This window comes from Tenrec ecaudatus, chromosome 5 (genome assembly GCF_050624435.1).
Source record: "Tenrec ecaudatus isolate mTenEca1 chromosome 5, mTenEca1.hap1, whole genome shotgun sequence".
Taxonomy (NCBI): Eukaryota; Metazoa; Chordata; class Mammalia; order Afrosoricida; family Tenrecidae; genus Tenrec; species Tenrec ecaudatus.
In genome coordinates this window covers 149,071,468-149,143,265 of record NC_134534.1, presented here as the reverse complement: position 1 = coordinate 149,143,265, position 71,798 = coordinate 149,071,468, and the positions used below count along the sequence as shown (strand labels likewise).

General features: G+C 46.3%; 1 protein-coding gene, 1 non-coding gene and 1 pseudogene across 2 annotated transcripts; all 3 read left to right on the top strand.

Moving 5' to 3' along the window:
* Nucleotides 1–19,705: 19,705 nt before the first annotated feature.
* TMEM40 (transmembrane protein 40) lies at nucleotides 19,706–48,078 on the top strand. The gene is made up of 12 exons (XM_075550888.1): nucleotides 19,706–19,786; nucleotides 20,425–20,526; nucleotides 27,949–28,044; nucleotides 30,434–30,487; nucleotides 33,709–33,744; nucleotides 34,635–34,667; nucleotides 35,055–35,102; nucleotides 37,736–37,807; nucleotides 38,227–38,301; nucleotides 38,757–38,819; nucleotides 40,599–40,687; nucleotides 47,797–48,078. Exons 1-12 carry the CDS (start codon nucleotides 19,714–19,716, stop codon nucleotides 48,076–48,078), a joined length of 1,023 nt encoding a protein of 340 aa, XP_075407003.1. The 5' UTR covers nucleotides 19,706–19,713.
* LOC142449448 (U4 spliceosomal RNA) lies at nucleotides 45,934–46,068 on the top strand. Its single transcript, XR_012784613.1, has one exon. It is a non-coding gene; the product is annotated as a U4 spliceosomal RNA (small nuclear RNA).
* An 8,350-nt stretch (nucleotides 48,079–56,428) lies between the features above and the next one.
* On the top strand, nucleotides 56,429–56,929 carry LOC142448971 (large ribosomal subunit protein eL24-like; annotated as a pseudogene).
* Nucleotides 56,930–71,798: the final 14,869 nt, after the last annotated feature.

Genomic DNA, 71,798 nt, shown 5'->3' with positions numbered 1-71,798 from the left:
AATACATTATTTTTAAAATGATCAAGACAGTTCCTGCCCTCACAGACATGCATCTGGTGAGTAAGTAAAAATGAATGGAAAGGACCAAGCTCATGGACACTGAGTAGTGCACACCCTCCCTCCCTCTACTTCCCGGAAATTCCTCTCCCAAGTCACGGAGAGCCCGAGGGCCCCTACCTCGCTCCAAGTACGTCAAGTGAGGCAGATGGTGTGCTAGGCCCCGTGCCAAGCTCGTCATACAAAGATCCTCCCCATGGAGGCTGCCACCTGCCCGTGTGGTGTTTGTAGATGTAGAGATGGAGGCCCAGCTAGTTAACTGTTGTCGAAGGAGTACACGTGCGGCTGAGTCTGGTGGCCCAAGTGGCACTCTGGAATGCAGGGAAGCCGGATGACGTGGAGGCTGTGGAGCTGCCTGCACAGAGGCCGTGTCCACAGGATGGTGGGTGGCTAGTTCATGAGTCACCCCAATGCCAGGCAGCCTCTGTTCCAGCTGGCAGCTCTGTCATGGCCCAAGGTAGAGGAGTAGGAGCTGGGCCAAGGCTGTGGCATCCAAAAGCTTTGCAATCCGGATCCAAACAGGGTACCCAGCAACCAGGCGCAGCGGAGCGGGAGACAGGGCAGGAGAGCGGAGGCAGTGAGCACCACTCTGTACCAGGTGTTTCAGCTATTCGAAGGTGGGATGTATTACTTGATCCACTTGGTCCTCAATGTGGAGCATATACCAGAATCCCCGAGGGGAGCTTGCTGAAATGCAGATTTGTGGGTCCTGCCCCAGAGTTTCTGATTCAGAGGGAGAATTTGAATGTCTAACAGGTTTTCAGGTGGTGTTGATGCCACTGGTCTGAGATCACACTTGGAGAATGACTCAGAGGGAGGTGGGAACCGTGGGGAGGTGCTGAGGAGGAGAGGGATGTGGACTGACAGGTTTTAGGATTTAGTTCAATGTCTTTCCCCTGCTTACATGTGGCCCTCTGTGTTTGGGCTTTAACATTCCTTCAGGGACAGGGGACTCCCTTGGATATGGATTTGGGGTATGTGTGTGCTTGTGATGAGCTGAAAACTAACTCAGCAGGTCATCCGTGGAGGCATGCTCTTTCTGTCTCTGAACTGTCTGAGCCACTGGAGAGGAGAGCCCTGCAGGTAGACTGCTGTCTGCCTCGCCCCACAGCCCCGCAACCTCCACGCTCTGCCCTGCCCTGCCCTCTAAATCGGCACTGCCCAACAGAAAGTCATTGTGAGCAGGGCTTACAATGTCAGCATTTCTAGTAGCTACATTTGAAAAAAGTAAAAAGAAGCAGGTAAGTTTGTCTTAGCAGTATATTTTATTTAACCCAATATATGTACAAGGCGGTGTCAAAATTTTATGGAAAAGGGAATGAAAAGAGAATAGAATTTTTTCATGAACATTTTGAAGACCCCCCTTGTACATTATATATTTCACTCTACTCTACTAAGGTCACCACGAGTTGAAGCTGATTTGATGGCAACTAATGACGTGTAATCTCAATAATTTTAACAGCTCTTCAGTATGAGCATCATGAATGATCTGTTTTACATGTTATTATTTTCATACCAAGTCTTTGAAGCCCATGTGTGTTAAACATTACAATACATCTCAGTTCCTATTAACCAAGGACTATGGTGTCAAGATAGGAGCCCAGGTGGTACAGTGGCTATGCATTAGGCTGGGCTTTCTACTCCCAAAAGGGGGCCAGCCTTAGAAGCACACAGGGGCAGTTCTACCCTGTCCTGTAGGGTTGCTCTGAGTCAGCATGAACTTGATGGCAGTAAGTTAGAGTCAAGAACTCTACAGCCACCTGTGGCTGGTGACTGCTGCTTTGGAAACACTGGTCTACATTTCACATGAGCCCGTGTTACCCCTCACCTCTCTGCTGGCGCTCACGTGCCCGATGCCTGACCCTCTGAGCTTTTCAGTTCACAATGAAGCACCCAGATGATCCTCTGAAACACACACTTGACTATCGGTGACCCTCCTGCATGGCTCTCCGTCACTCTCAGTGACCTGGCTTCGTGGCCTGGCTCCCGAGGCCCTCACTCCTGCTTTTCTTTCTTTCTCTCTCTCCCCCGGTCACCAGAGCCCCCACTCTCCGGCTACACCACATTACTTGCAGACACAGTAGTGTCTCCAAGCCTTTGCACATACGATTCTCTCTGCCCGAAATGTCCTCTGCCTGGTTCCTTGGTTTAGCCCTCAGGCCACTTACTCATCCAAAATTTATTGTGTACCTCATACCCGCCAAGCACTGGCCTAGATTTTAGAGCAAACTAGTAGACAACCAGGAAATAAGCATAAGAAACAGCGTGTCAGCTGTGGAGAAGGATCCGGTAGGGTGAGAGGAAGGGGCTTTGTGCCTCTCTTCAGACAGGGTGGTCAGGGACAGATGGCATTTGAATGGAGATCCAAAGACATGGGAGAGGGAGCCCTTGGCTACCTGGAGGTCTGGAGGAAGAACATTCTAAAGAGGGGAACAGCCAGGACCAAGACCCCGAGGAGGGCAACAGTGTGGCTGCAGGAGAGTGGGAGGGGCAGTCCTCAGAATTAAAGTTAGAGACGGCAGAAGTGGGGGCCCAGATTGTTCAGGACCCTGTAGTTCTCAGGGAGGGGGGGCGCTGAGAAGAGGGAGGGGAAGGGACAGGTTTTAAGGACATCGCTCAGCTGCCCCAAGAATAGGTGAGAGGGACAGAGGCAGGAGCAGGGGACCAGTGAGGATGTTGGAGGCAGTGGCAGCAGTGGAGGCGAAGAGAAGGCCTGGGTAAAAGAGGTCCGACGGGTCTTCCAGGAGGGTCAGATGTGAGGATGAGAATCAAGGGCAGGGGCTTGAGTTCAGAGTCTGGATGACCGGTCTCCCAAGTTCCCTGGGCCTTGCCTCTCACGGGGCCTGTTCTGGCCTGCCTCCTTGGCAGACTGGGTACTTCCTGGCATAGTGGCAAGTCTTGGGCACGGCCAGGCTCCCACAGGAGGTGTTTGAGGCTGACAAAGGTGTGAAGAGCAGAGGCGAACTGAGTTCAAAGCCTGCCTTCAGCTGAGTTAAGTCCCTCTCGTGCCCTCTCCCAGCCTCTGTTCTCCCCTCTGCAGAAGGCAGATGAATATTCCCCCCAAATGCCTTTAGTTTGGGTCCGATTTCCCCTCCCAGAGAAAAGCCGACCAGGGCTGGCTTACTGCCCAAACTCAAACCCTGCCCCTCCCAGGAATATTGAATTGTCTTCCTTGCTGGGACCCACGAGGGCAGGTTGGCCCACATGGTTGAATCCTGAGTCAGCCTCTCCACTGGTGCAGTGGTGGTCGGGTGCCTGGGACAGGGCCCACCTTCCCTCTGCCACAGTGTGGCACAGCCAAGTGGAGCTTAACTGCCCTCCTACCCACTGTCCCCTAGAATCTGAGGGGCTGGCAGGGGCCCCAGGGGCGGCCCGGGAGTGGAGCTGAATCCACACATCCTTCCTGGGGCTCTTATGAGGAAGTACCCTGTCAGCCAGGAAGGCCTGGGGCCTGATAGCACAGCCCGGAGGAATGCCTCCCCCGTGAGTAGGTAGGGCCCCGCCCCCTGCCATGCGTCCCTCCTCCCCTGCCCAGCCGGGCCTGGGCACAGTGCACACATCACAGCTCGCAGGACAGCCCGGACTGGTCGCTGGACCACAGGTAAGGAGAGAGGTCGGGCTGGGGCAGGACGGGCAGCTGAGTTTTAAGGGGTGAGGATTCTCAGCAGGTTGCACACGCTGTGATTGGTTCCCAGCTCGGTGTCTCCCTCTCTGGGAGCTGGAGGGAGATGGCAAAGGTTCACCTCCTGGCTGGTGGGGAAGGGTCCACCAGTCTGTGCCTGGCCATAGCGGGCGGGGTGGTGTGTGTGTGTGTGTGTGTGTGTGTGTGTAGGGGGGGCAGGGGATGACACCCACTACTGGTGCTGTCACGAATTTGCTGTGGGACCTCCAGAAGATTCCTTGACCTTTCTGAACCTCCGCTTTCCTATTTGTAAAATGAAGCCTTTTCCTGCATGGCCATGATGGGTCCTTGGCCTGGAGGTGGGGGCTGGGGGTGGGGTGGGAGGGAGGGGGGAGAGTTGGTTCCCTGAAGCATCCGGATCCCTCTGTGTGATGACTTGACAGGTTGAGCGGATGCGGATCCTTTGGAGAGAAAATGTTGAGCAGAGTGAGCAGACTCTGAGGAGGGGGCTGCTTATGTCTGGGCTGACCTGGGTCTCTGCCCCCACAGCAGGCATCGTGAGTTCTGGCTTTGCCCTCTGCTCAGCGAGTCTTGTCTAAGGAGGCAACGGGGTCTACTCCCGATCTGTTTTCCTTGGAAGAGGGAAGAGGGAGCTTTTTGCTGCTGGTTGGTTAGAAACTCCCTGGAGAAGTTCTCAGCTTTATTTAAAATGGGTGGTAGGGGTGCTCTGGTGGGTGAAGTGCAGGGTCCAGATCAAGCAGCTAAGGAGTCTTCTGAAATTTCTACAATGAGGGGGAGTGTAGCCGTCTAGGATACTGGGTTATACGTGCTTGGACATCCACCCAATCCACCTTCTGAAAGACACACCTCTCACACACTGCCTGCTGCCAGGAACCTCCCTGGGCTCCACCTGCCCACCTGGCCCCCTCACACACACAACAGCCATTCTGGTTGATTTCTAAGTAACAGTTTGGTTGAGACGTCTTTCCCATGCCCGCCATTCAGAAAGTGCACACGATCCGCTGGCATTTAGTCCATTCAGAACTCCTACCCAGTGTTCTGCAATCATCACCAGAATCTAATTTTAGAACATTTTTATCATACCAAAAGGAGCCCCTCACCCTTTATCCACCCCTCTCCGGTTCCCCCACCCCCACCCCTATCTCCGCCTAGCACCTGACAAGCACGGGCCTACTTTCTGCCTCTGTGGATTTGCCTACGCCGGGCATTTCATATCCATGGGCTCAGACAATAGCTGGTCTTTTGTATCTGGCTTCTTTGACTCAGCAGAATGTTTTCAAGGTTCACCATGTCATTGCAGGGGTCAGTACCTCATTCTTGCTGAGTAATATTCCACTGTGTGCACATGTCACAATGTGTTTAGCCCTTCATCCGAGGACATGGACATTTGGGTTGTTTAGATTTTTGACTCTGAGCACGGGTGAACACATTTTCGTGTGTGGGCGTATGTCTCAGAAAGGTGGCAACTCGACGGTTCACAGTTTGAGGCACTGTCGGGCTGCCCGTTTCACTGCCCCATCGGCAAGGGAAAAGGGTTCTCATTTCCCCATGACGTTGCCAACCCTGCTATTGTTTGCGGTTCTTGTTTCCGCCATCCTAGTGGGTGTAAAGTGGCATCTCATCGTGGTTTGGGTGTGCATTTCCTTCATGACTCGTGGTGCTGAACAACTCGTCATGTGCCATTGTCCGTTTAAATCTCTTATTTGGGAAAAAAATTTGTCTAGTCAGATCCTTTCCCTGTTTTTAAATTGGATTGTCTGCCTTTTTGCTACTGTATTGTAGACATGTCCATTCTTAGAGGTGAGGATTCTGAGGGTCCAAGAATGGATGTAATGTGCTCAGAGGACTCGTGGGGGCAGCGGTAGGAGGGGAACCCGGGGCTGTCTTGCACTGGGCACCTCCTTTCGTGTGTGTGTGTGTGTGTGTGTGTATGTGTGTGTGTGTGAGAGAGAGAGAGAGAGAGAGAGAGAGAGATAGGGAGAGAGAGAGAGAGAGAGAGATAGGGAGAGAGAGAGAGAGAGAGAGAGAGAGAGAGAGAGAGAGAGGCAGAGGATGAAATGAGGAGATGGGATGGTGGTAGAAGGCACCTGACTTCCAGCTGGTGTTAAATAGGCATTCACCTTGGAGAATCAAATTTGAAAGGAATGTTTTATTTCTTCCCATTAATCTTCCAATTTAGCTTTGAGGCCTCAAAATAAGTTTTAGTGGGGCGCATATGGCCCATTAGTTATCTTTGTTTCTAAATCTAAAATGAAGTCTATTCACACCCACAAAAACTAGAGACTGGTATCCCTAGCATCTAGGGCTCAGGAGCTAGATCAGCAGCCAGTCTCCTTTCCTGCTCCCGCACTGTATCAAGACACCTTCCTTAGGTGGTCTCTGAAAAAGACCATGCAAGCGTGTCGCTGTATCGAGTCAGCTCTGACTCATGGTGGCACCCTGTGTTAGGGGACAGAACTTTTCCGCAGGGTTTTCATAACTGTGTACCCGTGTTCGGAAGTTCATATCCACCAGCGGCAACTTGGGAGAAAGAGGCGGCTCCTCACATCAGGATTTCTAGCCCCGGAAACCCTAAGGAGCAGTTCTGCTCCATTCTATAGGATCACTATACTATAGTCTATATAGGCTCACTGTGCTATATCACTGTCTGTACTACGGAGAGTCGGAGTCTGCTTGCTGGCCACGGGCATGAACATACCGTCCCAGGTGACCCCACATGTGTCAGAGTGGAACTGCACCCCACGGGGTTTCAAGGTTGGGAACTCTTGGAAGCAGAGGCCTTTCCTGTGAGGGGCTTCTGGCTGGGTTTGAACCACCAACTTCTGGTTAGCAATTGAGTGTTTATTTATTCACATCACCCAGGGCCTCCCGTCGCCAACGATAGTAAGTGAAATGCATGTTTCAAGTTGTTTTCTTGTTTTTCCACCTGTGTTGGTCCAGGTCGACAAGAGGAATCAAATTAATAGACACTCATATGTGTATAAGAAAGAGCTTTATATGAAAGAGTAACTGTATATTAAAAAAATATCCCAGCCCAGTCCAGATCCAGCCCCTAAGTCTGATATTAGCCCATATGTCCAATACCAGTCTATAAATTTTTCTTCAGACTCATGCAACACAGTGGTGGTGACAGCATCTCAGTGCTGGCGTGGATGTCCACGTGGCTCCTCCAGCTCCAGGGCTCTGGCTTCATAAGCATGTAGCTCCATCAGCGTGTAGCTCCATGTGTCTTCTCAGCAGGAAGACGAAGCAGAAAGTGTGGGTTTGGCTTCCAGTGAACTATTTATCTCCCAGGGCCTCCAAATGAGGTCATGAAGCTGCGACCTGATTGACAGGCTAAACTTCACCCCTTAATTCTTAATTGTCTCAAGTTGACACCAGATTATGTAACTACCACACTACCCAACAGTTGTCTGTGTGTGTGAGATTGATTCAATTGTTGCGTCCGATGCGTTGCTGTGGCAAGCTAGTCTTGCTCTTCTGAGGCTCTCTTGCACCTTCGTGAGCAGGGCATCTCCATCCCGAGGTTCCCCTGCAGGCGCTCTTTGGATCCACTTGTCCACTTCTCAGGATTGATTCAGTTGAGGTTGTGTGGCTCGATTCCTAAATACACGGCCACATGTGGCTACATGTCAAATGTGGAGAAAATGAGGGAGGGGCCACAGTTGACTTGCCTGTGGTAGGACTGCATTCTCGAGACCCTGCCAGGACATGTGGACATGACATGTAGTGTCTGATATATGGGACAAGGGGCCATGTCACAATTGAATTCTATAGTAATGATTTTACGAGCCCTGGTACCATAGCGGGTATGGGTTGGGTTGCTTAACCATAAGATCAGCAGTTCGAAACCACCATAACGTCCAAGGAAAATGACAAGGCTTTCTATTCCTATGAAGATTTACAGCCTCAGAAATCCACAAGAGTACTTTCACCTTGTCCTATGAGACTGCTATGAGTAAGAATCAACTAGAAAACAGTGAGTTTTTTAGTTGAGTTTTATTATTATTAATAATTATATACACAATGACCATAGAAAAACATTAAGTTTTGACTTATACAAAATATAGGCACTATAAGAGACTGAAGTTTGTGGGAAGCCTGGTAGGGCTAGATCAAGGGTAATATAACCAAGAGGAATTGCTGAAACCCAGGTGGGGACTGAGCACGATAGTGGGACAGGAGGAAAGTCAACGGAAATAGAGGAAAGAGCTGGGAGGCAAAGGGCATTTATAGAGGACTAGATAAAGGCATGTACATATGCAAATATATTTATATAGGAAGATGAGGAAATAGACCTATGTGCACATATTTATAGGTTTAGTATTGCGGTAGCAGAAGGACATTGGGCCTCCACTCAAGTACTCCCTTAATGCAAGAATACTTTCTTCTATTAAATTGGCATTCTATGATGCTCACCTTCCCAACACAACTGCTGAAGACAAAGTGGGTGAATAAGCGAATGTGGTGAAGAAAGCTGATGATGCCAGGCTATCAAAAGATATAGCATCTGGGGTCTTAAAGGCTTGAAGATAAACAAGCGGCCATCTAGCTCAGAAGCAACAAAGCCCACATGGAAGAAGCACACCAGCCTGTGTGATCACGAGGTTCTGAAAGGATCAGTTATCAGGCATCAAAGAACAAAAAATCATATAATTGTGTGCTCACCTCCATGATACGATTACTGAAGACAAAGTGGGTGAATAAGCAAATGTGTTGAAGAAAGCTGATGGTGCCCAGCTATCAAAAGATATAGCATCTGGGATCTTAAAGGCTTGAAGGTAAACAAGCTGCCTTCTAGCTCAGAAGCAACAAAGCCCACACGGAGGAAGCACACTGGCCTGTGCGATCACAGGTGTTGAAGGGATCAGGGATCAGGCATCATCAGAACAAAAAAATCTTATCATAGTGAACGAGGAGGGCAGTGCAGAGTGGAGACCCAAAGCCCATTTGTAGGCCACTGGACATCCACCTTATAGAAGGGTGTTGGGGAGGAGACAATCCAGTCAAGGTGTAATGTAGCAACGATGAAACATACAACTTTCCTCTAGTTCCTAAATTCTTCCTCTCCACCCCCCACCCCTCCACTATCATGATCCCAATTCTACCTTGCAAGTCTGGCTAGACCAGAGGATGGACACTGGTACAAATAGGAACTGGAAAGGCAGGGAATCCAGGGTGGATGATCCCTTCAGGATCATTGGTGTGAGTGACGATACTGGGAGGCAGGGGGAGGGTGAGCTGGAAAGGGGGAACCGATTATAAGGATCTACATGTGCCCTCCTCCCTGAGGGTCAGACAACAGAAAAGTGGGTGAAGGGAGATGTCAGACAGGGCAAGATATGACAAAATAATAAATTGTAAATTATCAAGGGTTCATGAGGGAGGGGGGGACAGGGAGGGAGGGGCACATGAGCTGATGCCAGGGGCTTAGGTGGAGAGCAAATGTTTGGAGAATGATGAGGGCAATGAATGTACAAATGTGCTTTACACAATTGATGTATGTATGGATTGTGATAAGAGTTGTATGAGCCCCTAATAAAACGACTTAAAAAAAGAGAGAGACCAAAGTTTATTCGTGGTTAGTAGAGCCATGGTGGTGCTGCAGGTTAAGCATTGGCCTGCTAACTGCAAGGTTGGTGGTTCAAACACATCGTGGAGAAAGATGAGACTCTCTGCTTCCACAAAGATTCAGTCTGAAAAACTTGATGGCAGTGGGTTTGGTTTGGATTTTTAGGGGCAGGTGGGAATCTGCACAGGGGATACTGAGCCCCCTCTGTTAAGGGTGATGGAAAATTTGGAAATAGGTAGTGGTGATGGTGGTACAACATGACGAGTATGATTAGCGTCGCTGACATTGCATGTAAAAAAGTGAGCATAACGAATGCTTTGTCTAGATAGTATCACCCTAATAAAACAGTAACATTGGAAAGGACAGACACACATAGAGATTCCGTAGCTATAGATTATGGTGTCCTCTGCCCATGGCCTGAGAGGCTCATAGAGTGTGAGCTGAGGAGATGGGAGCCCACCCTGCCACTCCTCTGCTTGCCTGCCTGCCTGCCAGCCAGGATGAGGTGCGCACCGCCATCCAAGGCAGCTTGGACCAGTTTGAGCAGCCCTCATCTTCAGAAAATTACTTTAGATATTGAGCTGGCCTTTGTCCTGGTGGCTCCCTGAAGGTCCCTCGGGGCTCACAGTCCCACCTGGAGTCCTGGACTTGTTGAGCCCTTGGGGTGCTCAGCCCTCCACAGAGTGACCTGTCTGTCCTTCCAGACGCTTCTCTTGGGATGTCAGTTCATTACCACCCTTCCCCTCCAGAGCCTATCAGACGGTCTGGACCTTTTGGGGCTGAGCCCAGGAGGGTGTGGGGTGGTGGCTGGGAGGCTGGGGCATCACCTGCCTACCTGTAGACTCTACACTTGTGTTGAGATGACCGGGAAGCCATGTTAGCTTTGCTCTGTTACTGTGTGGTCTCATATAGCACATAGGCTGTGCACCTACTATGTGCTAGACCCCCCAGCTAAGGTCTTGTGCTAGCATTTTACTTCCCTTCCTAACTTTATTTTATTATGGACTTATTTATTCTTACTTAAAAATATCTACTCTTCCACATGACGTATATATTTTAAAAATCTGGGTCTTTTCTTTATGAACAGCCTTAAAACTGGGTAAACTCCACCTCTTTCTGCATAGCTGTTATTTTGAAACGGACATATCAGATTTGTTTTTATAACTTTTGCCTTCTTATCTCAGCGGAGGAACAGCCTCCCGGTCTGCCTGTCTCCCTGTGTGACTGTGGCTGTAGGGTCCGGCCCCACTTCGGTGGCCCGTCTGGTCCATGGCCGGCTGACTGGGCAGTGTGGAGTGACTGACAGGATGGTAGGGGAAGTGGAAGCAGGGCTGTCGTCCTTCCCACTCCAGCACGGACTAAGGTCTGGGGCTGAGTTCCTGCCCCTGATCTTTGCTGTGTGGTCTTGGCTGAATCTCTTTCTCTCTTTGGGCCTGATTTTGACTGTGGAGCTGTAGCCGGGAGACTGGCCAGCCTCTATGCCTGAGGAAATTGGGTGGGAGGTGGACCAGGGGCAGGGAGGAGGGAGGCGTGAACATGAGGAAGAAAGTCTTATAAAGGTGAGAGGGGGCTGCTACAGGGACAGCCTTCTTCCTTAAAGCCCTTTGGTATAGCAATTTATGGTTTCTGGTTGTGAAATAGTTGCTCTAAGCCTGGGGCAAAGTTATAGGGAAGACCCAGGAAAACGTGATTCCCCTCTATGGGGCGCTCCAAATCAAAGTTCTTTTTCTCTCCCCTCATCTTCCCAGCAATCTGCAAGATAGTGAGTGACGTGGTGAGTTAGTATGGGTAGACTAGAGAAAGAAACTCATAAACACGCACATGGATATAAGAGCTGTATACACAGATCAGTTGAATGTTGAGCAAACATACCAGCCCCATCCAGATCAAGTCCATAAGTCTGATATTAGCCCATATGTCTGACAGCAATCTATAAAGTCCTCCTCAGACTCACAAAACACATGCAATGATGCTGAATGCAGGAAGATCACTGACCAGAGGGTGGAGAGTCTTGTGGATCCAGTGACAGTGTACACAACTCAGCGCTGGCAGGGGTCTCCACGTGGCTTCTTCAGATCCAGGGTTCTGGCTGCATCAGGGTAAATCCTTGTGGCTTCTTCTCAGGGATGTCTGGCAGGGAATCAGCCTTGTCAATAGAGAGTCTCCAAGGAAGCAAGAAGAAAAAGATAGATAGATAGATAGATAGATAGATAGAGAGAGAGAGAGAGAGAGAGAGAGAGAGAGAGAGAGAGAGAGAGAGAGAGAGAGAGAGAGAGTTGTCTTCCGCCTCCAAGGAGGAAATTCAGGAATTCCCAGAATTCTCAGGAGGCCATGCCTACAAAAAGGTCTCATTGGCTATCTCCAGATTGACATGCTAGACTCCACCCCCTCACTCTTAATCCTCTCAAGTCCCAAATTGACACCAGATTATGTAACTATCACAGGCGATCTCCATTTTACCAATTGGGAAACCAAGACACGGAGAGGAAAATTATCTACCCGAGATCACAGAGCGATGGAGGCCAACTTAAACCCCACTCTGGCAGTCCCCACTGTCTCGGCCCGTGTCCTAAGAGCACGATCAGTCAAAGGTCTGCTTTCCTGCCCTCCACCCCAGCCGAATTCCCCAAACCCTAGCGAAATGGCGTTATTTTACGGTGAGTAAAGAACGCAGCAGAGAGAAGGCATTTGCTCAAAGACCCGGGTGGTGAGTGTCAGGGCCGGCCCTGGACTCAGTCACGGCCACCCCTGTCAGCCCCCACTGGGTCAGGTGCTGAGGGAAATTCCTGAGTGAATTCTGAATCTCAGGGCTGGGAGAGAGAAAGGTCAGGTCTGTCTGCCCCGTGTTTTGGATCCGTGTCCGGATGGAGGATCAGAAGAACCCCGAAAGTGGGAGGTTGCCATCATTCCAAATAGGCGTCGAGAGTCCTGGGAGGGAACTCGATGGCGTCTCCCAACGCTGAACAGGGAGGCTTTCTGCGCCCTCGCGGAGTTAGGTGAAGGGCTGGATTCCAGAAGGTGAAGCCGCTTCTCCGGCGCGCAGCGTCTTTCCTGTGGTCCCGATGGGGGACTTCCAAGATGGGGGTTGCGGAAGGCAGGGTTCTCCAAAGTACTTGAATACAAAATCCACCTTTGTCTGAAGGAGTTAAGGATAGAGAGTTCCCCACCAGGGACTTCCGGTAAGCAGTCACTGGGCTGCCTTGCAGGACACCCCCCCTCCCCCCAAGCCCAACTCCAAAAAGTTATTTGCTGGCCAGCTGGCTGATCTTCGAGGGCTTTCGTGGGAGGAGGGCTGCTTAGACTAGTGCAGCCCAGCTGCCTGTACAGAGGGGGGAGCGGAGGCCCAGAGCAGCCCGGCAGTGTGGCGGGAGGTGGGAGGCCCAAGCGCGCCCATCATTTGGGAGAGTATTGTAAGATCCAGGGGTGATCTTCTGGTGGCTGAGTGGACCACACTCCTGCTCAGCATGTGGGGTCCTTGTTAGCAACATAGGCTCGCCCCCGCCGCCCACCCTCACCTGGGTCCGAACGTTAGCGGCCCTCCAGAGGAAAGTTCTGGGGCTCTTCGCTGTAACAGTGCTTCCAGGGAAATCAGATCCTTGGCCCCATTGAGGCAGCGCTGACACGGGCGAGCGAAGAGGAAACTAGCAGGAATTAATGGCCAATATTTGCTAACTCCCACAGCAGTTTGAGTCATACACTAATAGTCCATTTTGTAACTGAGAAAGTGAGGCCCAGAGAAGCCAGACAGCCGAGGGGCAGGGGTGAGAACACAAAGCCGGCTAGTTCCAACACCCTCGTCCCTTTATGGGTCTCTTGGGAGGGAGGCAACAGAGTGGAGCAAGTAGACCTTCTCAAGGAGAAATCGAGGCAGGCGTGGGCTCCAGCCAGTGGGGGAGGGAGGAGTTGGGGGCCCCTTCCTGTCTTCAGAGTTTGGAGGACCAGGGAGCACGGTGGAGCAGGGGAAGGGAACCTGGTGTAGGAAGGCAGGAAGCTATGGAGCATCTGTAGGCCTTGAGGCTGTGCCAGGCACGGGGGTTAGAGCCTGCTATCTGCAGATAATGACCCACAGAGATGATTCCATCCTAATCCCTGGACCCAGTGACCTATTCGTTTACACAGTCAAGGGGGATTAAGGTTGCAAAAGGAATTGAGGTGGTTAATTGGCTGAGTTTAAAATAGATTATCCTGGATGATGCAGAAAGAAAGGTCTTCGTGATTGGATGTGAGAAGAACTTGACCCATCCTGGTGGCTTTGAAGACAGAGGAGGGGCATGAGTCAGGGAATGTGGGCGGTCCCTAGAAGCCAGAGAGGGCAAAGACCTGTGTTTTCCTTGTGAGACTCTAGAACACAGAACCTATCAACAGACATCTCGATTTTAGCTCAGTGAGACCTGGCTGGGGCTCCTAGACCACAGAACCACAGATTATAAAATTGTGCTCAGTCCCCCAGTTTGTGGCATTCACAGGGAGCCAGGTCCTGGGGATCCTGCTCTGAAGGGAACCCTTGCCCTTACCCAGTGAGCAGTCTCTAGGACAAGGGGTCTCCGGTGGTTACAGTGCTGGGGGATGAGGGAAAGTGGGGCTGTGAAAGCCTACTGGTCCAACCTGGACCCTTTACAGGGGGCTCCCTGGGGACTTTGCCCATGGCTCACCCTGGACGCAGGAGTGAAGCTAGGATACCCTGGCCTGCCACGAGGGGCCCAGCTTGATTTTGGGAACCTCCTCCTCTCCTTCTTAACTTAATTCAAGTTGCCTTTGCGGCCAGTAACAGAAAACCTCTCAGGCTAATGATATGTTGGTCCCATAAAAGGGAGGGAACTGCCCCCAGTGAACCAGACTGAAATAAGACTGTGGCTCAGAGGCGGAGTGAGGAGAGAAACTCGGGAACACTATGGAAAGGTAACAGCCCTCAAGTCGGTTCCAAAGCCTGCCGGGCTCTGGAGTTCTGAGGGATCTTGTGCAAGTTCCTCTTTATTTCCCGCTCGCAGTTTCACCATCTGTAAAGTAGGGCACTAATCCCCACCCAGCCTCCCTCCAGCTCGGTGGGAGAATCAAATGAGCTGTAAGGGGCCCACGTCACACAACTGTGATGACTCAGCGTGCCCCAATCCCCCTCCCACCCCAAACCCAGACCCTGTGGCAGACAGCCGGAGCTCAGGGGCTCTGGGCTAAGCTGAAGGGGAAATCCAGTTTAGCAAGACCAGTGGGTACTGAAACCCTGGCACACTGGCACAGCGAGTGACTCAGCAGGGCTGGGCTTTCGTAGGAAGGTGCTAGGAAGACAAGCAGCCCATCTCTGTAGAATTGGTTTCAGGTGTAGGTAGGGGCCCCTGGAGCTGGAGAGACAGGTCTCTCACCAGGGGCATAGGAGCTACCTGACAGAGGTCTCTTAACAAGGGCAGCAGAGTGCAGGCTCTCTCTAGGCCAGGGGTTCTCAATCTTCCTAATGCCATGACCCTTTAATACAGTTCAAGTTGTGGTGACCCTCCAACCATAAAATTATTTTTGTTGGTACTTCATCACTATAATTTTACTACTGTTATGAATCAGGCAACACCTGTGAAAAGGTCATTTGACCTCCTAAAGGGGTCGCAGCCCACAGGTTGAGAACTGCTGCTCTAGACACAAGGCTTGGATTAGAGACCTCGGGCAGGTCACTTGGCCTGTTTAACTCTCAGTTTCGGCCTGCACAAAATAAGGTCCGGGAGGGTTAAATACGATCACAGGGAATGCCCGGATGTGTTTTCTTCCTTCTCTTGGATCCCTTTCCTCTTGGAAGCCACATGCTGTGATCTTGAGGTTTTAGATGCCTTCCCAACAAGCCATTCAAGTGTTGACAGTGCCTGGGCATCCCCCCAGTGCTCTCACCCTTTATGGGAAGCATTGCCCTGCAGACTGGTTCTTGAGGATTACTGTCACTACCACAATGTGTTGAAAGAGTTTCTCACAACACCGGTGGGGGTGAAGAAGGCTTGGTGCAGAGAGAAAGCAGGGTCCTTCAACTTCCATCTAGTTGGAAGTCGAACCATTTCCTCCCTTTGCTAGGACAGTGTGCTGGAGGCCTGTCCAAGGAAGCTCCCCACTGGCTATGAAGACACTTACCAGCGGCGAAGACAGGCTGAATCAGCCTCATTTTCATAACCCTCTAATGACTGTGTGCCAGGCAACATCACTCCTTCTGTCTATCAACGTGGCTAAGCAACCACACGCTTGCTCAGCTACTTACCTGCTATGTGGCCCTGGGCAAGTATCTTAGCTTCTCTGTGCCTTGTTGTCCTCAGCTGTAAGTGGGCCCAGTCATAGTGAGTGGCTTCCTGCAGGTCTGAGGTGAGGAATATACATGCATCAGCACATGGGAAGTGCTTACAGCCTAACCTGACATGTGCTAAGTTCTTACGCCTATTATCACAATGATTTTTGCCCTGTACTGAGGGATGGGTGACCCAGAGATGAATCAGCCTTCCCTCCCCTGGCTGAGTTCATCATCTGCCAGCGGAGACAAACCCTGGGTGTGGCAGACCCTCTGCTGAGCCTTAGGCAGAGGTCTGACGGTGAATAGGAACAGCTGCTCTACCTTGAGGAGCAAGAGTCCGGTTCAAGACAGAGTTGACTAAGGCTCAGGAGAGGGAGATGCCAGAGCACAGGGAGTTGTGTGTGTGTGTGTGTGTGTGTGTGTGTGTACATCCCCTCTGGGTATCCTAAAATTCCAACTGTTTTCGAGATGGATCATGGCTCACTTACCTTTATGCCATAGGACACACCATCCTCTCTGGACTTTCTAAATTCACCCTTAGTATCTTCTCCTTCTGGATCTTTCTCTGATCAATCTTGGTCTGTTTCAGCCCCTGGACTCCAACAAGCACCCTGGTAGACCTCAGAATTCCCCGAGGACAGGACTGTGACGTGCTCACCATGCTATCCCAGTGGTAGGATACCTCAGTGCTCAATTAGTATATAAATGAATCAGAAGGAAGGTGTTTCCATTGTTATGTTTGACCCTGGTCACCAAACACCCTGACTATAGAAGCTTAAACAAAAATAGATTAATATTTGTCAGGTAGCAGGAAAGTAGGCAGTTGCTAGCCACAGCTTAGAAGCACAACATTTGCATTTGCTTTGGGATTTCCTCGTGGTCACAAGTTGGCCACTGTGGCTCCTGCCATCACATGCATGTTCAAGAAAGGAAGAGGAGGCGGATAAACGCCAGAGCCAGTGGCCTCTCTTGATCAGGACAAGAAAAAACCTTCCCACAACCTCCCAACCAATTTCTTCTCCCTTCTCAGTGGTCAACACCGGGTTACTTGGCCACCCCAACTGCAAGGGAGGCTGAGAATCAGAATTTGGCCTGGAAGCACAAAGTGGCAGGGGTTTTGGTGGTGGTGGTGTTATTGTTAGCAAGAACGAAGGCTGAGGAAGTAGCATGTGAAGGGAGGAGACAAGTGAGTGGCTATTGCCAGCACCACCCGAAGAGGGCTTCATGAAGGAGGAGGAGTTCCAGCTGTGCCTGGAAGGACAGATTGCGATTTAAAAAAATTATATATATATATATATATATATATATATATATATATATATATATATATTTCTAATGACAAATAAATGACATTTTGTCTTGAAGCATGGTGTAGCATGGGTAACAGTCTTTTAAAAAAATCATTTTATTGGGGGCTCATACAGCTCTTATCACAATCCACACATACATCAATTGCGTAAAGCACATTTGTACATTACCCTCATCATATTCAAAACATTTGCTCTCCATGTAAGTCTTTGGCATCAGCTCCTCATTTTCCCCTCCCTCCCCGCTCCCCCTCCCTCATGCACTCTTGATAATTTATAAATTATTATTATTTTGTCATATGTTACACTTTCCGACATCTCCCTTCACTGATTTTCTGTTGTTCGTTCCCCAGGGAGGAGGTCACATGTAGATCCTTGTAATTGGTTCCCCCTCTCTACCCCACCCTCCCTCCACCCTCCTGGTATTGCAACTCTCACCACTGGTCCTGAAGGGATCATCTGTTCTGAATTCCCTGTGTTTCCAGTTCCCATCTGTACCAGTTTACAGACAGATGGGATTTTGATAACAAGGAAGAGTGGTCTCGGCAGAAGTTTGGAGACCTCAAAATGTTCCGTGTGACCAGGACTGTTAAGTGGCCAAGAATGGCTAGACCAGGAAGGAGACAGGACGAGCGAGAGATCTCTCTTTGGTGAGCTTTGGGTATGTCCAGCACCGGCTGCAACTCTACTTCGCCCATTTGGTTTTAAATATCTTCCACTCCTCTACCTGAAATCCCATTCTAGAGTTCAGCCAATGGACATATATTGGGCACTAGTGGCTACATACAAAGTAACCATCTTCACAATAGTACTGTCTCTCAGAAGCAGTCACTAGCAGCCATTCAGACCTTGATATCAACGTGTTTAATTGTTGACTTCCTATTGCTTAGCTGAACTCTGCCTGGAGAAATAGGAAAGCTTATTTTAGGGGGATACTCAAGTGTGGGAGCTAGAATATGAGCATGAACAAAGTGGGGGGCAAGATGCGGGATACTGGATGACTATAGGGGGTCTGTGGAAGAGGAAACGCACCATCGCTGAGCCCCTGCTAAGGCAGGCCCTGTCCTTTTGCTCGGAGGCACTGCCCTCCCCAGGTCACAAATGAGATAACAAGCTCTTAGAGGAGGAAACACACCTGCCTGAGGTCCCTTGGGCATAGGTGGCAGAAGTGGGATTACAGCCCAATCAGTCTGACTTTAGAGCCCATGCTTTTTCCACTACATTAAACACAGTCTGTTTAACTTAGATAATCTCTACCTACAATCCCTATTCTGAAAATAATAATCACCTGAACTAGCATATACTCAACACCTGCTCTACACTAACGTTCCTCAGGCTGTATCTATAATAGCATGAAATCAATACTATCATTGTCCCCACTTTACAGATGTGAGAACTGAGGAACAGCAAGAGGTTAAGTATCTTGCCTAAACTCCCATGGCTAGAAGTGGCAGAGACAAGACTCAAGGCCAGGTGGTCTTGCTCTAGGCACAGAGAAGGGCACCACCTTGCCAAAATCTGAAAGTGGATAAAAAGTAGATCTTTAAGACCAGTGATTCTCAACTGGGAGTAGTTTGTGTCCCTCTGGGAATATTTGGAATATCTCCAGACAATTTGGGTCATCATAGCTGTGGGGTGTATGCTACGAACATCTAGTGAGAAGAAGCCAGGGGTGGGGGGCTGCTGGGCATTCCATAATACACAGGACATCAAGGAATTATCAGTCCCAAACACTAGTAGGGGGAGTGGTGGTTCAGTGGCAGAATTTTCCCCTTCCATGCTGGAGACCTGAGTTTGATACCCAGCCAAAGCATCTCACACTCAGCTTCCACCCATCTGTTAGTGGAGGCTTGTGTGTTACTCTGATGCTAAACAGGTTCCTGACTAAGATGAACTAGGAAGAAAACCCTGACAGTCTACTTCTGAAAAATCAATCTATGAAAATCCTCTGGGATCACAAAGGCTTGATCTCTAGCATTCCTAGAGCTGAGGCACTTTGTTCCACCGCATGTGGGCTTACCATGAGCCCTGAGTTAACTCCATGGCGGCTCACAACAACAAAATGTCAATAGTGCCTAGGATTAGAGATTAACGGAGACTAAGAAGCCTACCTCCTCTTGGATTTGAGGCCTTAGAAAACAGATTAAGAAGTTATGAGACCTGCATACCTTGGCTAAGCTGCTGTGAGACAGAGTCCCAGCACAAACCAGACAGCTGTTCCCTGTGCATGTGGCAGTCCAGAGGCAGTGGAAGCCCCAGAGAGGACCCAGCTTCCTTCTACCTTGTTGCTCAGCCCGCCTCTGGTCTGTCGATGTTGTTTGCATGGTTGGAGTTAGCTTACTACTACCCTGTTACATTTAAGCATACAGGAAATAGGAATTAGACAGAAAACATAAACTGACATATTGACCATAAACTGACATATTGATATTTTAATAAACAACTTCAATATAAATATCACAATGCAATACTTTCTTCACATTATTAGATAGAGTATCAATATTTTAATTTCTCTAATTGTATATTTCTTTTTCTGCAAATGATTTTTCTTGTCCTGTTGAGTATTGGTACTCTCTCTGAGTCTCTGAGTGGTACAAACTATTAACACATTTGCCTGCTAACCAGAAGGTTAGAGGTTTGCATCCACCCAGAAGTGTCTGGAAGAAAGGCGTGGTGACCCACTCCCTCAGTCCCAGCCTCTGGAAACACTACGTACAGACCTCTGCACACATGGAGGCTCCATGTGGGAGTCGGTCAGAAGCAACTCCATGGCCACTGTTTCTGGACTTTTTTCTTATTCACCAAGCACTTTATATATTATTAAAGATTAACCAAAGTTGTATTAATTACCTATTATTTTTGTTTCCCTCCAGGGAAGACCATGGAGATGACAGAATCCTCCTCCCAGGCACGAGATCACAATCAAATCCACAGAGAAACAGAAGAGCTAGACTGTACGCTCCCTTCCCCTCACCTCTGAGCAAACCCACATGGAGGGGGGGTATCCAGCAGTGAGTGGGATCAGAAACGTTCTTGCTTAGCTGAAGAGGCACGATGACTCTGGTCACACGGAAAGCTCTAGGGAAATTAGCGATTTTGCCTACATGAGGATGCAACCATGTGCTCAGTCCTGTCTGTTCCCAGCACTTTTTGCCCGTGAGGCCCTTCCATTGCTCCTCAGGTCTTAGGATGGTGCTGGAAGCTTAGCCTGACTCTGGAGAGCTCCCGGAAGGTGGGAAGGGCCCTGTCTGACTCCCAAATTAGGGGATGGGAAGAGTTAGGGCTTGATCAGATGAGATCCCATCTGCAAACTTCCAAACCAAAGTCACAGCCAAGGAGTCGATTCTAACTCATGCCAATCAGGGAATCCTAAATTGCCAGCTACTCTAGATTCTAAAGTCTTCGGGTAGGGCAAGAGCTTAGAGGAATTTTCACCCTGGGTCTCGGTTCAGTCCACCTTCCATGAATCCTAGATGTTTGGGAAGAGTACCCAAAGAGAACCTGGTCTTTCCTGACTCTCCAAGTTCAAGTTGACCCCTGGGGAGAGGGTAGGCCTTGATGATCCCAGAGTTCACCTGTGTGTGCCTTCCAGATGGAGAGACGGACTTCCACAAGCAAGACCAGAAGAAAGACAAGTCTTCCTCCTCCTCCTCGTCTTCCTCATCATCATCTTCCTCCTCCTCCTCCTCCTCAGGTATAGCAATGTTTTATTATTGTTGTAAGACTATATCTAACAAACATTTACCAATTAAAGTTTTTCATGGGTATCATTGAGTGATGTGACATTAATCATGTACAACTATCACCCAGAATCATTGCCAAATTTCCCATCACCATAAAAAGAAACGTACTGCTTCCTAAATAATGACTTACCCTTTCCCTCTCCACTCCCTTTCACTTCTGGTAACCACTAGGAAAACATTTCTCAGGTGTTGCCTCTCTCTCTCTCTCTCTCTCTCTCTCTCTCTCCACACACACACAAAGGTGCTTCACAAATTTCATGAAAAAATATATTATCTTTTAATTCCATTTTCCAACAGTTGTTTTGAAGTCTCCTCATATATATGTTTGCATGTGTTTGTGGTTGTGAGGTGTTGACTCCTCATGACCTCATGTGACGGAGTAGAACTGTCCCTTGTGCTGTTCTAGACTTTTTCTAAGCTTTAAGAGAGAAGATTGCCAAGTCTTTCTTCTGTGGAGCCACAGGGGAAGTTTGAACTGTCAGCCTTACCATTAGCAGCTGCTTGCTTAGCCATTGCCAGAGTGGTGTCCTGGCTAAGCGCTCAATGAGTATGTGTACACATGAATACACGTTCACTCAAAGCATTCACTGCCATCGACTCAATTCTGATCCTAACTAGGGTATGTGAAGCTGTAAATTATTAAGGGAGTAAACAGCCTCACCTTTCTCTCTCAGTGGAGATGGTGGGTTCGAACTGTGGACCTGGCAGTGTGTAGTCCTGCACTTACCTGATAACATCACAGGGCATGCCTACATACACGTACACACACATGTAAGTCATAAATTATTGTTATAAAACCTTTGGTTTAGGAAAGGAGATGGGTCAGTCAGGGTGCGATGTAGTACCGATGAAGAACACAGCTTTCCCCCAGATCCTGGATGCTTCCTCTCCCCAACAACCATGATCTGATTTCTACCTTGCAGGACTGGATAGGGCAGAGGTTGTACACTGGTGCATATGGGAGCTGGAGGCACAGGGAATCCAGGGTGGATGGTACCTTCAGGACCAGGAGTGTGAAGGGGCGATACTGGGAGAGTAGAGGGAGAGTGGGTTGGAAAGGGGGAACCGATTACAAGGATCCACATGTGACCTCCTCCCTGGGAGACGGACAGCAGAGACGTGGGGGAAGGGAGACTCCGGATAGGGCAAGATATGACAAAATAACAATCTATAAATTATCAAGGACTCATGAGGGAGGGGGGAGTGGGGAGGGAGGGGAAGAAAAAAAGAGGACCTGATGCAAAGGGCTTAAGTGGAGAGCAAATGCTTTGAAAATGATTAGGGCAAAAAATGTACAGATGTGCTTTATACAATTGATGTATGTATGGATTGTGATAAGAGTTGTATGAGCCCCTAATAAAATGTAAAAAAGAAAAAACCTTTGTAAGCTCTACTGAACAAAATATCAAAATATGAAGCTATTAGTTCTTGCCATTCTCCATCTTAAGTGTATAGATTCTGGAGGTGGTGTTCCAGCTCTCAGATTCTTCCTTAAAGAATTTTTTTGCTTTTAAATTTACACCATGTATTTGGCTTCTTGGTCCAGCGCGAAAAGAAATCTGAAGGGGCAAGATCAGAGTGTGGGGTTGATGGAGAATGCTTGTGGGACAGCCCTGGAAGTAGCAGCAGGTACATCGCCTTGGTAGAAAAATGGCCTCAGCTCAATTTCTCTGGCCTTTTTCTCATGGGTGCAGTCTTCAATATTCTTAAAACATCATCAAAATGTTTTAAGAATAAGTCCCTGGGATTATCCTGTGTCCTTAAAGAAAATCTATCAAGGTTGTCCCTTTGGAATCCCCTCAAGTCAGTTGCCATGACCTTAGATGGTTTGAGGTCTTCCCAATCATCCTTAAATGCTTGATCCGTCTAAGGCTTAGATTCGAAGAACTGCTGTTTTATGGGCACTGCATTTATGTAACCTTGTTGCACAACTGCAATGATTTGGGAAGATGGACACCTGAGTTTTGTCAAAATGTTGATATGAACTCTGACCTAAAACTTGTTTTTCCCATAGCATGAAAAGTGTCCTTTTAAAAAAAGATACCTTAATGAGGCTCAGACAAATATATTGCTTAGAGAATTTGTCTGCCATCCACTAATGCCATCCACTAATGGCAGAGACACATTCAAACGTAGAATAAACTCGTGCATGTATGAACTTGAACTCTTACGTGTGTGTGTGTGTGTGTGTGTGTGTGTGTGATTCTGATTCGTGGCAACCGTATGGGCAGAGTAGAGCTACCCCTGTGGGGTTGGAGACTTTAAACCCGTACCCAGTAGAAAGCTGGAGGCTGGTAGTTTAGAGCTACTGCCTTTGCAAGTAGCCTCCTGACTCATAATTCACTATGCCCCCAGGGCTCCTGAATCCAATATTATTCCAAAAGTTTCCCCCTAAACTCCCCACCTTGATGCTTCAATTCTGTTTCTGTTTCCTCATTCCCTTCGAGAGTCCATGGACTGTTCCCAGTCATCATTTTGGAAGTGTATCCTCTGCTTGAAACATGTTGTATCTTAGCGAGCATTGTGTTTGTTATTTTGTAATATCCTTGCAGCTGCTTGTAATGTTTTCAGAGTAGCCCTCATGTAGCTGTATCTCCTAGACCCTAACATTTAGATCTGTAGGGACACTCTAGTGCTGTGATCAATACAAGGGGTCAACCAAGCTGGTGTCCAAGGATCAAATCTACCTCTGCTGATAACTAGTTGTGTGACCTTGGATAAACTGCTAATCGTCTCTTGTGCCTCTCTGTCCTCACCTATCAGGTGAGGGTGATCACAAATGTAACTATTTCATAGGCTTATTGTGAGGGTAAGGATTTAGAACAGAACTTAGGACACAGTAAAAATCTCTAAAAAGAACTATTATTAATAAGAGTCCTCTTATTTTATGGTTCTTATGAGACTCCTTGTACAAAAGCTGTTCCCTTTTTAAAAAAATTTTGCATACAAACCATATCTGTAGTATAAATTTACAAGCACTTTAGTGGGCCTAGAGGGACAATTCTCAGTCTGTGGGTCTTGACCCCTTTGGGGGTCGAACGACCCTTTCACAGGGGTCACCCGATTCATAACAGTAGCAAAATGACAGCTACAAAAGAAATAATTGTATGGTTGGGGGTCACCACAATATGAGGAACTGTATGAAAAGGTCACGCCATTAGGAAGGTTGAGAACCACTGGTCTAGAGGAATTAGAATCTTTATATCAAATGACCACATTATTCACCAAACAAATATAATAGAAGAGTCTTTCATTTTTATTCTTTTAATAACAGCTGAGACTGAATTATAGCACCACCGTCATCGTACCCATTGTCATCCATCAATGGCAAATCATAGTGGCCCTTCAGGACACAGCAGCACTGCTCCTGAGGGTTTCTGTGACTAGAAACCTTTATAGGAGCAGTCAGCGGAGCTGCTGGGTTTAAACTGCCAACCTTGCCGTTGGAAGTCCAATGCCTAATCCACAGCACTCCCGGGACCGAGCATCCCAGCTAGGACTTACTGAGTACTTACTGTGTGCCCCATACTGTGTGGAAACAGCCGTCATGTCGCTGTAACATTTAAGTTTATGGGAGACCCTTGGTTTGTCCTAGCCCCTTCAATGTAATAGCTCTCATGACGACCCTATGAGGAAGGTTCTACTGTCATTCCCGTTTTACAGGGGAGGAAGCTGAAGCCCCGAGAAGCCAGCTGAGCTGCTGTGAAAGGGCTCAAGAACCCAGGATTCCCTGGAAGTTTTCCCGGGACCAGGGAGCCTCAGGGACTGGGCTCTAGCCTACCCTTCCCAACCAGAGTTCTGCACTAGAATCTGCTTCACATCTCAGACTGGGGCTTATGGCTTCGTTTAATGAAAGGGTTCCCACGGTTAAACACATGCCTGTGCAGCACCGCCTGAATCTAATGTCCTCGTTTTGCAGATAATGAGAGTGAGGCGCAGGGAGAAATTGCAGAAAAGCACAGAATCAATGGTTGTGTGGGCAGAAGAGGCGGGAGAGGGGGCACAGTGGCTGGTTTGCAGCCCTCGTCTGGAGGACTGCAAGGGAAACCGCAGTCCTCACTTTAAAACCGAACCGAAACCACATGGCACCAACAGGGGTTTGCTCTGGAAGGAGCACCAGGCGCAGGGGAGCTGTCGGTGGCCTGTCCTTTTGGCTTCCCCTCCCTGGGTGGGCGGGATGGTCTGCCTTCTGAAAACAGTTGACCTTCAGGAACGCTGCTCCTCCACAAATGTCCTCTCTCAAGGATGGTGGCCCCAGGCATGGAGCCTGGCTGTCGTTTCCCAAACTGCACATTAAGGGGAGGAAACTAGAAAGCAAACACTCCTAGAAGCCCAGAGACAGAGTCACCAGGGAGTCCTGCACCCACGATGGCCAGTCTGCTATTGGAATGAGACCGGCCCCTCCCCCAGGCTGATGGTCATATCCCCAGCCCTGAAACCTTAATTTTGGAAGCCCCAGCCTGCCTCCAACTCACAGGCGGCTAACCACTCCCTCCCTATAGATGTTTGTGTTTTTAAAGTACCCTGTTATTTTAAAATTAAGTCTGTTTGTTTCCACTGTGAAAGATTATATATCAACAATCTTGTAGGAAATATACAAGTGACTTCAAAATTTCCATGAGAAAAGCCCATTATCTTTTGGTTCTATTTTCCACAAAATTTTTAAGCCCCTTCAAAGAGCGCCGATATATTTTAATATATACAAACTAACCAGCAAGCCTGTTGGCATTGAGTGAATTCCCCCTCCCGGCAGACCCATGCATTGCAGTGTAGAACTGTGCCCCACAGGGTTTACTTGGCTGTCGGCCCAGAGGGACCTCAAAGGCAGGTCCGATGGTCGCTTCCGAAAGATCACAGCCTTGAACTCTCTGGCAAATTGCTCTCTTCTGTACACATGGGGCGTCATCCGTTGAAATCAACACTATGGTAACTGTCTTCGTTTCCTGGTGCTGCTACAACAGACATGCCACAGGTGGGGGCTTTCTCGGACATGCATTCTTTCTGTCTGCAGCTCTAGGGGAAAGCTTTGCTGTCTCTGTTCTGGGGGAAGGTCCTGCTCTCATCAATTGTCTCCTGGTTCTCTGGAAATCTTCGTGTGCCCTCACGTCCACCTGATCCCATTTCCACTCTGCTCGCTTGTTCAATCTCTTCTACAGCTCAAAAGAGATGGAGTCAAAATACCCCCTACACTAATGCTGCCTCATTAAGGTAGCGAAGCCAGCCCTTTCCCAATGGGGTAATAATCACAGGTGTGGCAAGGTCTGCAGTTCAAAACCACCTGCTGCTCTGTGGGGAAAATTCGGGGCTTTCTGCTCTCACAAAGGTTTACAGTCTCAGAAGCTCAAAGACGCAGTTTTACTCTGCCTTATAGGATCTCTGAGTCCGAATGCACTTGATGGCTGCGTGCTCTGGCGGGACCGAATACGATCCCTAAAATGAACGGCAACAGCAAGCGCATCTTCAGGTGTTTCTTTTGTGGAGCTGCTGGGGGGAGAGGGGGGGGGGAGTGCGGGGCAGCTCACACATCCAACCTTTAGATGAGTAACCTTTACACTGCAAACCACTCCCACCTCCCGGGCTTCTTGTAAAGAAGGGAATGGAAAAATTATAATAATAATTAATAATAATGAAATCCGTGCTGTGAAATAAATCCCAACCCATGGCAGCTCTTGTGTTTCAGTGCAGAACTAGGCTCCATGGAAATGAAAAAGAATAATAATATAAATCATAATACTAAGGGCTCCTGGTGGGAGGGTGGAGGGCGGGGGAGGCCGGAGGTAAAAGGGAGCTGAGATCAGGTGGTTCAAGAAGAAAGGAAATGTTTCGAAACCGTTGGCGGCAGCAGTTGTACAATTCTGCTTGATCCAACTGAATGATAAATTGTTACATCTGAAAATTCACCCAGAGAGATACCCCCTCCCCCTGCCAACATATGAATGTGTCCTTACTTGTATCCAATAGCGCATCAGCTGGGTGCCAAGCTCTGTGATGGCTACCAGGGACTCCAGCAACAAATAGTGTGCCCTTCTGCCCACAGTTATCCCTCCCCCCAAAAAACGTTGGACTGGAGAGCATTTACAAAAACTCCTCATTTTAAAGAGCACAAAGCCCCTGAATCCACCTTTTCTAAAAATGCCATATCATGAGTGTCTGTGCAGAAAACTAAAATAGTGTTGTTTGTTTCTATGTTGATGGAGGTTATCCAGGCTGATGGCATTTGCAGGCAGAAGTGAGAGTGTGTGTGTGTGTGTGTGTGTGTGCTTGCGTGTGCTTTATTTCTTTCCACACTGTGGTGTGTTTGCAGCAGGTATTTTCTTTGTCATCATTAAAGCATCTTTTTAAGAATGATTATTATTGACTGTAAAATATAGGAAAGAAGAAACTAGAAGCTCCTCAGAATGTTTTCTTTTGGAGATAAAAAAAAATTCCATTCTTGTCCTTTCAGTGTCCTTCCTGGTATCCCTTATGTCTAGTTGAGATGGCGCATGCACTGGTTTTAACCCCCATCAATTTGATTCTCTGGGTGTGTGAAAATGACCCACGGTTGACCAGGGGTCCCCAACCTCACAGAGGAATGGTGCAGACATGATGTAGCATCTGGACCCTCCTGTCCAAATGTATTCTTTGAAGTTGAGTCGGAAACTCCTGGACCTGGATTCCTGGAATGCTGTGAAAAAGATCCGGTGACTGTTCATGATGTCATCCAGCACCCACCAGGCGGGGAATTATTGGGACAGTGGAGGACTCAGATCTTATCCTTCAGGAACTCATGGTGGTTGGAGGAGGAGCAGCCGAGAACCTCTGTCGGATGCTAGGGACACCTCGGAGGAGGGGCAAAGTCAGGGGACAGTTGGGAAAGGCTTTCTACAGGAGGCGTGACCTCAGGTTCACTTTTAACCTCAGTAATGTATCTCATCTGACCTTGATGTCTGACCTTGGCGTCTGAGTACACAGATGATTAAAGTTCCAGCTGCTAAGTAAAATCCTAGTCCACTCACAAGTGCCCCCTAGGAAAGGCCGGGTGATCTGCTTCTAAAAGGGCACAGCCCTGGAAACCCCGTTGGTGAAGAACAGTTCTGCTCTGCAGCCTACAGGTTTCCCACGAGTCGGTGTGGTCTTGATGACAATTGTTTTTCCCTTTAGCCTGGTGTTTGTTATCTTCACGACAGCCTTCTCAGGTTAAAAAAAAAGGTACCAAGAGAAAAATTAAGCAGAAATGAGAAGGCCACAAAAATAGTGATTTGCCAGGCCGAAAGTTAGCAGTGGGCCTCCCCTCCTCCATCCTTCCCTCCCCAGGAGAGCATTCTCCACCTACACTAAATTCGGTTAGAGATAGTGAGCATAAGCCTACAGCTTGTGTTTGTTCCCTGCAGAAAGCAGTGATGAAGACCACCATCCCAGAGAAAGCAGAAAACGCCGCCGCCGCCACCGCCATGGCCGACGACCCTCCCACAGGGAACACTCACCTGGTAGGGGATAGGCCTGGTCCTCTCTCTTTTGCCCAGTCAAGTCCCCACTGATTTCCCCAGGGAGACAGAGCTAGTCTGTGTGAAGACGTTCCTCAGTTCCTCACGTCCCTGTTGACAGTGGAGCAGAAATCGGAAGCAACCCAACTGTGCAACAAGAAGGAATTCATCAGCCAAACGATGCTGCACTCTGTCCTAGTTATCACTGTCTTCTTATGCCTGTGAGGTGGTAAAGAAGGCATCTAGTGATAGAATCAGTCTAATCCCTTATGCTTTATAGTTATCCATCTAGACATGCTATTCCTGGCTAGAAACAAAGCTAGAAGGGAAAACATCAAAAAGTGGTATTGCTGGATGGTGACGTTATGAATGATTGCTATTTTCTGGCTTTGAACTTTAATATACTAGAAATGCCTTACAATAGAATATTTTGTTCTTTTTTAATTAAAAGATCACTTTTTTTGAGGGCTCTTACAACTCTTATAACCATCCATACATCAATTGTATCAGACATATTTGTACATATGTTGCCATCTTTCTCTTCTAGACATTTACTTTCTATTGAGCCCTTGGTATCAGCTCCTCTTTTTTTCCCTTCCCCCGCCACCTCAAATATTTTATTCTTTTAAAAAATCATTTTATTGGGGGTTCGTACAACTCTTATCATAATCCATCCATCCATCCATTGTGTCAAGCACATCTGTACATCTGTTGCCATCATCATTCTCAAGACATTTGCTTTCTACTTGAGTCCTTGATGTCAGCTCCTCCTTTTTCTTCCCTCCCTCCACCCACCCAGGATATTTTATTCTTAATAGACTTCATTTCTTAGAGGAGTTTTAGGTTTCCATTAAATTAATCAGAAAGTAGAGTTCTAGCATACTAGCTGCATATTGCTTCTCCTATTAACATTTGCATTCTGTGATACATTGTTACATTGAATGAAGAAATAATGATACATTATTATTAGCTAACATTCTTTGTTTACATTAGCATGTTTTATTTTTTATAATCAGAGGTGAATCTTTTTCCCTCCCTCTGGAGGTAGGTTACTCCAAAACAAGTGGGGTTGTCATGAGTCCAAGTCAATTCAACTATCACAGGTCTTTACTTTTTTAAAAATCATTTTATTGGGAGCTCATACAACTCTATTACAATCCATAATCCATCCATTGTGTCAAGCACATCTGTACATTTGTTGCCCTCATCATTCTCAAAACATTTGCTCTCCACTTAAGCCCCTGGTATCAGCGCCTCGTTTTTTCCCCCTCCCTCCCTGCTCCCCTCTCCCTCATGAACCCTTGATAATTTATAAATTATTATTTTGTTATATCTTGCCCTGTCTGACATCTCCCTTCACCCACTTTTCTGTTGTCCGTCCCCCAGGGAGGAGGGCACATGTAGATCCTCGTAATTGGTTCCCCCTTTCCACCCCACCCTCCCTCTACACTCCCAGTATCGCCACTCACACCACTGGTCCTGAAGGGATCATCTGCCCTGGATTCCCTGTGTTTCCAGTTCCTATCTGTACCAGTGTACATCCTCTGGTCTAGCCAGACTTGCAAGGGAGAATTCGGATCATGATTGTGGGGAGGGAGCATTTAGGAACTAGAGGAAAGTTGTATGTTTTATCATTGCTACATCGCACCCTGACTGGCTTGTCTCCTCCCTGAGACCCCTCTGCCAGGGGATCTCCAGTGGCCTACAAATGGGCTTTTTGTAGGTCTTTATTTTTTAATGTCTCATACAGACCCATCAGATAAGCATTGCCCTGCTCACCACAAAGTTGTCTGTTCAAACCCACTAGCCTCCGGGGGAAAGAAAAACGGAGCTGTCTTCTCCCATAAAGCTTTGCAAAGCCTTGGAGACGCCGGGGGCTCTGGAATCCACCTGGTGGCAGTTGGTTAATACAGACCTTGGCATGCTCAGTACTTCCAGGAAGCTGGAACTGTGTTGAAATGCAAGCTTTGGAGTTAGACCTGAGTTTTAAATCCTGGAGTTACCACTTCCAGGCTGTGTGTCTTTAGAGAAATAATTTAACTTTTGGAGCCTCCATTTCCTACTCTGTAAAATGGGTGGGGCGAAGTAGTAATTTCTTCTTCACACGATTTCCAGGAGGATAATGACTACTCAATAGATGGCAACTGCTATTAACATAATAAGGTCTAATTCTAAGTAAACTGAGGAGTCTTACCTCTGGGGGGACTATGGGGAGTCAGTGCAAAATGAAAGCACTTGCAGGACTATCTTGCCTCTTGAAGATTCCTCATCCCACCCCACCCACAGGAAGCCTATGTTACCTTTTAAACTTCAGACATGTGGGACATTAACGCTGGGTCCTGGTTCACTGTGATCACTGGGAGCTAACTAAACGGGCTTGTGTCTCTGCCAGGTGACAAGCATGGAGAGCCTGATGTGCCCAAGGATGAGCTTCAACTCTATGGAGGTAATCCATTGTCTAGTGGCTTTAGAGGAAACAGAATTAGACCACAGGCGTGAGGACTTAGGCCTTTTAAGGGGTGGAAACAAGGTCATGAGGTAGCCCATAAACTGAAAAGTTCTGGGCAAATACAGGAGATGTGACAAAGCTAGTGCTGTAACATTGGCAGATAGGGAAGGGGACATGAGCCTTTTCTACCATTACGATTTCTCAAGGAAATCTTGCCACCTTTTCCAAGCTACAACCTTGACATGTGGTGTGACCTTGATTTGTCATCCAATCTGTCCTGGCAGTGAAAGGAGACAAGATCAGTACTTACTCTTTTGAGATGCTGGGCTGTTTACACAGGCAAGGGGGAAATTCAGGATCTGATCTCTACAAAACTCATTTTATGGAATAACTGTATCAAAACTCCATGATTATTAAAGTGGGGTGGTATAAAGATTATGATGCTTTGCTTGGTAGAACTGTGATGAAATTGGGGCAGGGAACTGGGGTGGGGGTGGAGGGAGTAAGCCAGTTTGCAAAAGAGCCTGACAAATGCACAAGGCTGGATTAAACGAGAAGCCTGCTCAGCTTTGTTTAATCCAACTTTTCCAAAATCTACTTACTCTCCTCTCACTTAGTAATGACCCAAGGAAAAAAGATGGAAGAAGCATATCTCCAAGAAAGTTATTCAGTACATTGCACATGAAAATACAGCCAGAGGCTGCCTCTGGGTGGCAGTTCTAGGTGGTCCATTTAATGGTTTATTTGCTTATCTGAATTTTCTGATTTGGGTATTATTTTGTTTGGGTTTGGGTTTTGTTGGAAAGTTGTTGTTTTTAATTACTCAAATAGTTTTAGGAGGTTTCATTGGGTGTTTAAAAAATAAGAAACTGTAGCCCTGGCCCCAGGTAGGTGCCGGCCATTCCCTCAACCTAACCAGGAAGGTCTCAGCCCTCCCTGTGACCCTGCAAGGAAGCCCCTTCATGTCTCTCTGCCCCAGCAAGGTAAAGTCAACTACTCCCACATGACCCTGCAGCCCTGAAAATACTTACCAGGGCACCACAATGCCACAGAAGCAGCAGCCAGTCATAGCCAGAAGAAGGAGAGATGATGATGAAAAAGAAAGAAAAACAGGCATAAATAACTGAACATTCAAATCCAAAGGAATATTCTGAAGCAAAGGGTCTGGAATACCAGAACTAGAATTCAGACGAATGATGTTCAGATACTTTCAAAATATGTTTGAGAGACCAACAGAAAGAATAGAAAGCCCACAACAACCAGAGTTCCAGAAGATAAATAATAGGATAACAGAGTTAGACAGCATGGTAAAAGAACAGAGTAATAGGACTGAAGCAATGGGCAGCTGAGTTAGTGAACTTGAAGACAATTCCCTCAAACACAACTGATGAGAGAAACACTCAGCAAAAGGAACAGAGGAATCTGAAGAAAGCTTCCAAAGTATGTGAGACACTATCAAGAGGAACAGCCTACTTCTTACTGGGAGCAGGAAGAACAAACAAACAAACAAATCCACAGAGAGAGTACTACAAGAAATCATGGAAGAAAACTCCATAACACTGTGAAAGAGGAGAAAGTAGCTGTTTAAGAAAGCTGAGAGAACCCCAAACAGGACAGATCCTAAAAGAAGAGCATTGAAACATGTCATAACCATGCTCTGCAGCCTCAAGGAGAAGAATCCTCGGAGCAGGGTGTTAAAAAGAACAGTCACTTACCATGGAAAATCATTCAGAATTGGCTCAAATTTCTCAACAGAAACCATGCCGGCAAGAAGACAATGGAGTAACATATATTTTAAAATGAGGAAGTGTGATGTTAATACAGGCTTAGGATTTCCCCCGTATGAGTAATTCAGATTCATGGCAAAAAGTATAATAGAATCACCTCCATGTGAATGACCATTGGAGGTATTGTGTACTTCTCTTTCAAGCCCCATTTTGAGTGGTTTGGGGTGTACTCTCTCTATATTGTGTATACTCTCTATGTCGTGGGACTGGTCACTCTTAGGTCCCTTTGATCATGGTGCTGCTATTTGTGATGTGCGGAATGTTTGCAGGCATGTGCTGAGTGCTCCTGTCTCACGTCTGTACCTTGGGGCCAAGGACAGTAAATAGAGAGGGACTGGGACTCTTGGAGGTGGGCATCGTGAGGGGTTCTGCCTGCCCTCAAGGCAAAGAAGTGACAAAGGTAGGAAAGGGGTCAGCAGGGAACCAGAAGAGCAACTGGTGAATATGGTGGAAAACCCACATCCTGGACCAGGTGGATGGGAAGATGCATCTCAGAACAGATGTAAGGGGCTCAACTCATCCTCAGGCAACCCAGACAGGAAGCTCAACCGACAGTTTAATCCCAGGGACCTAAATGATCAATTATTATAGGTGTGCACATCATAATTAATTTGTGTTATTATTTCTTCTATGGACCTGTCTGTCATTTTGCCATTATATATAATATATATTATATATATAATATATATATCAGGAGGCTTCGTGTAAAAGCCTGCGTTTCTGAATTCTCATAGGAAATTAAAAGCCCTGTTATACTGAGTTGACAGCTGACAGTTTGTTGGGCATGACTGCCCTTGGTTCCTTAAGGAAACAAAACTAGTAACATTTATATATGTGTAAGAAAGAAATTTCTTTCAAGAGCGAGTGACCCACATAACTGTAGAAGCAGGCAAGCCCAGTCTGGCTCAAGTCCATGGGTCAGATGCTAAGCTGGAGTTCTTCCTGATTCATGCAATTTCCCAGGCCGACAAACTAGCCACAGGTGGCAGAGACCAAGGTAAATGGATCTAAGGTCAGCAAGCAAGATAACACTGACAGCTACCAGAGCTGGCAAGTACATACTCGGCTGTAGGCCCAAGTCCGAAGAAGCCAGATACAGGATCTGGGCCAGCAGGAAGAATAAGTGTAAGGAGTTCTCCACTGTGATATTTATGTCTATTGTGTAGGTCATACCCCCAAGGACACATCATCAGGCTATGACCTAAGTCAGGGGTTGGACTCCATCCTAATCCCTAATCTTCTGCTTGCTGCATTATGTTAGGTCGCATTCTGGCCCAGCTGAGTTGACACAAAACGAACTATCACAGACTCTTTGAATGGAAAGAGGCCCCCAAACTTACTCTAGATCAACCTGTGAGAAGTTTCCCTGGGAGTAGTTTCTCTCCACCCAGGTGGTGATGGATATGTGACCCTACTTTTCCTTCTATTCAGGTGCACCTGGAGAGATGGTACCCTCTGGGGAATCAGGTGAGTGTCTTGTAATGAGAGGGGCCATGGCGGTGAGGATACCAGCCTCTGTCCATACACGGACTGTAGGAGATGGGAATTCTCAAGTGAGGGGACCCCGGGGTTCCTGTCTTGGAGTACCCGAGTGGTGCAAATAGTTTAACACTCAGTGACTAGCCAAAAGCTTGGCGGTCCAAATCCACACAGAGACTCAGAAGAGATGATAATCTTTCCAAAAGCCACAGCTATTGAAACCCTGTGGAGCCCAGTTCTACTGCGCATGTGGGGTCACCATGAGTTAAACTACTCTTGGGGGCAGTTGGCTGGTCTGTCCTGGGCTCAGCATGAGACAGGAGCCCCTGGAGGTTCTAAAGGGGTCCAGGCTGGAGGCAAGAGGATTACAACCAGTCATGCAGAGAAAGACTGTGCAAGGGGCTGGAGCTGTCCAGCAGGGCCTTTTCACGGGGAGGCCCTAGCTCAGCCCCGTTTTAGTTCTCTAGTATCACTCTAACAGAAATGCCACAGGTAAATGACTTTAGCAAACAGCTATGGATGCTCTCACCATTTAGAAGGCTAGACGTCCAGATCAGAGTGTTGGGAGGGTGGGTGTGCTCTCTCTGTGGGTCCCTGGAGCATGATCCCTGCTCCTCCGCGTCTGCTTCCTAGTGCTCTGGAGAGCTCCATGGGACCCGGCATCAATCTTAGCCCATCTCTATTGACTCAGCCCACCCAGCCGTACTCCTCTTTCAGGAACAGAAAGACCACCCATTCTCAAATAGGATTATAACCATAGGTTCACAGGGTCAAAGTTCTAACACTCATTCGGGGGAGGGGAGGGACGATGACACACAAGTCAATCTCTGACAGGACCCCCAGCAGTCTGGGTTCTAAATTGTGGTTCTAATTTCTAGGACTCCGGAGGAGAGGTTCCGACTCAACAAGTGGTAAATACTCCCTATCAATGAGGAGAGACTGGGAGGAAGCCTGGACTTCCAGGGGTGAGGCAGGGGAGGGCGGGCAACACAGCTGGATGAGGTTGTTGGTCCAGCAGGGAAGTGGTCACCTGACCAGCTGGGATGCAGTCACCTGGCAGAGGTGACGATGATTCAAGAAAGAACCCTGTAGGCAATGGAGGGCAGACTGGAGTCTGTGAAGGAGGAGGATATTGGTGAGATCCCAAGGACAGCCACCCCACCTTCACAGGTCTCCCTTGACTGGCCCTGTAGTGAGAACCCTTTGAGCCCAGGAGGTCAGTTCTCAGTGATGAGGGAAGAGAAACTACTCTTCCCACAATCTCTCTAACTCTTTCTCTCCTCTTTCTCATTCCCCAGGGGAAGTGGACGTCCCTGCTCTAAGAAGATTGAATATCAAGAAAGATGGTAAGGGCATCAGTGTTTTAAGACTGTTTCTGCCTATCTGGGGCAGTTTTCTACGTGTATAAAGTCAGCTGGTGGCTGGAACAACCATAGTCCACTCATCACGTGCCCTACATGCAAACTCCTTAGAAACGCTTGGGAACGGGCAGGCAGGTGCTCTAGGTTTTGTAGATGTGAAAACAGGCTTAAGAATGAGGAGCGAGAGGCACAGCCTGGGCGTGACCTCTGCTCCTAAGGGTTCTCTGCTGCACAGAGTCACCAGGATGATGGAGGCTCTCGAGAACTCGTGGCACATTGTGTGTGTGTGTGTGTGTGTGTGTGTGTGTAAGTACGTGCTAGAAATGGGCCAGGCTGGGGAGTCATGAGGTAAGACGAGATCGGATCCTAGAGAAAGAGCCTTAAGAACTGGAGGGACTACTTCAGCTCCAGGCCTGGAATCTATCGAGCCCTCACAGAGAAAGATAAGGGTGGAAGTCAAGACCATGAGGTGCTGTGGTTGTCAAGCACACTTTATCAGAGCAATTTTAGATCTCCAAAGAAACTGTGCAGCATGTCCAGCGAGTCCCCCATTTAGTCCCTGCATGCCTGCACACTGTTCTCCTAGTGTTCACATCTTTGTACTGGCGTGGCGCGTTGCTACAGTTCAGGATACTAATATAGACTAGTAGGGCTTACTCTGGAGGTTTTGTAGCCCACTCCAGTATCACACTGAAGAGTTTCACTGCCCTAAAAAGTGGATGGATGTGTCACAGTTGCTGTAAAATTCATTCACCTATAGAAGGACACCTTGGTTGGTTTCAGTTTTGAGCAATGATGAACATAGATGGGGTAAACGTTTGTGCCGCAGGTTTTCATGGGGAGTTAAGTGTGCAGTTCACTTAGGTGGATGCCTGGGAGGTTGCTGAGTTGTTTGGTAAGCCTTTGTACAGCTTTGTAGAAAGGCTGGATCATGTCCCAAGGTGGCAGTACCCACTTTGCATTCTCATCAGCAATGAAGAAAGCGTCTATCGCTCCACATGCTTGTCAGCACATTTTTTGTGGTTGTTTAGAAAATAATATGATGGCTTTTATCTTTTAATACAAAAAACTACACAAGAATAATGTGTTAGTTAAGAGGGAGAAAAATATCATTAGACTTTTCTAAGATTGTAGCATTTTCTGGAAAGAGGGTAAAAGGTACCCATAAAAATCAGATTTTGCTAAATCAAGAATGCATGTTACAATAACCATGACAATCACTGGAAACTTAATAAAATAGTAAGCAATTTCCTAGCTAGTGAAGGAGGGTAAGGAGAAGCAACACTATAAAGGCTGACCTGCCTCCAACCTGTTGGGGAAACTTAGCATGTGAACCGTTTTATTGGCATTGAGAAAAAGAAACTGAAATGAAAACAAACAAACAAAAACAACAGAGCTTGATCCTTCATGGGCTCAGGATGAGGAGAGTAGATCCACTAACGGGGAAAGGCCTGACCATCTGCTCACGTAACAAGGACAGCCAAGGTTTTCCTGCTCACCTCTGTCACATGGCGTCGATCAGAGTCAATATCAACTCGATGGCACCTAACAACAAAGGGGGTCGCTCACCTCCTGACCTGAAGGCTAGGGGTTTGAATTCATCCAGTGGCCCCAAGAAGAAAACTGCTTCCATTAAGTTTACAGCCCAGAAAACCCTGTTCCACTCTAACACATGAGGAGTACGGATCAACTGACAGCAACCACCAAGTGACATCAATGGCCATTGTTAGCTGCTGTCGACTCACTCTGGGCTCACGGGGACATAACAGAGCAAAATGCTGCCTCGGGTCCACAGGGTGTCACTGGATGATTCTCAGGAGTAGATTGCCAGGCCTTTCTTCCTACTTTGTCTTTATCAGGAAGCCCTGCTGACATCGACTGAGCATCAATCATAGCAACACACGCCTCCAGGGGCAGAGGGTGGGGCTGTGCTTCAGGTGCGTTGGCTGGTCAATCGAATTGGCCTCCCGCTTAGAAGGGAAGGATCCCCCCACACCAGCAGCAGCCTGGTTAAATAAACTGGAGGAGATTGTATACCACAGAACGATGAGCAGCCAGAGAGCTCTGTCCGCTGAGGTAGGAAGATGGCCTACTCGGTCAACAAAAGGAAACAAACGCAATGGATAAAGCAGCAGGGATACAGGTGGCTCCTGGTTCTGTTTTAAAATGCCCCGCATGCATGTGTGGAAAGGTTTTGCCGGGCACCTCTCCCTTTGAGGAGGAAGAAAGGGGCGCAGGTCACTGACAATGGGCACCACGTTAGCATTTGGTACAGCTGCCTTTCACATGCACCCCACAAACGCAGGCTTGGAGCCAGCTCTGCCGAGCTCCTAACAGGAACAGACGGGCTACATTCCCTGCCCACCCAGGGACTGGTTCCCCCGAGGGGGAGACAGCGAATATACTACACACAGAAACAAACACATAATGCCTTGTGTGGTGATAAGAATGACAGAAACAATGAGACAAGGGCTGGACAGCAGTGGGCGCCCAGGTGCGATTTTGGCTTTTCCTTTGGGTGGTCAGGGGCAATGCCTCGGACAAAGGTCCATTTGAGCGGAGACAGGATTTAACAAGAGAACAGAGCAAACGGAAATCCCTCCCCTCTGCTTTTACAGACGAGTTCTTCCACTTCGTCCTCCTCTGCTTTGCCATCGGGTCTCTGTTGGTTTGTTATCACTATTACGCAGGTCAGCAGGGGACTCTGGGGACGCCATGGTGGGGAGAAGCGCTGGGTGGGTGGCAGAGGTTTCCAGGGGAGTTGGAGAGACCTGAAGGGGCTTGTAAGGGAGATGGGGGAAAGGAGGCACAAACGCAGTTGGGTCAGAGACAGTAGGCACTGAAATTGGTGCCACAACGTGATCAGAAGGATCAAAGACTGATTCATGGATTCATGGTCCAAGAGAGGAACAGGATCCCCGAAGGGGGCTGGTTTGAGGGAGGAGATGGGAGGGAAGGGGAAAAGTTGCAGGAGATGGAGGACTGGGTGAGGGTGGGGCTGTAGGAGACTGGCACAGGGAGCAGGGAGCATGGGCAGAGGCGGGGAGGGGTGTGGTAGGGTATAGGCAGAACCACTGACTGACCATGCTCTCCCCGGGCTTTCTTTCAGACTGGTTCATGTCCCTTGGGGTTGGCCTTCTCACCTTTGCCTCTCTGGAGACGGTCGGCATCTACTTCGGGCTAGGTAAGGCCTAGTCACAGTGTCTTGGTGGGGGTGATGGGGCTGGCTGCTCCGGACCAGGGAATGGTTGTGACCTAAGCATTGGGCTTTTAGATGCCATGGGGCTCATGTTTTCTTCTGACCGCTTTTAAGCAAGAGAATTGGTAAAAGTCAGCATGAAAATTACACAGCTCCATAAAAATACAACCCAAACAGCTTCGTGTGGCCCATTGAGTGAACCAGGAGCCTAAAACTGGCCTGCTTCGTGGGACTGGGTGCTGAATTCAGCAGCGTCCCTGGCATTGTTAGTGCTGCTCATTGTTAATAACAACTCTCTGTGTTACCCAAGCTCCGTCTGCTGCCAGGAACCCCCGACCCCCACCCCAAGCACTGTTTGTGTGGGCAGGTGGAAGGGTTTGACCCCGCATCTCTCCAGGGGCCCCAAACCTCAACTCCTCTTTCTCTCTTGTTTCTGACAGTGTACCGGATCCACAGTGTCCTGCAAGGCTTCATCCCTCTGTTTCAGAAGCTTAGGCTGCTGGGTAATTGTACAGTCCTTCTGGGGTTCGCTGCTTTTATCAGTCTTCTGCTTTGAAGGAGGTGTAGCAGGAGAGAACAAGGATTCATGGCCTTCTATTCAGTTGCCGGTTCTCTGACCCGGAGGAGTCCCGAAGCGCCTTTCACTCTCAGTTTCTTCAACTGGAAGATGGCGCGCGGGTGTCAAGAGAGGAATGGATGCACAAGTGCTTTGCTGTGAGACCGGCATGCAAAGGATGGGAGCCTGACTATTCCTCGTTCTCCTGTACTTTACATGTTTCTGAACACGATTGGCCCTTAATAGCAACGGGCAAGGGGGCTTGATTATGCTTACCTGATGGGGAAACTGAGACTCAGAGTGGTGAAGTGACTTGCCCAGGGTCACACAGCTAGAGTAGCAGAGCTGGGCCAAAGCAGATCCTTTTCTTGACCTGCTGCTCCGTGCCCACCATTGTGCCTCCCAAAGTGACTGGGTATCTGGGTGCTGGGGCAGTAACTAGATGTCACCAAGCGGCCACCACCCTCTGTCTCCTTAAAGCCATGTAAGTAGTAACTGGGAACATTGGCTACAGTGACTATGGGTCATGGAGACTCGTGGCTTCTGAGGTGGCTACCTCATCCCAGCTGTGAGCAGATGTTGGGGCATCGAGGGTGAGTCTAGGGATAAAGCCAGGCTCCCTTCAGAATCTGATGCTGTCCCATTGCTTTGTCTTGCAGTGTCCAGGAGGGCCGACTGAGGCCTGTGCCCGGAAGGCCGTTAGGCCAGGCCAGAGTGACCACAAGGATGGACAGCTAGAGCCAAGTGTGGACGCTGAATGGTAGCCAAGCTGGATCAAGAGAGCGAGCATTCTTCCTCCTAGGTGGTCTGAACACTGGCACCAGCCGCCTGGGCACATAAACCCAGGGTCAGGATGGATGGCAGATGGCGGGCAGGGGTGCCCGAGCCCTTCTGAGTACCCGGATCAATAGCAGGAAGACTCTGGGATGTCCCTTCTCTCAGGAGACAGTAGGAGACCCTGCAGACTGTAATCTGTCTGGGCTTCTAGTTTTCCTCACATCAACCCCTGTGGACTTTTCGGTCCTGCTGAGCTAACCCAGGACAGACAGTCCACTGCCCTGAGGTATGAGTTCCCTAGTGACCCCATGCAGGTGAGGTGTTGGGAACTAGAGTCACAGCATTTGGGCTTCTTCCCTCTGCCCTGCCACCAGCACCGCCTACTCTCCATCAAGATTCAAATAAACATTCTCTTCTCCAGATTAAAGAGAGTCAGCTAAGCATTCTTTAGGTTTCTAGAGCATGAGGACACATTGACATCACCTAGGCAAGGAGAGCACCTTATCCTCCCGGATAAATGTCAGGTTCTTCACTTTAGGCTCAGCACTTCAATTGTACTGGCTAAAAATTCAAACATTCCTGTGAAAGAGATCTGAGCTGTTAGATATTCCCAGTTCAACATATACCAAAAGGGTATAAATACAAAGCCCATTGAAAACTTGGGTTCCATTAGTAGAGGTATAGAGTCTAGATTCAAGGAGGCGATAGTAGGCCATACTTGCACTGCCTGGGCCATGCCTATAGCATGTGTTCAGGCTATAGTGAGACCAGTGTGGAAATGAGACCAGTGTGGAAGCATAAAGAATGATTAAAGAAATGAAAATTCTACCATCCACAGAAGAGTGAAGAGTTTTATTGAATTCATAAACTCTTGAAGGATACTTTTTTTTTAAGTACTGTGGTGGTCCAGGCACTTGCGTATACCATGTTTCATTCATTCTCACAACAGCCTTGAGATGTGTAATGATGCCCAGTTTACAGATGGGGAAGCAGAAACTCAAAGAGATGTTCAGTAACTGGCTCATATTCACACAGCACGTAAGTGCCAGAGCTGCACGGTATCCAAGCCTGGGTTCTCCTGATGCCAAGCTGCTTTATAGAGCTACCAACTCCAGGACCCCACCCCAGGCAGCACCCCTGAGGGAGCTGAGTGGATCACTGGGTCCCAGATTTGGGGATTTCTCAGATCTGTAGATTTTGTTTTTTAAAAGAAAGGGAGGGAAGAGATTCTCACAAAATGGAAGGCTACTAACTTTTAGCCTACTGCGGGCAGTAAAAAGAACAACAAACACTATCTACTATCAGTACTATTTTATAAAAGAAAGGACACTTTTGCATCTAAAAATTACAATCAGCAACAAAATGGATTTCAAAATTAAATAAAGTAATCTTATGAAAATTTTACTAGTGTGTATCCTTCTTCTACTCAAATCACTGTGGCTAGATGAAATTCTTCTCTTTGGGAAACCATGACACTAGAGCCCTTGTGACATAGTGGGCTATGAGTGGAGCTGTTGACCACCAGATCAGCAGTTCGAACCCACCAGGGGAAGGAAGATGAGACGTTCTGCTCCTGTGCAGACTTACAGTCTCAGAAGCCCCCAGCGGTAGTTCTGCTGTGCCCTATAGGGTCACCATGAGTCAGAACTGGCAGTGGGTTAAGCTTGTAGAGAAAACTTCTTAGGACTTTCATGGTTTCTCTTTTCTAGGAGTTTCCAACCTCAGGTCCTGAGATAGTTCGTTTATTGTGCCAGCCTAGCCAATAAACACGCTGAAGGGCGGAGAGATAAATGGCTCGGTGAGCCTCGCCTTTCTTGTTTCTTGCTCTTTGATCATCGGACCAGTGTGCGGCTGCCTTGCTTGTTCTGTGCCTCAATTTGCAAGCTACACTACCTGTGGGGCACCTAACCTGTGGACTGTGTCACTGTAATTTGAGGTCCCTTTAAGACTTGCCTTGCCAGAGAATTGGAATGTACATCTCTGGAGCTGGTGACCTGGCTGATGGTTGGTGACCTGCCTTGCTGTTTGCTGCCTGTGCTGAGATAGCCTAGCTCTCTCTACAGAGGACTACCTGGAAGCCATCAAGACTTGAAGGACTGCCAGTGTCTCACAACTCTCTCACGGGAATGAGTTGCACTGAGCCATTTGTACTGCTTTATAATTTAACTGTTCATTTTTTGGTATTATATAGCTGTATATAATTTAACAGTTCATTTCTTATGTTATCTATCTATCTATCTTTATAAATATATATACATATAATTATCAGCAATCTGGTTTTATCTCTCTAGAGAACCCTGTCTAACACAGGGACCCTACTCCTAAACACAAAGCTTCCTTACCTCCCCCAAAAGCTTGTACTTCAAGAATTTCTTGTTCTCAGACAGCATTAGGAAAGATGCTTTGGGAATTATTTCAGAAAAATAAAGAGTTCTTCGTTTCCGATATTTGCTCCTGGTGCAGCAGCCCAAACATCAAAGCCTGGGCCACGAGCATCTGACTAAATGCTCCTTTTCTCTGTGGGAAAACCACCTGTCCTGTCACCGCGGGACCTCCCAGACAGGCAAACCCGCGGCCCTTGGGGAATGGAAGGGTGGTCTGGGGAGGAGAGAAACAGGACCTCATTGTGTGGGCTTAAGAAGGAAGGACCTTTCAAAAGACGAACTGCTGCAGACATCTCTTGGGAGTGGGTGCCAAGCCCGGGCCAGCTAGGTGGCTTGGCTGTGATGTTAGCTCTGTCCCGCCCCTCCCCTTACCAGGTGGGGTCTCTCCTGTGTGAACAATCTGCACAACCTGATTTGCAAAGCCTCCTGGCAGCTTTTCCTGTGCTTGCGGGCCATTCGCACTCTCTCCTTTGAAGAAATGCTCTGCTGCTGCTGCTGCTACTCTGTGCATCTCTGTGGTCACAGCTTTCTGCCCCTGGATGGAGGAGATTCAGTGCACAAAGATCTTGGGTCCAAAAGACATGCTCCACTCCCATATCCTCTTTCTGGGTGGTAGCAAAATTCCTTCTCCTGCTTCTGAGAGGGATCATTTTCTACTAGCAGGTGGGCAAAGCTGATCAGTTCCCACATTTGAGCTTCAAGCGTTTATAGTCACTCAAAACTGAATCCCCGGAGACAAGTCAGCCAGGGTGCAGTATAGCACCAAGAAAACATACAACTTTCCTCTAATTTTTAATGCTTCCTCCCCTCTACCCCCCTACTATCATGACCCCAGTTCTACCTTATAAATCCGGCTATACCAGAGCATGTACAGATAAGAGCTGGTACAGACAAGAGCTGGAAACACAGGGGATCCAGGACAGATAAAGCCCTCAGGACTGACATTGAGAGTAGCCAAACCACGAGGGGAAGGGGAAGGTGGGGGAGAAAGGGGGAAATGATCAAAATGATCTACATATAACCCCCTCCCAGGGGGATGGACAACAGAAAAGTGGGTGAAGGGAGACGTCGGTCAGTGTAAGACATGACAAAATAATAATAATTTATAAATTATCAAGGGTTCCTGAGAGAGGGAAGGTGGAGGAAGGAGGGGGGAAATGAGGAGCTGATACAAAGGGCTCAAGTAGAAAGAAAACGTTTTGAGAATGACGATAGCAGCAAATGTGCAAATGTGCTTGACACAATGGATGTATGTATGGATTGTGATAAGAGCTGTATGAGCCCCCAATACAATGATTTAAAAGTGGAATCCCTCCCTTGCTCTTGCTCAGTCATTTGGTAGGGATTATGAAGACTGTGGCTGGAGGAGCCACATCAACTAATTCACTGCACCAACTCCTGTGACCTTTGTCCGTGGGTAAACGCTGCCTTTGATTGCAAGGGCCGAGTATTCTAAGGTGTGCCTACTACCCTAGTGGTATTGTTCTCCTTGTAGACCTCTCTGTCCTTGGCTAAAAGCTAAGCCATAGAGGAGGGGCTCATTTCCACACCTGAAAGGCAACTAAGGGGCATAGCCTCAGGGGTTCTACTCATTTCTATTAGTAAGCCTGGTTTCTTTTGATGGTTTTTCTCTCACTCTCTCCAGGACTCTCTAATGTCATCTCTCCTATTAATCGTGGTGGCTGGGCACCACCTAGTTCTTCTGGTCCCAGTGCGATGGAGACTGATGTTTGTGTAGTCCATCAGTCCATTGGGCTAATTGTTTCCCTGCACCTCTAATCTTCTTTACTCTTCTTTCCTCTAGTGGGAGAGACAAATAGTTGCACCGCAGATGGCCTCTCATAAACGTTTAAGACCCCTTGCATTATTCGAGAAAGGATATAGAAACTTGTAGACCAGTGTTTCCGAAAGTGGCTAATACTGCCCCCTGAGGTGCTGGCACGATCTAGTAGCACTACAACACAGGTACTAACTGTATCCTGGATAACTGGTTATAGTACAAACGTTCCACCAGGGGTGGAACTGAGCAATTTTTCCCCCCTGAAAAAGGGCGTTAAGCCGAATAATTTGGGGAACCTATGTGGTAGACTATGTTATGCCATTTGACCTTGTGTCTACCTGAGCTCTCTGGCCCAGGAATCAATTCTCTCAAGATGTTTGGTTATCTTCAGGAAGTTTTCACAACTTTCCCCCATGTAGGCTCCATCATATTCATGCATATATTTACAGTAAAAGTAAATGTTAATTGTGTTAGTCTGGTTAGATTAGAGATACAAATTAATAGACACTCATACGTGCATAGGAACAAGCTTTATATACAATAGCAGTTGAATATTGAGAAAACACCCCAGTCCAGTCCAGATCAAGTCCATGGATCTGATATTAATCTATAAAGTCCTTTTCAGATTCACAAAACACATGCAATGACTCTGAATGCAGGAAGATTACAGGTCAGTGGGTGGGAAGTCTTGTGGGTCCAGTGGCATTGTAAGCATCTCAGCACTGGCAGGGATCTCTATGTGGTTTCTCTGGCTCCAGAGGCTTGATTGCATCAGGGTAGGTCCATGTGGCTTCTCCAGCTCCCCGGACGTAGTGTCATGTATCTTGTCAGTAGAGAGTCTCCAAGGGAGTGAATAGAGAGAGTGTGTGTCTCCTACCTCCAAGGAGGAAAATACAGGAACACCCAGAATTTTCAGGGGAAGGTCAGGCCTACCTAGAGGCCTCAGCCTTGTTGGCTATAATCTGATTGACAGACTAGACTCCACCCCTTCACTCTTAATCCTCTCAAGTCCCAAACTGACACCAGATTATGTAACTACCACACTCATGTACAAATATCTTTTGTAAAACCTATATATAAGTGTGGAGATACTCCATGGTGGGATTCAGTTGACTCGCACTGGTTCCACAGAAGAAATACCTAATCTTGGTTGTATCTGTTGTTAAAATGGCACTTGTAATCAGAGTTCTCTCTCTTCTCTTTGCCTAGCCACCCAATGAGGAAACCACAAATTTGCATTCTTTTTTATGTTCATCTGTGCAACAGTGTCTTTTAAGTGCCCATAGTAATGTTCATTTGTTCATTCCATCCAGAGGCATAAAATATTAGAACTATGCTTGTAATCATTGACAGATGGGGCTTGAAGGAGTCTGTCAAGTGCTTCCTTATCATTAATGTAATATAACACAAACATTTTACATGTTGATAAATCTAATTTATATGGTGTGGTAGTTACATAATTTGTTGTCACCTTGAGACTATTAAGAGTGAAGGGGTGGAGTTTAGCCTGTTAACCAGGTTGCAGCCTGACGACCTCATTTCGAGGTGCTAAGGAGATAAATAGTTCACTGGAGGTCGTACATACACACACTCCCTGCAAGACATTCCTATTGACAAGCCACATGGAACTACATGCTGATGGAGCCAGAGCCCTGGAGCTGGAGGAAGCATTTGGAGACCCACGCCAGTGCTGACATGCCACTGGATCCACAAGACTTTCCACCCACTGGCCCGTGATCATCCTGCATTCAGTGTCATTGCAGGTGTTGCATGAGTCTGACGAGGAACTTATAGATTGGTATCAGACATATGGGCTAATATTGAACTTATGAACTTGATCTGAACTGAGCTGGGATGTTTTTTCAATATTCAATTGCTCTTGTGTTTAAAGCTCTTTCTTATATGCATATGAGTGTCTATGAATTTGTTTCTCTAGTCGACCCCGACTAACACATGGGGTCTGCTTTGTTGCTTGTGCTTTTGGTGCCACAGCTAAGAAATCATGGCCTAATCCCCAATAAAAAGGATTTACATCTATGTTTTCTTCTAAGAATTTAATAGTTTTATTTAGCTTTGATGTTTAAACCGTTGCTTTATTTTGAATTAAGTTTGGTACATGGAGCTTTGCGAAATCGCAATACTGTAGCCAGTGAGGTTTATCCGAGGTGTGATTATTGCTAATTAAAAGAAAAAAAAAGTTTGGTACATGGTGTGAGGTAGGTGTCCAGCTTCATTCTTTTGCATGTGGAAATCCAGTTGTGTCTGTACCATGTGTCAAGAGAATATTCTTTCCCCATTTGTCTTTGGCATCTTTGTTGATAATCAGTTAACATGAGAGTTTAGATCAATTTCCGTTTATCTAAATGTCTGTTGTTATGCCAGTACCATACTGTCTTGATTATCATAATTTTGTAAATTTTAAAATGAGTAATTGTGTATTCTCCAATTTTGTTCTTTTTCAAAATTGCTTTGGCTAATCTAAGTCACTTGCATTTCCATGCAAATTTTAAGATCAAATTCTGCAAAAAGCCATTGGGAATTTCAATGAAATTATACTGAATCTGTAAATCAACTTAAGGAGGGTTTGTGTTTCTTTATAATGCACATATAGTCAGCATTTCCCAATTAGTGTATATTCTTCATAGCTTTATTTTTAGCAACTGTATATATCAGAATCTGCTTAATAATGTTGAGGTAATAATGTTAAACAAAAAAATAATAAACTAACTGTCATTGATTCAACTTCAACTCATAACTCTATAAAACCTCATTGATGAACTGATCTCAATGATCGATGTATACCTCTCCCCCATGGGGATTAACAATAGAAACATGGGTGAAGGGAGACTGGTCAGTATAAGATGAAAATAATAATAATTTATAATTTATCAAGGGGTCACGAGGGTGTGAATAGGGGACTGAGGGGGAAAAGGGGAGCTGATACTAAGGGCTCAAATAGAAAGAAAACATTTAGAAAATGATAATGGCAACCTATCTATAAATATCCTTTTTACAATTGACATATGGAATGTTGTAAGAGATGTAAGAGCCCCCAATAAAATTATTAAAAACAAAAAAATTATTAAAAACAAAACAAACAAAAAATACCTCATTGAGTTGATTTCAACTCATAGTGACCCTTTAGGACAGAGTAGAATTGCCCTAGTGGATTTCTGGGACTGTAACTCTTTATGAGGGTGAAAAACCTCCTCTTTCTCCCATGGAGCTGCTGGTGGTTTCGAACTCCTGATCTTGTGATGAGCAGTCCAACACATAATCCACGATGTCACCTTCTATGCCAGTTGCAGAACTTACACACATAGCTTACTCTGCCCTCATCTTGATGTTGGGAGGAACTTTCCATCAGTCAGGTCATGACTCTTGTCTTACAGGCGAGAAAACTCAGACACAGAAAGGTAGCCTCTGTGATTTTTATTTCAAGAACTTGTGTATGGCTTTCTTCTAAAGAGATTCTGAGGTGTAATCAGATATTTATCAAAGGAGTGAGACACAGTTTCACAATGCAAAGAATGACTTGCTGATGAGGACAATTTGATCAGCCTCTATTTACAGGAGTAGTGGATTCCTGGGCCTGGTGGGGCCACTGCCTGGCTGTGGCTTTGAATTTTGGACAAATCCTTCCCTCTCTGAACCTCAGCTCTTTTTCATCTGCATAAAGGGGCCCACAACAGCATCCATCTCCCAGTGTTGTGGTGAGGATAAAGCAGGACAATGGTTTATACAATGCTTACTAAGTTGGAGTCATTTTATTAGAGCAGGGATCAAAAAACCAGATGTCCTTAGGGCCAGGAGGGCAATGCAGATAAATGAGGTCAGCCAGATATACAAATGTACGGCATCAGGAAGAAGGAAATAAGAGCTCTGCCACCAACCAAAGGGACAAGTGCTGTCCAATGTCCCCAGGCAGGAGTACCAGCTCAGTGGTACTGTCAGAATAATGTTCAACATCAACCCCCCTGGAGAACCTGAAGCTGTACATCAGCAGCCGCCCCCCGCTGGTGGTCTTCATGATCAGTGTGAGCGCCATGGCCATCGCCTTCCTGACCCTGGGCTACTTCTTCAAAATCAAGGAAATTAAGTCACCGGGAATGGCCGAGGACTGGAACATGTTCCTGCTGCGGCTTAACGATCTAGACTTGTGTGTATCTGAGAACGAAACACTGAAGCATCTCACCAATGACACGACGACACCAGAAAGCACAGTGAACAGTGGGCCGGCCCGGGGCCCCACCCAGGTCAATTAGAGATTAGTCAGGAAACAGAAACCATACCAGGTATTCTAACAGTAAGAATTACCTACAGGGAATTTGTTAAATGGGTACCAGGTCCAGGTGCCATTGAGTCAATTTAACTCATGCTGTGTCACCTCATGTGTGTGCCCATCGAGTTTTCACAGGCTGAGTTTTGGGAAGGAGATGGTCAGATGGTTGTTTTAAGGTGGACTCCAACCTCCGGTATTTCAGTCAGCAGCCAAACGCTTAACTATTTACACCAGTCGGGGACTCCTAAATAACTGCCACTAAACCTACTGCCACCCAGCCTATCCCTATTTATAAAGACCCTATGGAGGGTTACAAGGTTCTAAATCTTTATGGGAGCAGACAGCCTCATGGTTCTTCTGGGGAGAGGCTGGTGGGTTTGAACCTCAAACTTTGCAGTTAGCAGTCCCACGCTTACTCAACAGTGTCACAAGCATCCCTTGAAAGAGGCATTTACACACAGTTATTTCCATGTATCAATTTTGGGCATCTTGGCTGTATTGTGGAGACACAACTTTAAGTCCCAGCTCTCTGCTGGGAACCTTGACCTCTCCAGACTCTATCTGTGAAGGAGGAACTCGGGCTGATCAGTAGGAGCCCCTCCTGCACTGAGAGAAAGCCCCACCCTTCCAATTTCTGCTGAGAGTCAGTCTGCACTAGTGTACTGCTGCCTGGGGGCCCAGCCCCAGGCCTTGTCCTTGAATGCTCCTGCTACTCCTCTCTCTGCTACACTAGCTCAAGGTCAGTGCCAGCCCAGGGTCTGGTTACACCTCAGATGTGCAGGGGATTCCTGGAGCCCCAGTCCAAAGTGTAGTCTAAAAATAAAGCATGGAATCCTGAGCCAGGGAAGACAGGATTGGAAAGAGAGAGTAAGAGGAGAGAGGTTAGTAGAAAGTAAGTTTGTCTCTTTGACAGTCGGAGGGCACAGCATTGGCAAAGACATCGGGGGATAAGAAAGACGCATGTGCCTAAGAAGCCATTGGTAGTCAGTGCACTGTGGTGAAGGTGTGAAGAGAGGTGAGGATTGGTAGGTAACTAACGGAGTGCCTAACCAATTTACAGGGTAAATTCTCCTCCACTCCATACCCCACACGACAGGCCTTTGAGGACTGGCACCCTGAGGCCCCTGGCAGCCAGGAGAGGGGTTAAGCAGAGGAAAAGCACAGATCACCTCAGTAGTCATGTGAAAGTGGGGTGTAAGGGGCCTTGAAGGTGTGTGGTGGTGTAGTGGTCACAATCTGGTTCCATCCTTTACTAAGAATTTGCATTTCTACCTCAGATACACTGAATCGGAATCTACATTTCAATGATAAATAACATGTAAAAATCACCTTGGGATCTTTAATAGACACCTGAGATCTTGTTAAAAGGTAGAGTCTGATTCCCTATATCTGGAACGGAAATGCAAATTCTCAATAGGGGATGGAACAGGAATGAACCACTTCAAATCCATGGTTTACAGACTTTCGAAAGATCTTGTTCAGTGTGACTTGAAGATGTATCGCCACACTCAGCTCCCTGGGCTTTGCCCATGGTTGGAGTTCTTAACACCCTACATGAGAATCATCTATTTCCATATTCATCTCCCCCACTAAACTCTGAGTTTGTTTGTTTCTCAAACTCTGAGTTTTTTAAATGAATGAGTCGATGAACTAGTGTAGTGAAGGCAAAAGGAGAGCCTAGAATAATCCCAGAACTCAAATTTGGGCCAGTTGGTGGGTACTGGTAGTAGATGTTTGCCGTTTGCCTCTGTAGCAGTTTTTGACATTCCAATTTTATTTTGAAGAATAAATTTGTTGACTCACTACTAGCTCCTGGGACTGACCTTGACTTACCGCCTTAGTCAAATCAGCATATTGCCATACCTGGGCACCTGCAGAGGCACTAGGTGTCACAATGCCGTTTGTGCCCACCCCTCCACCCCCACCCCTCTCTGGGTCACTGATGTCATAGCATATCTGTAATCATTAGGTCACCAAATGGCTAGTCTCCAAATATGGGCACCAACAATATCCCCGCTCCTTATATGCATACAGAGGAGCCCTAGTGGCTTAATGGGTTGCAGGGTAGGCTGTGAACTTCAGGCAAGCAGTTTGATACCATCAGTTACTCTGCAGGAGAGAGCTAAGGCTTTTTGTTCCTGTAAAACCATAACAGCAGCCAAGACTCCCAGGGGCTATTCTACTCTATCGGAAGGAGTCACTATGAATCTAAACCCACTCAAGGGCTGCGTGTTTGTTTAATATATGCATGTGCTTTTCTCCCCTTAAATCTGACATGGAATCATAACTTGTCTTTGCCAATAGAATGGGGTAGAAGTGACATGTGACTCTCCTAGTCTACCTTTGAAAAGTTCTGGGAGCTTCTCTTTTTCCTCTTGGAATTATTCAGCCAGAATGTAAGAATCTGATTATGAATCAGCCCAAGCTAGCTGTGCAAAGAAGCTACAAAGAGAGAGAGGTTCTGCCATCCCAGCACAAGGCATGTTAATGAAAAAGCATCTTGGACTTCCAACTCCAGCACTCCAAGCAGAACGAAGCCGCGTCCAGCTGAGCTCTAACCATATTAAAGTTATATGAAATAGCGAGACACTGTTTGTAAGACACTGAACTTGGACATGGTTTGTTACACAGCAGTAGATAACTGCAACGGAGGCCTTGGCAGAGGTGTTGAGAAAGAAGGGTTTCCTCTGCTTGTCTTTCATGAAGTGAGAATGTGAACTTTGAGATAGTTACCACCGTCCTGTTATCATCAGGGCCCAGTCTGAGAACAGACTAGAACTGTTGGGCGGAAAGAGGCTTCATGGAAGCCAAGATGACAATGCTCAACCTCTAAATCGAGCTGTATCAGAATCTAGTTCTGTTTTATCGAGGCCATAAATTGACTTGGAGTTTCTGCACTTTGCATCCTAAAACGCCCACTGCGCTCCTTCATGGATGTGAGCAAGATGTTGCAACAAACAAGTTTTTTAAAATGTTGTTGTTGAGTGTTGTTGAGTTGGATATCTGAGTTGCGAGATAATTTCCAACGGATACGGACCCTGTGTACAACAGAAAGAAACACTCCCTGGTCCCCACACTGTCCTTACGTGGAGGATGTAGAGCGACAAATATCATTTCCGAGGTTAAGTGAATCTTGACGGAAAGCACGGACGAATAGAAGGCATTCACCTGTGTCTTATGGACGACGCAAAGGCATTTGACCGTGCGGATTGACGCAGATCATAACAAACTATGGAGAACGTTGTGAAGAATGCAAATCTCAGGACACTTCATTATGTTTACGTGGAATTGTTAGGTAGCTTAGCCTAGGGAATTGGGAAGACCATTTACGCATGCCCAGGAGAGCCAGCAAAGGACAAAAGCTGGATTTTCCCGCCGGTGGGCCCAGATGGGCGTTATACCTGGAGCAGCCCTCCTGGGCCAGGTGATTGCAATTCAGCCAATGGGATCAACCTGGGGTCGTTCACCACGCCTCCCCTGGGAACCCTTGAAAAGGCAAGGACCAAGAGGGAGAGGGGTCTTGTCTTGTCTTGCTTGGCTGGTTGTCTTCGTGGGAGGAGAGAGATCCTTGCATTACCTGGGCAGTCTCTGCCAGGCCGCATGGTCAAAGGAATCCTAATGGTGCTGCGTAAAACCTGAAACTTCTTTTTAAGTTTCATTAAATTCACTTGGATCACGAGCCCTGCTTCGTCGTGAAATCTTTCTCGCGCGGAGCCAAGGACCGAGGCTGAAAAACACAGTCATTTAAGTAAAATGGGACATTTTCTCTCGGTAACATTCCAGAGTTCCAGAGTTAAGCTGTGCTCCACGCAGTGACTCGGGGACTCATCTGTAGCTGAGCCATGCCTTAGGGTGTTGTCCTAATATGCATGATCAAAGCTAGGTGATCACTATAGCTTTATTCGGGTCCACGTCCAGGGATAAAGACAGGATGTAGAGGGTAATAAAAATGTTTTAATCAAAGACAAGGAAGTTGTGCAAACCATTCTCATTTACATATTCTACTTTAAAAAAAAAAACGTAGTCACCACCATCAATTAGCAAGGAAGTCTCTAAGGGGAACCAAGGCAGGCAAACACAAAACAAAACAAAAAAAACCATCCAGGAATGGATTTTGGGCTTCCCCTAAATTCAAGCTCCAATTAAAGAACTGTTAGTTCTTACATCACAGCCCTGCTCCATACTCACCCTCAGGAAGGGAACACAGAAGATGGGGGTGCTATAGTAAAGTGTGGTGAAGACCTGGGCCGGGTCTTAAAGGCGTGTTGCCAAAGAAGCAGCCATCTAAGTGAGAGGTCAACCAAGCCCACATGGAAGAAGCACACCAATATCAGTGACCCAAGGATTGTCAATCACATCATCTAAAACCTGAGGAAGTAGTAGCATCAGAGCGAAAACTGTGAGATTCTGGTTTGCAGAAGGTTAGAGACGACCGTGGAAGCCTAAAATACATTTGTGAGATCGACACCAGAAATAAGCCTCTGATGATGTCCCTCTATGCATAATGGAGGGACAGGAATGAAGTGATTCCCAAAGATTTCCCTCTATGCATAATGGAGGGACAGGAATGAAGTGATTCCCAAACAGGAAAAAAAAACAACAAAAAAACGAAGTCAAGGTCAAGTAGCCACGCTTAATAGCAAAGGAAACTGGAAAATGTGCACTCTCTTTCCAGCCCAATTCTATTGCTACAGGAGACGATCAGAATGGATTTAAGGGGATACGGATGATACGTTCTATCCTGGACATGGTTATTTTGAGATCTCTCCAGGACATCTCTCATGTAGTTCAATATATGACACTGATGAACAGGTGGAAAGTTCCACCAATGATAACATTTCGGGAGTTGTCGGCACCAACCCAAACAAAAGGAAGTCAATAAATAGTTGAGTGCCCATTATTTTCCAGGCACATGTGAGGGACTGAGAATAGAATGCAGAATAGGAATAGATAGAGCCTAAGGCCAACCTCTGAGGAACCCTAGCATTTAAAAGTCAGACCGATATTTTATTATCTTATACTAAATATCTAAAATTGGCAAATACACAGAGATCAAAGTGTATTAGTGGTTTCTAGTGACAGCCGGGGGCAAGGGGGATGATACTACATCTCAGAGACTCAACTGAGCTTTTTTTAAGGGTGATAGAAGAATTGGGAACAGTCCATAGCAATGGTCGAACAACATGATGAACATATTTAATGTCTCTGAACAGTTTGTGAAAATTGCTGAATAGCAAATCGGTTTTTAAACCTATATTTAACACACATATACACAGTGAAACAAGTACATAGCTAAAGAGCTAGACTAACAATTTATATTTACTCATGTGCTCCTGCCCTCTTGCGAGTTCCTGCCTTCCTTTCAAGACAGTGATCTATGAATTCTATGTAAATCATGGCCTCCTTTTAACATTTTATTCAAAACATAGGGCTATCTAAAATATATATTTCATTTTAGTTGATTTTGCATATTATAGAAAGTATTTCACTGGAAAAATTATTGATGTTAACATTGTAATCGCCTTATACCGCAGGGGGATGATTGACAATGTTTTTCTTTTTTTTTTTCCCCCTTTGGTTTTCTGTTTTTCTGCCCTTTGGTTGGTTGTTGTTATTTTTGTTCTTCTGGATTTTTATTTTTTCATAATACAACTGCCAAAGTAAACCAAAGCCATTCATTACCCATGGGCAAGCAGATGGATTCCGGGGTCCCACTTAACCCTATCCTCAATCCAAGAAGTTAATTCTGACACCATAGCCCTGCTGATACTCTGCTTCATGAACTGATCACAGCAAAAGTGTGGTGAAGAAAGCAGATGGTGCCTGGCTATCAATTGGAATAATATCTGGGGTCTTAAAGGCTTGTATTCAAACAAGCAGCTGTCTACATGAGATGTCAAATAAGTCCACACGGAAGAAGCACAGCAGCCTGTGTGATCCAATGATGACAATAACAAATCTCGAATATGGTGAGGAGAAAGGCATCAGAGCAAAAATTATGAACACCCAATTTGTAGAAGGCTCTGGGGACAGTGGGAGCCCCAACTCCATCTGCAGAACCTCTAATCAGATGAAGCCTCTGGCCACAGGTAAGGGACTCTAACAGCTTTCCTATCAGACAGGGACTGTTGCAAACTTGATTGTGGTGGATCAAGCCATGAGTATAATATGATACTTGGTCAGTTGACCTCTCTCTTGATCCAACCTGAATTTGCTGTAGACTGAAGTAGTCCTCACCTGTTCAGGGTAGAAATGTCTTCTCTGGCCTTTAAATATTGATGGTGGTCTTTTATTATGCTTTATTTGTATTTTTACCCCTGTATTATTATTACTATTTTCCCCTTGCCATCTTGTTTGTTTTTTGTTTCTTATTGTTTCTGTTGGGTTTCCCCATGTGTGAAGCACAGAAGTAGTGGCTGCACAGAGACAATACCTGATACAAGGGTTTATCAGGGATGCGGAGGGGGGTGAATAGTGGAGAGTTTGACGGGGTTTAGGGAGCAAACAATGAATGTAGGAGGGATGAGGGAGCACTAGAACTGATTTTGATGATGTATATAAAGTATATAAAACTCTTTTCAAAGGGATTTAACCATGGAAGTGTATGATATGTGAATAAAACTACTAAAAACCAGAAACCAAGCTTGACCCATGTCACCATGGGTGAGGAGAAAGAGCTGTTGCTTAGAGGGCACTGGGTTTATGTTAATGGTGATGGGGTAATTTGGAAAAGGATATCAATAATGGTTGTACAACACGGAGCGTATAATTAATGGCACTGAATTATAGAAGGTGTTGAATTGGAGAATTTTGTTTTTCAAATTTTATTGGCACAAAATTTACCTAAATTCAGTTTAATAGTTCAATCTCGAGGGGCATTGTCCAATCAGCACATCTGTCTTACAGCATTCCCCTCCATGGTTCAATCACCTTTAAAATGAGTTGTGCGATCACGATCAGTTCTAGTGCTCCCTCCCCGCTCCTGCCTTCGGTACTTATTCCTGAAATCCCCTGTCCCCCCCTTTCGCCAATCCCCACCGCTACATTCCCTATACCACCTTGTATCACTTATGATCATTATATATCGACTTCTCCTGGGCTTCACAGCTGGGAAACCCAACAGAAAACAATGAAAAACAAATCCCAGGTGGTGAGGATAACAGCACATTAGCATAAAGACAAAAATACAAATAATGCTTAAGAGGGAGAAGACACCCACACACACACACCCCAGGGAAGAAATTTCTGTCATGGAATGTCTAAGAAATAGTTGCACCCAGAACAAATTCAGGTCGTGTCTATAGGGAGGTCCATTGGCCAAGTGTTGAGTTGGATCCAGCATCATCGAGATTACAATGGCCTCTGCTTGCTAGTAAGGCTGTTTGGGACTCTTGCCTTGGGCTAGAGCGGATCAGCCAATCAGCTCAGTCTGACTAGATACCGATGGGTGTGGGCTCCCACTCTCCTTCATAGCCCTCCCCAAATTATGTGTTCACAATTTGAGCTCTGAGACTTTTCTCCTCATCATATTCACATTTTGTAGTTGTCATATTTGGATCACACAAACTGGTGTGCTTCTTCCATGAGGACTTAGTTGACTCCTTGCTTAGATGGCTGCTTGTTTGAATACAAGCCTTTAAGACCCCAGGCCCTATTTCGATTGATAGCTGGGCACCATCTGCTTTCTTCAGCACACTTTGCTGTAACACCCTTATCTACAGTGATCATTTCATGAAAGTGAGTATTGAGCAGGGTCATTCTATAAGAACTGATTGTTCATCCCCTCCCAGAGGGGTCTAGAGGAGAAGATGAGTCAGTCAGGGTGCAATGTAGCACCAATGAAGAATACAGCTTTCCTCTAGTTCCTAAATGCTTCCTCCTCCCTTCCCCCCCCCTACCATGATCCGAATTCTACCTTGCAAGTCTGGATAGAGCAGAGGATGTACACTGGTGCAGATAGGAGCTGGAGGCACAGGGAATCCAGAGCGGATGATACCTTCAGGACCAGGGGTGTGAGGGGTGATACAGGGAGGGTAGAGGGTGAGTGGGTTGGAAAGGGGAAACCGATTACAAGAATCTACATGTGACCTCCTCCCTGGGGGACGGACAACAGAAAAGGGGGTGAGGGGAGATGCTGGATAGGGCGAGATATGACAAAATAATTTATAAATTATCAAGGGCTCATGAGGGAGAGGGGAGAGGGGAGGGGGGGATAAAAGGGGACTTGATGCAAAGGGCTTAAGTGGAGAGCAAATGCTTTGAAAATGATTAGGGCAAAGAATGTACAGATGTTTCCCCTTCGCCGTCTCCCCTGGCCCTCTGCTGCCGCAGCCATGAAGGTCGAGCTGTGCAGCTTCAGCGGGTACAAGATTCGCCCCGGGCGCGGGCGGCGCTGCGCCAGGACCCACAGAAAGGTTTTCCAGTTCCCGAATGCACAATGCGAGTGGGCAGTTCCTTTCCCAGAGGAGCCCTCGGCAGGGAGACTGGACCGTCCTCTGCAGGAGGAAGCACAGAAGGGCAGTCGGAGGAAATTCAAAAGAAGAGAACCCGCTGTGCAGTCAGATTCCAGAGGGCCATCCCAGGTGCATCTCTTGCTGATATCATGGCCCAGAGGAATCACAAACCTGAGGTTAGACAGGCCCAGCGAGAACAGGCCCTCAGAGCTGCCAAGGAAGCAAAAAAGGCAAAGCAAGCTTCTACAAAGACAGCAATGGCCGCTACTAAGGCCCCCACCATGGCAGCACCTAAGCAAAAGATTGTGAAGCCCGTCAAAGTGTCCGCTCCCCGGGTTGCTGGAAAACGCTAAGTCGGCAGCAGAGACTTTCTAATAAAGATGCAACTATATATATAAAAAAAAGAATGTACAGATGTGCTTTATACAATTGATGTATGTATATGTATGGATTGTGATAAGAGTTGTATGAGTCCCTAATAAATGTAAAAAAAAAAGATACTTAAAAATAAAGAAAAAAGAACTGATTGTTCTTAACTTGGAGCCAGCATTCAGAGTGAGCCCAGAAAATTGGAGAATATATTTTTGTGCATATTTTTGCTACAAATAATAACGCGGAAAAACAAACAAAAAATTGCAAAGAAACAAAGTTAAATGAGGGCCAGAAACAGTTACTGAGATTTGTCTGGTGCACTGAGCTGGGGAACTAACTCTCCACAGCAATTCCGGACTATTTCTGCAGTGACTTCCTCTCCATCTTTATCCTTAGTGGTCTTGGCAGGCCAAAGTCCACGTGGCACTCAAAGCCTGTTCATTACAAACTCATGCATGAAGGAGAGGCTACAGTTAGAAAGATATATGTAACAGCTGTGTGTATGGCCATGGATGATATCTGGAATAGTTACCTCCATGAGCAGGGTGAGCCTCTAAAGAAACTCAACTGCAGGGATGCAAAAAATTGGAGTGGCAAAGGAAATAGCTTGAAGAAGGCAAGCAGTGATCTGGAAGTACAAAGCGTGAGGGAGGAAGCCCAGGTGCCCACCCATTGGCAGGCACTACTGTTGCTGCCTCTCCTCCCCAACTGGGGCTGGGCATTACCTAGCCCTTCCCTCATCCACAAAAGTGAGTGAGGGGTAGGGAGAGTGAGTGCAGGAAAATGGCCAAAGCAGGCAAGCTCCCACACATGTAGCATGCACAGAAATCACTGCATGTCCCTCTTAGGTTCCCCTTCCCTCCTGCTCCCCCTGATCACAGAGCAGCGTCATGCCAGGGTCTGTGGCCCAAGTCAGTAAAAAGGCACTCAACTCCTACCACAACAGCACCCAACAATGAGTCCTTTACTGCAGGAATGAAAGCAATGCTCTTACAGGTGCGCCCGTCCTCCGGCATCACCTACATACAGCCAACCTAAGCACAGCAGAGTGATCTGGAGGGCCATGCGAAAGACAACGGAAAGGCTAACAAAAACCCTATAGGATGACCTCTTGAAAACGCCGTGAGAGTAACATGAGAGCAGGTGTGGGTGAACTTAGTAACTGCCAAGAGGACAGGAAACTAGAGGGCAGTATCAACCTTTGCTGGACCATCAGTACAGCCTTCGGGTCGTGCTTCCTGCCCTCCCTCCTCATGAAGATGTGTCCCTCGTCTCCAGATGGACCTCTCAAGTCCCTTAAAGCAAGGGTGGGAGCAAGGTTACTCAAAGATCAGAGCTCTGCAGAGGGAACAGAGGCTTCGAGTAGAGGTCACACTAATTGGTTAAAGACAAACAAGTGGTAAGCGAGCTCTAGTTAAGGTAAGGGCAGAATGTACTCTGACCTTTGGAACCCCTCAGGGATTTCAAGTCCTCTTCCCTCCACTTAAATAATTGCCATTCTAGAAGTGGGTGTCCTCATTGGATTGGTTTTGATGCTGGACTACATTTGTGGAACATTCCAACTATAGATTCAAACATCGTGAAAGCAGGCCTGGGGGGGAGGGGGGAGGGGAATACAGCATAAGAACCGATGACTTGCCCTTACAGGAAGAGAAGTAAATATAAGACAACACATCTTTCCCAGAGGACACAGGGAAACTCTATTAGAATTGGAAGGGGGTCGATATCCTCCAGGAATTCCTCAATGTTCTGAAAAGCTCAGCATGGCTTGTGAAAAGACCCAATGAATCCAGGCATACTACTCCAGGAAATTTAACGAGGCGATTCACCCCCGACATGCTGCAGTCCCAAGCATAAATATCCCTGCTTGAACATAAGTATTCATGTACCATGAATTACTTGATAAAGTTCTTCTAGCCCTATTCTTTGTATCTCCCATCAAATCATCGGGTGGGACCATGAAATAGGTTGTATGGCACTCTGATGTGGGGGATGGCCATTTTACCATCCTGATGGGTTTCAAAGGGGCCATTGCAGAAGCAAATTTGAGGGACCTCACTATCATCGAGAAAGAAAACCCAGGGGCTGAGCACACCTTTTGTGCCCCAAGATCCTTGAGTTCTTGTGGGGGACCAGCCTTCCCACAACCGAATGGGCCCAAGGAGTGGTTGTGTGATTGAGGGATAAATTAAAGAGTCATCAGACAAGATAAAGCATGCAAGGGCTCACCTCCCAAGTCATGACTTCAGGAGCCTGTTCTGAGCAGAGAGAGCAAATAATGTAATCTCATGACCTTATATAATCTCGGGCACGCAGGCCATGGTAAGCACATATGTAACAGGAAGAGGTTGTACAATAGGCATACATGTAACAGGAGGGGGATGGGCTGGGGGTATACACACAATAGAAAGGGGAGGCATTAGGGGCACATATGTGACAGGAAGGAATATACATAACAAGATAGACGGGCTCCACAGTCAAGATGACAGCCTAACTTTGTCCCTGAGTTGACTTGACCTTAGATGTCTTTGAACTCTCCTTTAGGGAAACAATCCATTATCCTTATCAAAAGGCAGTGGGTTCTACTTAGGGTGGGACGGACAATAGGGTCTGATTGCCCTCACCTTAGATGGCTGACGACCTTTAGGCAGATAACCTTCAAGCAGCTGACCTCCAAGTGTCTACTCAGTGACCATGTGTTTGCAAACAGCACCTTAAATTTGGCATTATTATGAGGGGACATTGTGGGAATAACTTTTACCTAACAGTGTGATAAGGTCACATATAGATCCTTGTAATTGGTTCCCCCTTTCCAGCCCACCCTCCCGGTATTGCCACTCACACCACTGGTCCTGAAGGGATCATCCACCCTGGAATCCCTGCATTTCCAGTTCCTATCTGTACCAGTGTACATTCTCTGGTCTAGCCAGACTTACAAGGTAGAATTCAGATCATGATAGTGGAGGAGGAGGAAGCATTTAGGAACTAGAGGTAAGTTGTATGTTTCATCTTTGCTATGGCGCATCCTGACTGGCTCATCTCCTCCCTGAGACCCTTCTGTAAGGGGATGTCCAGTGGCCTACAAATGGGCTTTGGGTTTCCACTCCACAGTCCCCCCCTCATTCACTATGATATGATTTTTTGTTCTATGCTGCCTAGTCCCTGATCCCTTCCACACCTCGTGATTGCACCGGCTGGTGTGCTTCTTCCATGTGGGCTTTGTTGCTTCTCAGCTAGATGGCTGCTTGTTTACCTTCAAGCCTTTAAGACCCTATATATTTTAATAGCTGGGCACCATCAGCTTTTTTCACCACGTTTGCTATGCACCCATTTGTCTTCAGTGATCATATCAGGGAGGTGAGCACACAATGATATGATCTTTTGTTCTTTGATGCCTGATAACTGTTACCTCCTGGGGGATGGACAACAGAAGAGTGGATGAGGGGAGACATCAGACAGGGCAAGATATGACAAAATAATAATTTATAAATTATTCAGGGTTCATGAAGGTGGGGGGAACGGGGAGGGAGGGGGAAAATGAGGAGCTGGTGTCAGGGGCTTAGATGGAGAGCAAATGTTTTGAGAATTATGAGGGCAATGAATGTACATATGTGCTTCACACAATTGATGTATGTTTGGATTGTGATGAGTTGTATGAGCCCTAATAAAATGATTTAAAAAGAGTGTGATAAGGAATGTGATGAAGGAAGTTGAAATTGTTCTGGATGATAAGGAAGTTGAAATTGTCCTAGGTTGGCAATAAGAAAGGAAGAAAACAGAATGATCCCAAGCTTGTGTAAAAGTCAGCTTAACTGCAAAATATTCCACTTCTGTCCTCTGCAACTTCTTAGAAAAACCACATGCGGGTGCAAGCTAAAAGATAATGCAAAGTTCCACATTCTTTTTGTGTGACCCAATACACTGTATGCCTATAAAATCTGTCCCCAGTCTAGGCTTGGGGTCCGCATCCAGCACTCCAAGAGTCTGGTGTGGTCCCTCAGTGCTGAGTCTGGGTTTGGACCCAATAAACCTCTTAAACTACACTCGGTCTCTGCTTGTTTTGTTTATTCAACGACGTGCTTACCACAAGGAGAATGTGAGTGGGACGCAATTCCAACCTACGAACATGAAGGTTTCCTCCTTGGAAGCCTTGGCCTCAAGACTCCTTAATATGTGAATGTTGAGAGTTTGTCTACATACACTCTCTTCCTGGGTCTGTTTCCCACAAGTACTCTTCAATGCAGGAGACAGAGTGGTGTGACACTAGAGGAGTTGCAACATCAGAACCAAGAACCACAGCACAAGACAGAGTGGTGATCTTCCTGGTCTACAGATGAGTAAATCTGTCTTCAGACACAGGCTCAATTACAGAGTGGCACTTGACTGGGGGACCTAGGTTTGCTGACCTTAAAAGCTAGAGCTGTTTGCCATTGGGCTGAGACTTCTGGGGGAGTGGCATGCCTTTGATCATTTATTGGCAGTGCTATAGGAGCTTTGCAACAGAAGTTAAGGGCTGAGTGGATGAGAGGTTGAAGACCAGAGAGTGGTGTGCCTGTAGGCATGGTTATGAAGAGACTGCCTGACCAAGAACTGTATCCTTAGTATTTCTGATCCTAAATTGTAGCTTGTTAACTTCCCTAAGAGACTCCATAATTGTAAATGTGGTTTGTGAATTCTATGTGGTCCTTGCAATGAATTATTGAGTCTGCAAAGAATTAGAGAGTGATTTGAGAGGAACAGTTGATTCAGAATTGGTTGAATAAAAAAGCTTGGAAGATGGTGGAGGCATGTCTGACCTTCATCTCTTAGAAATCTGCTTTGGACTGATAGTGAGTTTTATTCTCTTTCCCCCTTATGAACTTATGAAGTCAAAGGAGGCCAAATGTTGCCCCAACACTATGCTTACAATCCCTGCTAAAAAAAAAAAAACCTTAGTAAATACTTGGGGTAATTGCTAGAGATCTGTTTCCTTTCTCCATTAGTGTTTATTGATGACACCATGTAAACTGCTGAAGATATTTCTCTGATAGAGGATTTTGTAGATACCTAATCACCTACCTACAGAGTGGTGGATGGGCTGCGAACACCCAAAAGAGCGAATGTTGGTAAAATTCTGAGGAGCCATCTGGTTGGGTAAGACCTGTGTGCTGCCAAAGCTATATTCACTGAGATACATGTTTATCCTATTCCCTAGGATTCCAAAGGAAATACAGGCCTTTTCAGGTCTTACCCACACCAGACCAACTCTCAGGTTTGCCCAATTCTGTTTCTTCATATGGCCCAGTAAGTCAGAAATGGTATAACATTCAGTCTTTCTATGACACATGACCATCCTTGATCAGACATTAGAATACCTAGAGCCATTAGGCTCTGGAGAATTACCATCCTCCTGTGGGTGGTTTGTATAGTTAACAATCACTAACTTCCTCACCTATCAATCAACTAATTAATAAAATTAGTTAAAGCTCCAATCTGTCTCGTGGCTTCTCAGCAGTCAAGGGAAGAAACAAAAAGAGTTAAAGGGTGATCATACCAGTAGAAAACACTACACTGGTCCACGTGGCTTTTGGAATGGGGCAATTCAGGGATTTGTGTATAGATTCCCTGATAGGTAGCTAGATCAGGGACTGGGGGTGGGAGGTGGGGGTGGTTTTATCCCTCCCATGTCTGCACAGCCCACCTAGAGGAGGTTGGAGGGGAATCAGGTGACCATTAGACATCCATGAAGACCCCTGAAATGGGCATGCTCAAATGCATGCCCCAAGCCAGGCGGGTGGTACACCTGGGTGGCCCAAACTAGGCCCAGGCGGGCTTAATTCAGCCAATGGGGTCAACTAATACCTTCAACCATGCCTTCTCCATCTGGACCCTCTCTTCTCACTACCCTGCCTGACCCCAAACCCCAGTGCCCACTAGTGCAGTGCTGCACTCCTGACCTCAGTTCTACACGTGTGGGTGTGATGTGCCACACGGTTGCTCGTGTCCAGTGGTGAACTTCCACGCAGCTTCCACACGCTTGGCACACTTCCCTGAAATAGTGTGTACTCTGAGACTGTAAAGCCTGAAACTTCTCCCATCCTTCATAAAAACTAACTTGGATTGTAAGCATACTTCGGCGTGAATTTTTTCTCATGCAAAGCCAAGAACCGAGGCAGCACCTACTCCAGAAACCTCACAAAACAACAATCTATAGTATCATAAAGAATGAATGGGACCCAGAATAAAAAATCATATCAACATGAATGAGAGAGGATGTGGAGTGGAGACCCACAGCACATCTGTAGACAATTGGACATCCCCTTACAGAAGGGTCACAAAGAAGAGACGAGCCTGTCAGGGTTCAGTATAGCACCGAGAAAACATACAATTTCCTCTAGTTCATTAATGCTCCCCCCCCCACCACCATTATCATGACCCCAATTCTACTTTCCAAATATGGTTAGACTAGAGCATGTATACAGGTACAGATAAGAGTTGGAAACACAGGGAATCCAGGACAGATAAACTCCTTAGATCAATAATGAGAATAGAGATATCAGGAGGGCAAGAAGAAGGTGGGGGGAGAAAGGGGTAACCAATCACAATGAGCTACATATAACCCCCTCCCTGGGGGACAGACAACAGAGAAGTGGGTGAAAGGAGACAGTGGCCGGTGTAAGACATGAAAAATACATATAAATTATCAAGGGTTCATGAGAGAGGGAAAGTGGGGAGAGAGGGGAAAAATGAGCTGATATCAAGGGCTCAAGTAGAAAGAACATGTTTTGAGAATGATGATGGCAATATATGCATAAATGTGCTTGACACAATGTATGTATGTATGGTTGTACTAAGAGCTGTACAAGCCCCCAATAAAATTATTTTTTTTAAATGAATGAATGGATCTTGTTGTTAGGTGCCATCGAGTCAGCTCCAAACCAGTGACCCGATACACAATAGAAGGAAACACTGCAGTGCTGAGCCATTCTCACATGTTCCTATGCCTGAGCTCGTGGATACAGTCACTGTATCCATCCACCTCATTGAGGGCCATCCTCTTCTACATCACCTTTCCACTTTCCCAAACATGATGTTCTTCTGCAGGAAGAACTGATCTCTCCTGACAATGCGTCCAGAGTATGTGTGATGACATCATGCCATCCTTGCATCTAAGGAACACTCTGGTCTCACCTCTTCTAATATGGATTGGTTTGTTCTTTTAGCAGTCCGATCTTCTTCTCCAGCACCACAATTCAATTCATCAATTCGTCTGTGGTTGTCCCTATTCAATGTGCAGCTTTGACAGGCATAGGATGCAATGGAGAATGCCATGGCTTGGGTCAGACACACCTTAGTCCTCAAAGTAACATCCATGCCCTTCAATCCTCTAAGGAGGTCTCGGGCAGCATATTTATTTAATGCAACGTATCTTTTGATCTCTTGACTGCTGCTTCCATGAGCATTGATTGTAAATCCAAGCAAGACACAGTCCTTGACAACTTCAACTTTGTCTCCATTTTCCATGATGTTAGCTAATTGTCCAGTTGTGAGGATTTTGGTTTTCTTGACATTGAGTTATAATCTGTACTCAAGGCTGCAATTCTTAATCTTCGTCACCCACTCTGGGTTGAGCCCTTATTTGAAAAACTGTTTGGCATTATCTGGTAAAGTCAGAGATATGTCATGCAGCAATTCTACTCCTAGATCTATTGTTAAAAGAAATACATCCGTAGATGCAGCAAAATACATAAATATTCATAGTAGTGTGATAAGAAGCCAAGAAAAAGTCTTCACACTAAAAGAAACATTCCTTGGTGGTTACCAAAGGCAGGAGAGGAAGGGAGGGAGAGGAGCTCATTGGCTAGAGGGTAGACAAGTGTTAAACTGGGTGGTCAAAAAAAATAAAAGGAAGTTGGCAATAAAAACAATGGAGGCCAGCAAAGACTGGGAGGTTTGTAAGAGTTAAAGGGAGGGGGGAGCGGGGAGGGAGGGGAAAAAGAGGACCTGATGCAAAGGGCTTAAGTGGAGAGCAAATGCTTTGAAAATGATTAGGGCAAAGAATGTACAGATGTGCTTTATTCAATTGATGTATGTATATGTATGGATTGTGATAAGAGTGGTATGAGTCCCTAATAAAATGTTAAAAAAGGGAAAAAAGATAATAAAAGAAATCTCTCTATTAAAGGGAATAGAGACAAATACTGTTAGAGATACAGTCCTGCAACAGTGGTGATTTATGAGCAGGTGTTTGGATAGACACGCAGGCTGAACAGGTATGGGAGGGGGAGGGGGATGTACTTTTGAATAGATACAGGTTTGACAAGGGATATTTGTATATGTGCATTTACCTTTGCTGAAAATATATCCATGAATGTGGTGGAGCATATGGGAGCAAAGTTATGAAAATTTCTTATAAATAACCAGCTATCTTGAAGAACTGAGTCCCAGGCCCAAGGGAACAGGAGAATCGTCTTGGGGAATATTAAGGTCAATTGGCATGATGTGGTTCACAAAGACAATGTTCACCTCCTTTGGTGAGTAGTGACTTGGATCTTAAATGCTCATGAGCAACTATCTAAGGTACCACCATTGGTCTCCCCCATCCAGAAAAAGAGTGATGAAAACGGAAAGATGTCTGGACATAATTAGTTCAATGGACACATAGATCACCCAAACATCAGTCTCCAAAACTGACACCAGTGCTAGATGCTGCCTGGCTATCACTACTAACTGCTCTCTGAACAGGATCACAGAAGGTTCTGGATATACAGGGAGACAAACGTGGAAGGGAACTCACCAACATAAAAGAGACCGCTCTTACTGGTCAGATAAAGACTGATTGAGACTAAAGGCCAAGACTATGTCTGGAACTGAACTCACCTCCATGTTCAAATAATCACCTTTTAGATCCAAGGAGCAGCATTTCCCCAGGGACAACGTTCAGAAGGCTAGAGAAGAAAAGGAGGGATGGAAACAGGAAACAGGGAGGAAGAAGGATAACTGAGGGTCCATTGAGGGGATGGCAATGGATGAGTTGAAACAAAATGTGCATGAATTGTTGAATGTAAAACTGATGATCTGCGCTGTCAGCCTTCACATAATTCACAATGAAAAGTTTTTAAAAGAATATAGATAGCATTACTCTTATAAGATATAATAGCCCAATCCAGAAAAAAAAAAACAACCAAGTATCCATAAATAGGGGAATGGATAGTTTCACTGTGGTATGGCCATATACTGGAATATTACACTGCAATGAAAATGGATAAACTACATCTGCATGCCCCAATATGGACGATCCTTACAAACATATTACTGAGAAAATAATTAGTCAAACCACCTGGAGACACACACACACACACATAAACACACATCTATGAGGGGCTTCAGGAAGTGGAAGGGAAAGATAGCGGACTTTTCCACCAACCCTTTGAAGCCTCTCCATGAATTCACAAGAAGCCCTCATGGTACTGGCAGGAGCACTGGACTGCTTATAACATGGTCAGCGGTTCAACTCCCAGGGTGAAAAGGAGTCTATCTGCTCCAGTAAAGATTTACAGCCCCAGAAACCCTGTTATGGTACTGGCTGGAAAAGGAGCCCTCTTGGTTTAGTGGTTATATGTTGGGTTGCAAACTGCAAGGTCAGCAGTTTGAAGGCACCAACTGCTCCATGAGAGAAAGATGAGGCTTTCCACTCCCATAAACAGTTACAGTCTCAGAAACCTACAATGACAGTTCTACTCTGTTCCATAGACTCATGCATAACTGACTCATTATGGGTTGGAATCGGCTGAATGGCAATGAGTTTGTATCTGTGCATATGTATTTATATTTCTAGGAAGTTCTCAGACAATTTAAAGCACATATTAAATATGCATATACAGGTAATAAAACTATAAAGAGAAGCAAGAAACGGATATCCTAAGCCAGAAAGACAAGTGTCATTAGGAAGGGTTTTGGAAGACCTTCTTTCTGGGGATGAGAATTACACTGCGCTGTAACATTTGTCAAGTTGTGCGTACATTCTAAGGAGCTCTGGCCGGGAAGTCACTAAATCAACCTGCTTCTAACCAAAAGGTCAGTAATTGGAACCCACTAGCTGCTATGAGAGAGAACAATGTAGCAGTCTGCTTTCATAAAGATTGACAGCCCTAGAAATTCTGTAGGGCCATTCTGATCTGCCCAATTGGGTGACAAGCATAGAAATCAGCTTCACAACGATGGTTTTGATTCGTTGTGTATCCTGCACACTTAAAATAACTTTTTATTGTGATTTGGCCTAAGATTTACTGCATATTCTTGGGTAGGCTATATTCCACAATAAAATGTAGTTAAATGTAGTATGAAATAAAAATAAAGGCAAAGTACCTTATCATTTGATCTCCCTTTTGACCCATTTTAACGTTGTTTTTAATATTTTCTGTTTTCTTTGTGATTTCGGGTTTTCTATGTTTTGTTTAGTCATTGTTGTTGGTATTAGTTTGCTTGATTCCTGATTGTGTTTTGTATAATTTTCTGTACATGAAATCCAGGATAGACACATGGTTGGAGACTAATTGGATAATAATTGCCTGGGGCATAGCAGGGGTGAATAGGTTTGGGAGGAGAGAACGGAGACCTATCAACCAGTAAGAGGAAAAAGGTCCTGAAATTGATTGTGGTGATGACTGCACAAATCTTCTTAATAGGATGGAATGATTAAATTGTATGATATGCGAAGTCTACGCCAATAAAACGATAAAAACAAAAAATGCAAAGTAACTTTTCCGCTGACCTACATAGGAAGTACTATTACAGCTCACTGACACAAGAGGGGGCTCTAACCAATGGGAGGGGAGGAAACCAGGTTTCCTAGCAACACAGGAAAACTTGAAGAGGTAAACCTTCCGCTAGTCGTTCAAGGATGAATTCTGGGTCCTGCACCTGCCAGGTTGGCTCTAGGTCTGCTACTGGCACCTGGAGTGTCCTTGACCTTTCAAACGCGAGATGGGGCCTGCAGAGCTGGGAAGTTGTCCGTTCCTTCCCTAGAAGATAACCCCCACAGACCTTGATGGTGGATCCTTCTCGGCAACCAAATCCATGCTAGTGCGGTTCCCTTCTGGACAGTTTCCCTCAAACTTTAGAGGAAAGCAAGCCTAACAGACTGGAGAGGAGGGACTTTGTCCACATCTTTCTGAGACACCAAACCGAGAGAGAGAGAGAGAGAGAGAGAGAGAGAGAGAGAGAGAGAGAGAGAGAGAGAACACTTTAAAGATTTAGAATTCTATGTAAGTTTTCTAGATTGTTGATCAAACAGTATTTCTAAATAGGAGGTAAACTTGAGGAAGGGCAGGGTAATGATACTGAGAACATGCGGAATAGACAATTAAGACTTTTCCCATCCGATCTCAGACTCTGGAATCATTCCATTTTTCAAATGAAGAAACTGAGGATCAGAGAATTCCTCAGGCCATTGGTGGCAAAACTGGGTCTGCAATTGTCCTTAAGAGAAGTTCAGAGGTTCCCTCCCCGGTCCAGTTCACCAAAGAGGAAACATTAGCAAGATTTTTTTCCCATTCAATTAGAAAAACAATTTAAAAATCATACTGCCTCGCACCTGGAAGGCTATCGGGGAACTTCCACTTATAACAGCCTATCCTGATGACATAACTCGAAATTTGGGGAAAGGTCTATGTGCAGAGGTTACTGGCAGCGTCACTTACAATGGCAAAAAAAAAAAAAAAAAAAAAAGGACAGAGCAAAGGGGAAACAGTTATGTGACCAAAGGAAAAGCATACCAACCTTTTAAAAGGATGACCGTGGAGACTGGGGCATCATGGGAAGAAGAGCAGCTGGAGAATGTGCAGCGCGTCAGTTAAGCTCCCAAGGCCAGACCATCCCATTAGCGTCAGGATCACACTAAGGTGGGGCAAGAAAGCACCTCAGCCAGGGGGGTAGTTTTGCATTTTTAATAAACTGTTCTCTCACTTCCACTTAGAGTTCACTTTTTCTGCTCTTCATGTGTTTCTCGTCTTTTTTTTTTAACTTATCAACTTAGTGATATGTATTTTTGGTTGTTTTATTTTTAATCTTTTAAATGAGTTTCCTTTAAAAACAATTTTATTGGGGCTCTTACAGCCCTTATCACAATCCATACAGCAATTGTATCCATCACATTTGTGTGTATGTTGCCATCACCATTTTCAAAACATTTTCTTTCTACTTGAGCCCTTGGTATCAGCTCATTTTTTGCCTCCCTCCCCCACCTGCCCTCCCTCATAAACACTTGATAATTTATTTTTCATGTCTTACACTGACTGATGTCTCTCTTCACCCACTTCTCTGTTGTTTGTCCCCTGGAAAGGGGTCATATGTAGATCATTGTGATTGGTTCCTCCTTCCTCCCCCATGTTACCCTTAACCTCCTGGTATTGCTACTCTCATTATTGGTTAAGAGGGGTTATCTGTCCTGGATTCCCTGTGTTGTGAGCTCCTATCTGTACCAGTGTACGTGCTCTGGTATAACTTGATTTGTAAGGTAGAATTGGGGTCATGATAGTGGGGGGGGGGGAGAAAGAGTTAAAGAACTAGAGGAGAGTCGTGTGTTTCATCAGTGCTATACTGCACCCTCACTGACTGGTCTACTCCCCGCGACCCTTCCATAAAGGGATGGCCAATTGTCTACAGATGGACTTTGTGCCTCCACTCCATCCTCCCCTTCATTCACATAGATATGATTTTTTGTTCTTTGATGCCTGATACCGGATCCCATTGATACCGCATGATCATAGGCAGGTGTGTTCCTTCCACGTGGGCTTTGTTGCTTCTCAGCTAGACGGTCACTTGTTTATCTTCAAGCCTTTAAGACCCCAGATGCTATATCTTTTGATAGCCGGCACCTTCAGCTTTCTTCACCACATTTGCTTATGCACACATTTGTCTTCAGCGATCGTGTCAGGGAAGGTGAGCATCACAAAATGCTGGGTTATTAGAACAAAGTGTTCTTGCCTTGAGGGAGTCCTTGAGTGGAGGCCCAATGTCTGAGATGATAATAGTTATTAATCAATTATACTTATTATTACAATTCCTGGGAAGTTCACCACTCTGTTCCCATATTCTGGTTCCTGGTTTTGCTGCTGATGCAGCTTCTCTGATGTTACAGCTGACTTCTGGATTCAGGGGATGCGCGCCACTTCTGGTTGTTGCTGGTAATAAGAATCCCTCTTCCTACTTCTCCAAGAGCTCATTTTATACAGAGTAGGGTGGCAATCCAGGGAATCCTGTTCCCCACCATTCACGGGTGAATCCTATCAGCATCTTCCCCACTTTCTTACCAGAGCCATGCAGGGGAAGGAGCTGTTGTGAGTCAGAGATTTGGGTAGAAGAGCCACATTAAATGATTCATGGGGTAGTTAGATGAGTTTATGTCAACATGATGATGTATGAAAATGTAGGGGTGGGATCTAGCCTGTCCATCAGGGCCTGATGGTGCTTCCTTGGGGACGTGGCCTTTTCATAAGGAGGATCCTAGGGACCTCTTCTCTCTCTACACTCTGCCCTCCTGCTGACTGGGACTCTGGTGTCCACTCTGAGAGTTGCCAGCACCCTGCCATGTTTCCACCAACCTTCGCTCCATAGGACTTTGAGCCCACCAGCCTGGGATCTTCCTGCATCCTGCATCATTGCATGTGGCTGCGTGAGTCTGAAGAGTGACTTATGGACTTGAGTTGGACTGGGCTGGGATGATTTCTTGATATATTATTACTTCTTGATGTAAAGTTCTTTCTTATACATATATGAGTGTCGTGTCGCTGGATTTGTTTCTCTAGTCCACCCAGGCTAATACAATTCATGAGGGAGGGGGAGCGGGAAGGGAGGGAGAACATGAGGAGCTAATATTCGGGGCTCAAGTAGAAAGCAAATGTTTTGAGAATGATGATGGCAACAAATGTACAAATGTGCTTGACACAATGGATGTATGTATGGATTGTTATAAGAATTGTACAAGTCCCCAATAAAATGATTTTTTTTAAAAGCCAACACATTGCTGAAGATTGCTGAAGATCCAACAAAGGTTGCAGCAATACATTGACAGGGAGCTGCCAGAGGTTCAGGTCAGACTCAGAACAGAACATGGAATAAGATATCATTGCTATGTCAGATGGATTTTGGCTGAAAGCAGAGAATAAAGAAAGAAACTTTATTGGCTATGCTCAGACATGTGACTGTGTGGATCATAACAAACTATGGATCGCCTTGAGAAGAATGGGAATTCCAGAACACTTCATTGTGCTCATGAGGAACTTGTACATGGATCAAGAGACAGTTGTATGAAGGGAATCTTGTATGTTTCAAAGGACCCGTGGAAAAGTGCTCAAGGAAAGGTGTGCATCGGGGTTGCATCCTCTCACCATACTTATTTAATCTGGATGCTAATCAAATCATCAGAGAAGCTGGATTATATGAAGAAGAATATAGTATGAGGATGGAGGGAAGGTTTATTAACGACCTGCAATATTCAGATGACACAACCTTGCTTGCTGAAAGGAAGGAGGACTTGCATGAAGCTCTTGCTGATGACGATCAAGGAATGCAGCCTTCAGTATGAATCGCAGCTCAATGTAAAGAAAACCCAGATCCTCACCACTGGATCAAGACGTAACATGATGATAAATGGGAAAAAATTGAAGTTGTTGAGGATTTTGTCTTGCTTGGATCCACAACCAATGCTCAAGAAATCAAAAGACACATTGTACTGGGTAAATCTGCTGAACAAGACCTTTTTGAGAGTGGTGCAAATTAGGGATGTTTCTTAGAGGATTAAGGTGTGCCTGACCCAAGCCCTGGTATTTCCAATAGCCTCATGTGAATATGAAGACTGGACATTAAATAAGGAAAACCAAAGAAGAAGTGGCACATT

What these genes read in the sequence shown, in the direction of transcription:
- TMEM40 (XM_075550888.1), top strand. Translation starts at nt 19,714, where the DNA reads ATGGAGATGACAGAATCCTCCTCCCAGGCACGAGATCACAATCAAATC. An exon ending in GGTACCCTCTGGGGAATCAG is followed by an intron (nt 33,745 to 34,634) that starts GTGAGTGTCTTG and finishes TCTAATTTCTAG; the next exon opens with GACTCCGGAGGAGAGGTTCC. An exon ending in CGGCATCTACTTCGGGCTAG is followed by an intron (nt 38,302 to 38,756) that starts GTAAGGCCTAGT and finishes TGTTTCTGACAG; the next exon opens with TGTACCGGATCCACAGTGTC.